The sequence below is a fragment of the Lycium ferocissimum genome, chromosome 8, assembly GCF_029784015.1.
Source record: "Lycium ferocissimum isolate CSIRO_LF1 chromosome 8, AGI_CSIRO_Lferr_CH_V1, whole genome shotgun sequence".
In the NCBI taxonomy this organism is placed as follows: domain Eukaryota; kingdom Viridiplantae; phylum Streptophyta; class Magnoliopsida; order Solanales; family Solanaceae; genus Lycium; species Lycium ferocissimum.
Window position 1 is genome coordinate 12,525,299 of NC_081349.1, and position 72,089 is coordinate 12,597,387.

The 72,089-nt window shown below is 35.2% G+C and overlaps 2 protein-coding genes across 6 annotated transcripts; both read right to left on the minus strand.

Moving 5' to 3' along the window:
• Positions 1–24,992: 24,992 nt before the first annotated feature.
• On the minus strand, positions 24,993–37,885 carry LOC132067264 (urease). Of its 5 annotated transcripts, none has more exons than XM_059460442.1 (18): positions 37,439–37,885; positions 36,033–36,106; positions 35,408–35,453; positions 35,224–35,329; positions 34,348–34,490; positions 33,717–33,827; positions 32,704–32,867; positions 32,204–32,573; positions 32,020–32,128; positions 31,016–31,155; positions 30,497–30,634; positions 30,328–30,419; positions 30,028–30,157; positions 29,795–29,953; positions 27,909–28,076; positions 26,562–26,696; positions 26,210–26,285; positions 24,993–25,748 (listed from the first exon to the last, which is right to left on the minus strand). In XM_059460442.1, the coding sequence occupies exons 1-18, from the start codon at positions 37,562–37,564 to the stop codon at positions 25,531–25,533; spliced, it is 2,505 nt and encodes an 834-aa protein (XP_059316425.1). In that variant the 5' UTR covers positions 37,565–37,885; the 3' UTR covers positions 24,993–25,530. The 5 variants fall into 5 exon arrangements, with proteins under 5 accessions (XP_059316425.1, XP_059316427.1, XP_059316426.1 ...); XM_059460444.1 differs by lacking the exon at positions 37,439–37,885 and adding an exon at positions 36,266–36,586; XM_059460443.1 differs by lacking the exon at positions 33,717–33,827.
• A 12,197-nt stretch (positions 37,886–50,082) lies between these two features.
• LOC132067266 (adenylate kinase 4) lies at positions 50,083–55,581 on the minus strand. The gene is made up of 6 exons (XM_059460447.1): positions 55,247–55,581; positions 52,973–53,118; positions 52,746–52,865; positions 52,499–52,666; positions 50,870–50,959; positions 50,083–50,377 (listed from the first exon to the last, which is right to left on the minus strand). Exons 1-6 carry the CDS (start codon positions 55,347–55,349, stop codon positions 50,276–50,278), a joined length of 729 nt encoding a protein of 242 aa, XP_059316430.1. The 5' UTR covers positions 55,350–55,581; the 3' UTR covers positions 50,083–50,275.
• Positions 55,582–72,089: the final 16,508 nt, after the last annotated feature.

Genomic DNA, 72,089 nt, shown 5'->3' on the forward strand with positions numbered 1-72,089 from the left:
CGATAGTTTTATATTTACAAAACATAATATTACAAATCCTATACAAAACATGCTTTATATTTTTTTTTAAAAAAATTAAATTATTTTTTATTTTTTAAAAATCATTTTTTTAAAAAATATTTTTTATTTTTTTAAAAAAAATATTTTTTTTAAATTTATTTTTATTTTTTAAAAAAATTAATATTTTTTTTTTTTGCTCAAAAACTTATGTATGAAAGTTGTATGAAATGTGTATATATCGCTCAAGACTTAAAAAGTTTGCTCAAAATTTAGTGTATGAAAAATGTATGAAATGTGTATATCTCGTTCAAGGCTTAAAAAATCCGCTCAAAATTGTGTGTATGAAAACAATATGAAATTTGTATCGCTATTTCATGTCTTAAAATTTCGACTCACATTTTCATGTATAAAGTTCATGTTAGATTTTCGTAAAATTAATACAACTACAACAACATTGTAACAATTTTCATACAATATTCAAGGCTTAAAGTTTTCGCTCAAAATTTTGTATATGAAAATTATATTAAAAATTTTGCTCACACATACACATTTCATACAACTTTCATACATAGAAATATGAGGTAATTTTTTAAGCCATTGAGCAAAAAAAAAAAATTAATATTTAAAAAAATATATATAAAAATTATTTTTTAAAAAATAAAAATATTTTTTAAAAAAAATATTTTTTTATAAAAAATATATATATTTTCTGGAAAAAAATAAAAAAACGAAAAATATATGAAAATCCGTCATGTTTTGTAATATATCGTTATGTTTTGTAAATAAGGAAAACTATCGTTACGTTTCGTAAATATTTCTCCAAACGTATATATACGTAGTTTTCCTATCCAAAATCCCAACGAAGACTAAAAGGGTACAGAAAGGAAGCCCACGTTTAGAGTCTTGCTACGAATTTCCACACGTGAAAAAGTAATTTATTACTCTATTCAAGTTTAATTTGAGTATTGCTACGATTGTCCTTGTTGTTATTAATTAATCCCCCGCAATTTTCTTGGCACTTTCGCTAAATGAGAAATAATTTAACCAACTCTTTGAGCTCAATTGAATTAACTTACATCATTATTTTAATTAGGATCTACACAAAAGACTTTGACATGAAAATGACAAACGATACATTTTAAAAAGTAGTAGCAAAGTTCACCTTAACTTAAATGTCGAAAAAGCGAAAAGATTACACAATATTTTATGCGGATTGTGCGTGCCCACTATAATTTACAAAAATTAACGGTTAACAACACGAGAGTCTGGATATGATTAGTTTATACGGTAAAAAAAGTACTATCTAAAAGCATGACAAAAATTGGGAGTTGAAAGAATAAAAAAAGGCCGCCAGTGTATTAAGCTTCTGCTGTGCGCGGGATTCGCGAAAGGGCTAGACTACAAAGTTAAAAAAAAAAAATGTAACTTTTGTTTAATCTTTGTTTCAAATTTTAAATAAAACTGAAGAAAAGAGATCAGTAAAAATAATTTCAGTTGGGTGGCTCAAGACGAAATTAGTGTACGATTCTAGTGATTTATTTCTTCCAAAATTCGGAATAAGTGCTTTACTAGGCAAACTGAACAACATATGTATTACTCCTCCCGAATAAAAAAGAGTGTTCAGTTAGTCTTTTTTTTTTGGTAAAAAAGAATGTCCACTTATCAAATCAAGAAAGAATTAACCTTATTTTTTCGTATTTTTTTTATTAGGTGCTATGTGATCAAATCCAAATCCCGTTTAATTAGGGACGCTTTTGTCAAATCACCTATTTTTTTCGAGGAGTTAGTATTTTCTTAAGGAGTGTGCAAATCGCTAAGTGCACACTCTTTTTGTTGCGGAGGGCTATCAAGTATCAGCTTCAATTTAATTTCTAGGCTAATCTAGTCAGATTAATCGTAAATCTCTAGGTTTATTCAGTTAACTAGTGAATTCATCTGCGTTTCGCGCGGTGATAAAAATACCTCATTAGATATTCAAATAATTTTTTATTATATTTGAAAACTGAAAATAATTTTAAATATTATTTTTAGTCCTCAAACCAGAAATATTAAATTTTAATTGTTAATCCATTTAATTATTAATTATTTCGTTTATATTTTTCTCTAGCTTTTCATCACCTAAGACTTGATTCCTACGAAAGATCCTTGGTAAAATTTATATTTTAATAAGAAAAGTAGTATACATATTTGTCTGCATAATTACCTGTTAATTTAATGTTAAAGTAATAAACGTCTTTGATGGTCTCATTCTTTATAGTTGTATATTCTATATTTTCAAAAAGTTGTATAAACATTAAGTTTTTATCCTATAAGAGGTCTTCTCAAAATTTAATTATTTCCTTACATCATAGCTTAAAGCATCTGTTTCTAGCAAGATGATAATATTTACCATATAACCACAAACTTCATGGATTTACCCTACAAAGGGAAAATACATTAATTCTTTTTATTATTGATAAGTAAAATAAAGGCATAGCATTAATCCCTGCATATTAGCTAAAAAACATGTTTCTATTAAGAGAATGTCATTTTATAATATTAAGAGAAAGAGACATAAATACAAACACAAAGAACAATAAAAGAAATTATGAACAAAATATATGTTTGTTAAGCCTGGAGAACCTCCATGGAGAGCGCCTGAGACAAAAAACCATAGAAAAGCAAAAGAATATTATAATCTCAAACACATAAAGTAAAAACAATTAAGAAAAAATTATTAGTAGTAGTTATAATAATTGAGACTCCACGATTTTCTCCGGCATTAATAAAGAATAGAAATATAGTAATGGAGATATTTGAATATTTTATTTATTAAGGAATATGAAAAGTCAAGAGGTATTTATTGAGACTTTATTCTTATAATAAGAGACCAAAAAAAGAAAAAGGTAGATATGTTTAAAAAAAAAAAAAATAGAATTTTTACACGATTCATTTTCGTGGTTGGTGGGATGAACAAAGAGAGGCCTCCTTGTAAAGCATATTGGAAGAAAATTTAAAAATAAAAGGAAAATTGTATTTGGTTTAACATAAACAGAGTCGGTCAATATGAGAAGCTATTCTAGAGCAATTCAAAACTTAATTGATGGCAGGAAATCATTAAAAAGCTAAAGTCTACGCATTTTATTTTTAACTGTACTTGATAAAGCTAATTAAAATTTTAAAAACACATCTCTTGAAATTAAATAATAGAACATGAGAACAAATTAATCTTGAACACTTGAAGGGAAGAACTTGCATCAGTATCTCAATTTCAATTCAAACATGGATTTGATTCACACTCTATGTTCTGAGAAAGATTTATCATCCGAAAAGAGGAAAAAACGGAGTCTTTGTCTAAAGAAATGCGTTGAGAAAGGGCAGATGTATAGAACCTTTCAACGAGATAGTGCTTTTTCAACTCTCTCAAAATGGAATCTAGTGTTGTTCACGATACATAAAATATTCAAGGAAAAAGGATCCTCTTAAGGGCTTTACAGACTGGCTATTATCAGTCTCTTCTCATAAGCGGATGTAGGATTTTGAGTTAATTTGAACTCTGAATTGAGTTTTTCTTACACGCAACATTTAAATTTATGTATAAAAATCAATTAAAATTACAATAAATATAAAATCATTTAATATTACAATAAATAGTAGATATAAATCCATGACTTGAAATATATAATGAGTTCAACGTTAAGAACCTTAAAAATTAAACCCATAAAATTTAAGTCCTAGATCCGCCTCTAACTGATCTTCTTATACTTTTTTTTCACTAGGCTTGGACATTTCTTCGAGAGTTGATGCCTAGCTGATTAAGGATTAACAACATCGATCACCACCTTCAACGATAAAAATGGATGGAGACACAAAAAAATGAAAGAGATATTAAAGAAAGAATTGATCCAAAATATACACAATATTTGCACCTTCCTGGCTAAAAAAAAGAGAAGAATATTAGAAGAAGCCCATGAAAGTTGCAGAACAAAGGAAAAACAATGCTACCTTCTCACCAAGTACCGAATTATAGCACTCTCTCATTTCTCTGCATTTCTTCTGTTTCTCAAATCGATCATAGAATAACGACAGAATTTTGAAATTTATTAGGCCACCAAATTATACTTATAGATTAACTTCTCTAGCTTGGTTCAAAAAAATAAATCTATATCTCTGCAAAATACATAATCATATCCATTTTGACACAATATTATTGAAAAACAAAATAAATAATCTATTTAAATAACCGCATACACTCTATCATACATATAAAGAGAGAGATATTTTTGTGAAAATATAGATATTCAGACATTAGATGAAAGCTATAAATTGAGCATTGCACTGACACACAAATGACAAATTTGAGGGTAAATAACGAATATGGAAGAAAATGAAAGGCATAGGCATTAATATGCATTAATTGCTCTATTTAATTGAAGATTAAAGCTACTGTTGACACATGCACGGTAAAAGTAGCAAGATTCATATTCATAGAATATAGAAGAAGATGAAAAGTGTAGTCATTAATACGTATTAATTGTGCAGTTTAATAAAATGATTATGGAGAAAATTTAAGAGTACCTAATTTTGAAGATTTTTTAAGCATAAAATAAGCCAAAAAAAAAAAAAACTCAATGGAGGTTATAGAGAGGTGCCACATAGGATTGTCTATGCCTAACTTTATATTATATATAGATTAATGAGGTACCTTCCCAAGCCTCTTTCCAAGATTTTGTCATCTCAAAGCAAAAGCTTTTGCATCGTAGAGTTGGCATCCCAATCTTCCAAACGAATACATATTTACACTTTAATACATACGTTGTGGGTATTATCTACTCTATTTTTGTTTTTTTGGGCTAAAATTGAGGATCATATCTCTATATGTATCCTTGTATCGCCTAGTTGCAGAAATATTTTGCCAGCTAATCTCTCGACCCTTTTTAAAAGCTCAATTATAATTCGTATCATTTCTTGATTTGTGGAAATTGCCATTTGATGAAGTGATTAATATCAAATTTGTGAGGCAAAGGGTACTTAGATATATAATATTTGCTGCATTAATTCTAATTAATTTTGAGTCTATTCCACATGTGTTTGTGGAAGGGGATGCAGCTAGGTGTATCTGAAAACTATTTGGATCTCCTCTTGTATGCAGTGCTAATTGGTGGTGGAGGTGGTCCGTAGTTGTATAGTCGTAATGGATAAACTTTCACATAATTTTTAAATCTTAACATTTTGTATAAGATTATTTAAGTAATTCATACAAAAGAGGAGATCACAAATGGAAACTTAAGTCTATTTCACAAATCGTGACCGAAAATAAAATTTGACTAATTGAATTGATTAAACTAATTCATAGTAAGAAATGGCAAAAGCATGTGGTTGTTAAAACAAGAAAACTGAGGGACAACTCCAAATCGGATAAGATTGTGCCATTTACTTATATTTAATCTACTACTAGAAGATAATATATTTAATCTACTACTAGAAGATACACTGATTTGAAATTTAAAAATTTAATAGGAATAAATATGTTAAACTACAGAAGTTTGAATGTCATTTTCAATGTGAACGTAGTAACCAAATGCAAAATTCACAAACGCCAAACCAAGTCTGTTTCACAAATAGAAATTGGATTTGGTATAATTATTAAATTGGACTTGGTACAATTTTTGACATATTAATTGATTTTAAAGTCTTTCAAATTTATTCCTAGTTTTATGTCATTTTTACGAAAGATCTTCATTTTTACATATAAGTGATCTAAAAATAGGACAAAAGATATGAAAAATTCATTTTCTTTCATACAAAATGAAAGGAAATCATTTCTATTAATTATACAGTATAATAATTATATAACAGTATAGGCTAGTTTGTCGCAATAAAACGCTAAAAACGTGTTGCTAAAATGAAAAAAAAGATTAGGGATAGATTTGAAAGGTGATCTGACTGTGCAATCACGATTATATTTAAACTGTACGATCACTCATATTTTAATCTACTAATTATAAGGTATCACTGTTTTACATTTTTAAAATATTAGAAATAAAGTAACTAGAGGGACAAGTGATTACGACCATAAAACGACTTAAACAGAACACATGAATCACGTTATGATCTACATCTATGCATCGAATGCTTCGGTTTGTGTTTGTGAAATTAATTATTGGAGAATACTTAGTATGCATGCTTTACCAATTGAGGCTGTATGTTTTTTGGTGTTACTAGTAGAAGGTGTCGATTTATAAGTTAGTTTGATCAACTTATAAATATTTTAAACTTATTTATGTGTTTTTTTAAATCAATTAAATGTTTATAGGACAAAATCAGTCAAAAATCATAAGTTAATTACATTCGACTTATAACTTTTTTAACTTATAAGCACTTTCAGTTTAATAAAAATAGTTACTATATTCTTTTTTATCTCTAATATTTTCTTTATACGCCTCTCCGTCGTTTGCTTACAAACTTTTGTCGAATTATATTAATCGTTATATGTTACTTTATCATAAAATAATCTATCAGTTAAAAGTATAATCTTGGCTAAGTAATCTAGAACATACATACATACATATATATGTGTGTGTAGCAAAACCTTGCAATAATTGGCAGTGTAAACTGTTCTTTTTAGCCATTCGATCGATAAAACATATCAATTGTTACTTCTTGATTTCAACATTTTTACCAAATACTCCTTCCATTCACTTTTACTTGTCCACTTTAGACTTTTCACGCTGTTTCCGAAATAATAAATAAAGTGTATAATTTACCAATGTATCCATATTAATTGGTGTATATTTTTGTTGGATTTGAAAAATGATTTAAAGTGAGTATTTAATATTATAGGTAAAATAAGAAAAAATAAATTTTTTTTTCTTGATATGCTAAAAGTGACAAGTAAAAGTGAAAATCTATTTTTAGAATACTGGACAAGTAAAAATGAACAGAGGGAGTACATAATTGATTGTCAAATTATAAACTAGTGTCGTCTAAATTATTGCACCCAATTTGAGATTGACATCATTATTTAATAATTATGGTGTTGTAAATATAAACTATTTATTGAGTCATCAATGAGCCAATATGTACACTATTTATTAAAGTGGAATGATTATGATGTGAGTGTCGACTCCAATCTATATATATAATAAAGTTAGGCATAAACAAGATGATGTGGCACCTTTCTATGGCCCCCAATCCTATTTATCTTTTTTCTCATTTTTTTGCACTTTTCTCCTTATTTGATGTCTAAAAAATTTGCAAAATAAAAAATTAATTACAATACTCATTAACTTAATTATTGAAGGAGTTAACAACAGCACACTCACCATTTTTGATGGTGATAATCTTAGAATTTATTTGAAGGAGGAAGAAGCTTCAAAGAAGAAGAAGAAGATGGAGTTGAACAAATGTGTTTCAGACACTTCAATATTGCCTAGGTAAAAGTATGAAGTGTTCAACTCCAATTAATCACAGTCGTCCATAAGTGCACTTGATGGATTTAATCTGAGGCATACACTTGGCATATTGATGAGCTCATACTTGGACAGTTGTGAACAAGCATTGGATCCTTTTTTATTCTCTTTGTATATACAGCTTACTAGAGTATATTTATTTTTCTTTTATTAGTTGTAGTTGGTTATAGAAGCAACTAATGGGAATTTAGACAAGTGTATAGATTAGGAAGGTTCTTTTATTCCATTCTTTGGTATATATACATGTACAAATACAGATCAATACAATACAAGGAAATACAGAATTTTCTCATATTCAATTCTTCTTTTATGATATTAGAGCTTTAAGGCAAGATCTTCACTCAATTCCTCTTGTTTTTCTACTTGTTCTCTTTATTACCATCGGAGATATTTCAAACACTGCTGCAGGTGAAGGAAACACCAATACCTCCAATGCGGTTATTGATTATTCACACCCCTACTATATTCATCCTTCAGATTCCCCTGGAATGAGTTTGGTTAGCTATATTTTTTATGGTAAGGGATATGAAGGATGGAAGAGGGGAATACTCATTGCTTTATCTGCCAAAAATAAGGTCGGATTCATTGATAATTCTATAGCTCAGCCTTCTTGTGATGACTTCAAGGGATGGTCTAGATGCAATGACATGGTAATTTCTTGGCTGTTGAACTCTCTATCTAGAGACCGAGCAAAATGTCCTTTACTCGAATCAAAAAAAGATCCGGGTGAGCAGGAGAGATTTAACGTGAATGCATGATGAGCCTTTATAAAACGTAGTAAGTCATAATACTTAATAAAAATACTTGTTTAAACGAAATGAGTGCGGAAATAACATCAATGACTCAAATAGCTATACGACTCCGAATCTTGTGGTGATAAAACCAAAACCATCAAATCTTGATGGTAGTCTATGAAACCTATCATGAGTCTAATGAAACATACTACTCCGGGACAAGGCCCTCGGTATACTTTAGATGCGTAACTAATCATAAAATAAAGCATACTAAACCCCGAAGAGATGGGGAAAACAAAGGAAGTACGTATCTCTCATCAACCGAGCGTATGTGTCGTTTGTATACGCATTTCTTCGTGAAATACGGGCCCCGGCAATAATAGGGAGGACAAAGCTATAACTAGAAATTTGGATATGTAAAGTTTATCCGAATGAAAATAACATGATAAGAGCACTAATTGCAAGAAAACAAACCACAATGTTGGAACATGAGTATGAGTATAAGCATGGATACATATATATATATATAATCTAAGAAATACTGATAAGTAGGGAGAGCTTGTTTATTTTGAGAATCAACCGACCATGTGATATCACCACGTGGGTACACGGAGTCCTCTATCGGTTGGAAAATCTTTGCAAGGATGAGGGTAAGAAATCTACCGAAATCCATCTCATTGTGCAGTATACCACATTTTTCTTCAAATTCTAAAACTTATATCAGTGTAAGCTTCAATTATATTTCTTGGATTTTGGACTCAGGAGCTTCTAAGCATATGACATCCAATCTTGATCTTATGTTCAACATTAAGTCTCTTGAACATAATATGTGTCTAAGAATTCCCATGATTTTCGTGAATTAACTTGTACTTGTCTTCTAATCATGATTTCACAATTTAAATAACAAAATTTGTGTAAACATGGTTTCATTGAAATAACTTGTAAACATGGTTTCATGAAATAACTTGTAAACATGGTTTCATGAAATAACTTGTATTTAATCAAGGCAATAATTATGTTTGTATCTTGTAGCATAGCATGAAAATAATTATATATTATAGTTGGATGTAAGCCTTGTAGACATGTAGGATATTCATCTAATATGAAAAATAATCATTCTTAGTTTAAAAACTTATGCATGCTAAAGCTAGGCAAGTTAAATTACCTTTCCCTTCCGGTTCCATTAAATCTAAGCACATTTTTTATTTAATCCATGTTGACACTTGGGGGCCTTATAAAACACCAACTTATGATAGTTATAAATATTTTCTCACCATAGTAGATGACTTTAGTAGAGGGACTTGGACTTTTCTTCTTAGTACTACTTTAAAACCCTAGTTTTGTAAATTCATACCATGACTCAATTCAATGTAAAAGTTAAAATTCTTAGATCAAATAACACACGAATTAGGTAGTAACATTGCTTACATACCTTAGTCGCTCCAATTTTTGCGTATTTGGAAAAATTTGGAAGGTTCGGAATAACTTTTGTTTGTAAGAAATAAGGCCACATTTGGATTTTTCTAGTTGAATATGTCGGCTATGGAAACATTTTAGGAATTATCAATTTCTTGTTTAGGGCAAAATCGGAATTTTGAAATTGACTTTCATGAAATTATAAAAGTTAGCCAATTGTTGGGCTAAAAAAAAAATAAGAAAATTAGGCCCAATTTTCAAGGGGTGGAAGGAACTGAAAAATAATTGATTAAATTTCCCATGTGACTAAATATTATAAATGGCCTTTATCCTTAGAAATTTCAAGAAGCAAAAAGAAAAATCAAGAAGAAAAAAAGATGGAGCGTCCATGGAGAAAAACGAAAGAAAGATTCCAAAAAATTCTTGGAGCCTTGTCCTTGCAAAAAAATCTTGTTCTTCTTGAATTGCAACGATGTCAAGTTTCTCCGACGTGGTATAATTGGTTTGGAGAAAGAACTCCGTTTCGGAAGGTTGAAATTTCAAGAAAAGGTAAGAATTTTATTCTTTATGTTTGAAAGGTACGATCCGTATGTTAAAATGGTTAGAATTGTATGTCAAAGTTGGAATTGAAACCGAATACGGCCACTCTGATGTGTATGTGGGAACGGTGTTGTGTGTGCACCAAGTAAGCCGTGTGTATGCATGGTTATGTAGGCATGGTGTGTTGAATTTTTTGTAGTATTCTAGTTGTGGATATTATGAAAATTGTATTGGAAACGAAAATTTGAATGAAGTTGAAGAATTCTAGGAACATGGTGATGCTTAGGTTAAAGAATTAAATTTTATATAGTTGTTAGTTGTGTTGTTATGATGTTTCTAGATGAAAAGAAAGGTTTAATGAATTAAGTTAGCATGAAAGTTGAGAGATTGTTATGAGATTTTATGTAATTTTATGTAGTTATGGAAGTAAGATTGTGAAGGTGAATTATGGTTGTTGTTAATGAATTCGGAAGTTGAAAACGTGATATGAATATTTTTGTCGAAAAATGGAGATTTTAAGTGAGCTATGGTTTTGGTGGAAAATTTGTATATTACACTATATTTTGTGAAATAATGAGAAGTGTGTTAGACATTGACTCAATAACTTTGAGTTGGCAAATGAATGGTGAGAATAATGATATTGGATGATCAAATCTTGAAGTCGGAAAGTAGGTTAATGGCATTATATTGTGACTTGTAGTGATTGTTGTGGTTGTTATTGGTTATTGTTGGTTGTTTGGAGCCGACCTGAATCTCGGGGGTGTCAATTATAATCATGCATACTCATTAGCCAAATAGATGAAAACCAAAGTTGAAATGTTAACTTGTGTCTCTCATTAACGGCAAAGGTGACCATTTGCATTTTTGGCTAGTAGACAATTTCTTCATGGAGATAAGACGTCCGCAAGGTATGTAAAGCTTACCTATTCTCCATATGGCATGTCTTAGACCTAGAGAGAAAGGAACCTCGGAATGATTCCCGCTCCTAGAAATCCGATTTTGATTTCGCTACTAATTGCAAGTAATTGATTCATAATGCTTATCTTTGGACATGATATATAAACCCCGTATCTTTTTTAAGTTTACCAAATCTAAGAAATACTCCACGGATAACTTTATGGAAAATGTTTATCCAATTTTGAGAATCAACCTCGACTTGATCGAGGTGAACAAGTCCCTATGACACTTATTTGGTTTGTTTGGCCCATTTTCGTATGATATGAAACGTATGTTAGAAAATGTTTAAGGTCCGTTTGAAATGTCCGATAATCTATTTGAAAGTTCATTGTACGAATGATGCTAAAATCTTTCGAAAATGTATACCACATTTTTCTTGAGAAAATTCTATAATTTAAAATCGCGACTTTTGTATATTAAATTATATTTCTTGGATTTTGGACTTGAGCTTCCTAATGTGTCCGTATATGAAATTATGTTCAACATTAAGTCTCTTCCCAAACCTATTTATGTGTCTCTACCTAATTCTCTAAAGGTTCTAGTGCATCATTCAGGATCAGTCAGTCTTTTACCTGGTTTTGTTCTACATCATGTCTTGTTTGTACCTAGTTTCAAGTACAATTTATTATGATGTGATATGGCACACAAATTTTGTGTGTTCAATTATATTCTAAGCTTTGAAAACTTCATTTGTTTTACCGGCGTGGGGTGACCACGAGCCCTTCATTTTGCATTTTGAAGAGGCCGGTTTGGTAAAGCTAGACATGGGATTTATCTGTTCCAGCCAAACATCACAAGTCAAGTCAAGCCTAGGCGCTTTTATTTCAAATTTAATCAAGGCAATAGGCCATTCTGTTTGTAATCAATGTGCAGTAGCATAGTTTTCTAATTCTAGTGTTTGTTTCAATTATGTTCTTTGGATGTAAGCCTATGGCACATGAGACTGGGACACATTCCCTTATCTAATATGAAAAATATTCCTACTATTCCTTGTTCTACTGTATCTTCTCTTATTCCTTGTGATATTTGTGCTAAAGCTAGGCAAGTTAAATTACCTTTCCCTTCCGGTTCCATTAAATCTAAGCACATTTTTTATTTAATCCATGTTGACACTTGGGGGCCTTATAAAACACCAACTCATGATGGTTATAAATATTTTCTCACCATAGTAGACTTTGACTTTATGTGATGTTTGACTTGGACTTTTCTTCTTAGGATCGCATTTGTATGTAATTCAGCTTTCGGTATTCCTTGCTATGACGTAAACTCAATTCAATGTATCACGATAAATTTTTAGATAAGATAACGGGTGCCTGAATTAGGTAGTCACACCGTTGCGTGACACTTTCCTAAAGTCTAAAGGAATCATTCATCAAACTTCATGTCCTTACTCTCCTCAACAAAATGGGGTTGTGGAGAGAAAGCATAGACACCTTCTTGAAACGTGTAGAGCATTGCTTTTTCAATCTCATTTACCACACAAATTTTTGGGAGACTGTTTACTTACTTTTACATTTTTGATCAATAGGTTGCCTTCTAAAGTTCTTAACATGAAAACTCCTTTTGAACTCTTATTTGGTTACTCACCTTCTTATGATTTCTTAAAAGTCTTTGGTTGTCTATGTTTTGCCTCAACTCTTCCAGTTCATAGATCAAAATTAGATCCTAGATCAACTAAGTGTGTGTTTTTGGGGTATCCACATGGACAAAAGGGTTACAAATTGTTAAGTCTTGACACACATAAGATTTTTATCCCTAGGGATGTGGTTTTTCATGAGTCTATCTTTCCCTTTTCTAAGGATTATTCTGAGCAATCTAATCTAGTTCCACCAGTTTTCAACACTAATTCAATTCCTAATGATATTGATTTTATTTCATCTACTCCTGTTGCACATACTCCTACTGAATCAGTCCTTTCCACTCCTGTGCTATTCAGTCACATACTCCTAGTTCTTATCCCACATCTCCATCTCTTATATCATTTCCTTCTTCTTCTATTCATTCACCTATTTATCCTATTGGTCCTGATGATCCTGTTACTCCATCTGTTAGTGTTCCTGAAACTGCTCTTAGACAATCTACTAGGACTGATAAATTACCTGCTTATTTAGAGGATTATATCTACAATTCAGTTTTGTTTACGGATCTCACATCAAGTTGTTTTACCTCTCCTATCACTCCACCTACTTTCTCTTTTTCTAGTCTATCTACTTCAAATCAGAATATCCTTAATTCTCTTTCTTATATCACTGAACCTACTTCATATTCTCAAGCCTATTTACACCCTTGTTGGAAAGAGGCAATGAATTCAGAGTTTGCAGCACTTGAAGCTAATAAGACATGGGATATTGTACCCCTGCTTGATGGAAGAAGAGCATTACCATCTAAGTGGGTTTATAAAGTGAAATATAAGCAAGATGGTTCAGTGGAAAGATTCAAAGCTCGACTAGTTATTAGAGGGGATATTCAAAAAGAAGGTATTGATTTTAATGAGACATATTCTCCAATTGTCAAAATGACAACCATCAGATGTCTCTTAACTGTAGCAGTCAAGAAAAATTGTCTTGTTTCACAATTAGATGTGAACAATGCCTTTTTTCATAGTGAATTACAAGAAGAAGTTTATATGAAACTACCAGCAGGTTTGACTTATCCTAATCCTACTCATGTTTGTCGATTAAGGAAATCTCTATATGGATTATGACAAGCTTCTTGTCAATGTTATGCAAGACTCACAGCTGCCCGAAACTTCATTGGCTATTCACATTACCTTAATGACTATTCACTATTCTTAAAGAAATCAGGTGACTATTATTGCTGTTTACATAGACGATATACTATTACTGGGGACAATCCAACAGAGATAGACTTTATCAAGTCTTTTCTCCACACTGAATTTCGAATCAAAGATTTAGGTAAAGCACAATATTTTTTAGGGATGGAAATTGTCCAGAACCTCAAGGAATCATTTTGAGTCAACGAAAGTTTACCTTGGATCTAATTTCTGAATTTGGTTGTCTTGACTCCAAACCTGCTTCATCTCCTCTTGATCCTTGTCGTCATCTGAAAATGGATGAAGGAGATCTTTTATTAAAACCTACAGTCTATCGCCAAATATTGGGAAAGCTTAATTATCTCATACATACCGCCTGATTTATCTTTTTCCGTACAGCATTTAAGCTAGTTTATGCAAACCCCTCGTCGTCCTTACCTTGATGCAGCTTTACGATGCATTCACTAGTTGCTTCTTGATCTTGGCTTAGGAATTTTTTATCATCCCATCCTTCTCTCAATTTGCTTGATTTTTGTGATTCGGACTGGGGTCGATGTCCAGATACTCGCAAATCTATCAGTGGTTACTAAATTACCTTGGGTTCTTCTCCGGTTTCTTGGAAATCCAAGAAATAATCCCTAGTTTCACTTTCTTCAGCTGAGGCCGAGTATCGATCTATGCATCGTGTAGTTGCCAAACTCACTTGGTTAGTACAATTACTCGACGATCTCTCAATCTCCTCATCTCTACCTATTCCACTTCACTCAGATAGTCAGGCGGCTATACACATCACAAAAAACCCTGTTTTTCAAGAACGAACAAAACACGTTGATCTCGATTGTCATTTTGTTAGTCAGCAATATCTCACCGGGCTGATTTCCCTCTCCTATGTACCTTCAATTTCTCAGTTGGCCGATGTTTTTACAAAATCCCTTTCTGGCCCTAACCACCATCTTATTCTAGGCAAGTTGGGGGTCGCTTCCACTCCCTCCAACTTAAGAAGGGGGGGGAGGGGGTTTGAAGGAGTTAACAATAGCTCACTCACCATTTTTTATGGTGATAATCTTAGAATTGATTTGAAGGAGGAAGAAGCTTCAAAGAAGAAGAAGAAGATGGAGTTGAACAAATGTGTTTCATGCACTTCGATGTTGCCTAAGTAAAAGTATGAAGTGTTCAACTCCAATTAATCACAGCCATCTATAAGTGCACTTGATGGATTTAATATGAGGTGTAGACTTTGCATATTGATGAGCTCATACTTGGACAACTGTGAACAAGCATTGGATCTTTTTTTATTCTCTTTGTATATACAGCTAATTAGAGTATATTTATTTTTCTTTTATTAGCTGTGGTTGGTTATAGAAGCAACCAATGGGAATTTAGACAAGTGTACAAATTAGGAAGGTTCTTTTATTTCAATTTTGGTATATATACATGTACAGATATAGATCAATACAATAAAATACAAGGAAATACAAAATTTTCTCATATTCAATTCTTCTTTTATTATTGCATCCCAATGTGCTTTACTGGTACATTTATCATATCAAAATGTTTCTTTCACGTTAGATTGTAAAAGCTCCATAATAACCTATAATTAATGGGTGCTCTAAATACCTTGTAATGGATGGTGCTATTCCTGCAGTATGTAATGTCTGTTCACAAATATGTATCCATAAATGTGTCCCGTCTTCCCTCATACATGATATAACCCACCATACTATAAACGGAGGCCAAGAATGTATCAATTTTCCAGCAGCATTTTGGGAACAATTATAACAATTATTTTATTTTTGGGTTTTTGCCTAATATGATAACTTCAGAGATGCAAGTACATAAGTCATAACGATGCAGTGAACATGTCGCATTTCATGATTTTGTTATAGTGAAGCTGGAATAGGTAAATCTTAACTTGACAGGATATGTGAAATCTTAATAGTAGTTTTGTTTGGGGTTTTAAATTGCACTTGTGAATTTGATTGTAGATATTTGTTTCACTTTCATTTTCGCTTATGCCAATCATTTACGTATAACTCCAATTGCAGACTGTTTGATTTATTCATGCGAACCAGAAGAGACTCATCTATAAGGTATGGAAGTTTGAAGGTGAATAGATCTATAAAGCATCTAATCCACTCAAGGTCTCAAGCTCTTAATTGTAAATTGTTAATGTCTGCAGAGTGAGACACATTTACTATAGACTAAAATGTTTAGATAGAGGCCGATATCTACTTGAGAGTATTCAGATATATAGCTCATTCAAGAAATAAGTGTTAAGAATTTTGATTAACATTAATGCTCCATTTTGATTGTGTGAATTTGAGACAAGATGTTGGTGCTGGATATTCTATAGTTACTTTTGTTATTGACCTATGAAAGGACTATCATTTAGATCATTGAGTCATTGACCATGAAAATTACGGTGTAGTCCAACTCTCAGTGCTAATACAGAGCACAGATTGATCTCTACAAATTCAAGATTCGGGATTCAGTCACTAAAATCTAAACAAATACAAAGTTAGCATGTTTAAAAATGACCAAGCATATGACTGATCCAAAGAAATGTCACCATAGACCCCGTAACTCATGGCGGTTCTACTTGGACACCCATACGTACCTACCGAAAATATGTTATCGAATAGCTAATCCGTTTAACATACATAAATCCAATACGGACATAAGGTGCGTTTTACGAACATACATATACATATACATACTTATGCAATGAAAATTATACGCAAAAAAGGGCTATTATATGGTATGCATATCACACACACTTACCCAGACAGTGATAACCCACACACTAATTCACATTCTAAAATCTTACTTCCATTATTATATAAAGTTACATGAAAAATCACACAAATTTCTCATAACACATACAACCAACTTGGTTCATTAACCTTTCTTTACATCATCAAAAGTCTCAACAACATAATTAACATACTAAATGAATTTAATTCATCTTCCCTCACTAACACAACACCACACGGCCACATGCCATCTTTCCAACTTGACAATTTTTGTTATCTTTCATTTCCAAACAATTTCCACCATAACCACAACTAGATTATAACATAAATTCGAGTCATCATAAACATAATATATACATGCACACGGCTCCTTCCTATAATACACCCACTTTGCAATTTTCCATATTTTCATAAGTTCTTCTCATTTCTACACACTACATCACAAACCAAACTTCATAACATAAAGAATAAATTAATTCTTACCTTTTCTCAACTCTTCCACTTGCCACAAATGATAGTTTCTTGCCCAACTAATTACACCATCTTAGAGAGGAACTTGAGCTTAGTAATAATCCCAAAGAATTGAATTTGAGTCAAAGGATTTGGCTCCAAAATTTTTCTTTTTTTTTTCTCTTCTTTTCCTAAAATTGCTCTCTTTCTTTCTCCTCTCAATTTTTCTTGATTTTTCCTTTGTCTCTCTTGAAGTTTCTTGAACCTTATCTCCTTATATACATATTAATCACACAAAAATTAATTAAGTTGCATGGACTTGGCCTTCATGGCCGGTTGGGCCTATGAATTTGGGCCTCACTTCCTTATTTTTTTTTTCAAGCCCAATTCATCATAATTCTTATCTTGTGATTCAAAACAAATTTTCAAAATTCCAATTTTGCCTTTAGGCCTTCGCCGGTGTTTTCACGCTCAATTTCCATAACCGACATACACATACCAAGAAAATTTCAAACATAGCCTTCTTTCTCATAATTCACAATTATTTGAATTTCCGATTATGCAAAAAGGCGGGATATAACATCCTCCCCCCACTTTAAAACATTCGTCCTCGAATGTTGATTCAACATCATGGTAGATCAAAATCAATCGGGGAGGTCTCACGCCAATTGCGTACTTACACTTGATCAAAGAACTTATAACGGCTTTCATTTTCCGACTTCACCCACCTTTCTTCAATATCACCGCATTAAGGGGTGTTCGTACGATCTTAACTCGAATATACGGCGGACGAGAATCTTAGTAGGAACCGAGAAGATCAAATGGACGTCGGACGGAGTCATATCCGAGTCGAAGCACGAAAGTGCGGCCGAAGCATAATCCGACGTTATCTTAAGCGGTTTAAAATCGGGCCGGACGTATAGAAGTTACATCGACGGATCTATAATCAGAGTCAAACGTATTGAGATTTATCGGACAGATTTCGAAATCAGAGTCAGACATGTAGACACGTACACCAGACAGATTCACAGCTGAGGTCAGATACAGACGTATGCCGGACGAATCCGCAATCGGAGGCGACATACCAAATATATCGAACGAAATTCGTATCGAGTCGAGATGTACGAAATTTGTCGGAGGACGATTTGAAATCGAACCGTACGTACCAAGGTATATCGGACGAAATTATGATCGGAGTTGGACATACGGTATATTAAACGTAAACGAAATCGATTCGGAAGCACGGGAGTATAGTAAAGAGCTTTACCGAAAAGGGTGCGAAATATGGCGTACAATCGTGACCAGTCAAATTTTTTTTTAAGAATCTCTAATCACTCACATACTCAAATTCCACTTAAGTGACCCCTTCACATTTCGTCTCCATATCCATAATTGTGAAAAATTCTTAACATACTTCCCGGGGTCAATCCCAGGTTTGCTGCGGCCTCGGACGCTTAACTTCAAATTTTTGCACTGGCGTTATCGATAATATCACCGCGTCAAATGCCCCACACGAACTTTGCCCACGTAACTTAGGGGCGGTTCGGCACCTTAATAAATTTTTCCGAAATTTTCGTAGCGGGTTTGGGTTCCAACCATACGATTATGCAACAAATACACATATATAGGACAAATTTCAATAAATACTCACATACTGTGGACGAGGCGCCTCCGGCCCCGATTAAGGTATAGCAGCGAGGGCGTTCTCCCGTCACCCACTCGTCCGAATACGAGAGGCATAGGTGGTCCGCGACTCTGGTTCACCGATGAAAGATGTCAAAACTCCTCGAATATGCGGCGTAACTTTTGGCCCGAAGGGGTCGGCGGAACATTTGCTACAAAACTCGGCACAATGTGCGAAATTATCTTTTTTTACTCGGACGGATCCGTGTCGTAACCGCAAATCTCACGGATCCTAGGCGAAAGGGGTAAAAATCCGGGAGGGATCGTCGCCGGATCCTCCGAGGGAAAAGATCATAACTACTCTCGCATTTGGTCCCCTTCCACGGAGAAAAAACTCAGAGGAATCGTGGGCCGGATCTTCCGACGGATTCGTCTCAATCGAATAACGGGCTCCGCCTGCTCGGCCCCCCGTGACGTGCGGGGGCCTTCTTGGCACCCAACGTCTCCGTGGATCGACGCGACCCTCTTCATCTTTATCCTACAATCACCTGTGAGGAGAGGGTCGGAAGTAATTTCCCGACATCGCGCGAATGCTCTTTTCGAGCCTTGTAGACACGAGCAGTTCGTTGGGAGGAATCATCCTAACAAAGATTAAAACATTGCACGATCTAAGATTCCAAGAAAGGGTAACATAACATCCTAAATGTGTAGCCTCCGTTTATAGATGTGGGGCCATTACACACCGATAAACGTTAAGATTCTAACACCAAGTATAGAAGTTGAGAACCGACCGCTGAAATTTAAAAGAATTTTTGTCGACCCAAAAGAAGTAAAAAAATAGGAATCGGTGTTATCTGACACCCATACGTACTACACGGATCCGACATGCCAAATAGCTAATCCGTTTAACATACATAAATCCAATACGGACATAAGGTGCATCGCACGAACATACATATACATATACATCACCGAAAATTATCATGAAATTTATCAAAAACAGACAGAGTCGTTACACAACACCCAGGCTGATAACCCACAGCTTTACTAAGTTCTAAAATCTTACTTCCATTATTATATAAAGTTACATGAAAAATCACACAAATTTCTCATAAAATACTAGTTACTTGGTTCATTAACCTTTCTTTACATCATCAAAAGTCTCAACAACATAATTAACATACTAAATGAATTTAATTCATCTTAAGGCTAACACTTTACACCACACGGCCACATGCCATCTTTGCTTCAACCAATTTTTGTTCGTGTTTCATTTCCAACACAATTTCCACCATAACCACAACTAGATTATAACATAAATTCGATCATCATAAACATAATATATATACATGCACACGGCCTCCTTATATAATACACCCACTTTGCAATTTTCCATATTTTCATAAGTTCTTCTCATTTCTACACACTACATCACAAACCAAACTTCATAACATAAGAGAATAAATTAATTCTTACCTTTTCTCAACTCTTCCACTTGCCACAAATGATAGTTTCTTGCCCAACTAATTACACCATCTTAGAGAGGAACTTGAGCTTAGTAATAATCACAAGAATTGAATTTGAGTCAAAGTTTGGCTCCAAGAATTTTTCTTTTTTTTCTTCTTTTCCTCCTTCAAATTGCTCTCTTTCTTTCTCCTCTCAATTTTTCTTGATTTTTCCTTTGTCTCTCTTGAAGTTTCTTGAACCTTATCTCCTTATATACATATTAATCACATGCAAAAATTAATTAAGTTGCATGGACTTGGCCTTCATGGCCGGTTGGGCCTATGAATTTGGGCCTCACTTCGCTTATTTTTTTTTCAAGCCCAATTCATCATAATTCTTATCTTGTGATTAAAACAAATTTTCAAAATTCCAATTTTGCCAGGCACTTAGCGGTGTTTTCACGCTCCAATTTCCATAACCGACATACACATACCAAGAAAATTTCAAACATAGCCTTCTTTCTCATAATTCACAATTATTTCGAATTTCCGATTATGCAAAAAGGCGGGATATAACACAGAGAAATGCTTCCCATAGACTTAACTCATTTTTCCGTTTTAATTAGATCACGAGAATATGTTATCTAAGTGTTCTTTTTAATATTTTCATGTATTTGAGATTTTTTTTATTTATTCAAATATGTACTTTTAATCAACTTACAATGACAATTTATGCAAAAAAAAAAAAAAAAAAAAAGGGTACGGGTTCTTACTTTGTCGAGAATATGGAACTGAGAAAGGAACATGATTGGTTTTACTAACCGCAAAAATATGTAGTGGTCTATTTTCTTACACAAATCTGAAAAATAAATCTGTATTTGATTTCAATTGTTATTTTCCAAATTCGTTATGTACTTTTTTTTAACGGTTGAATACTACTGATATGCAATTAATTCGAAAGGCACTAACTCAAGCAAGAAAGGTTGAATGGGTGAAGAAAGGTTATATTTTGATCAAAATAAATGTGAGTTACTTTTTTATCAACATAAATGTGAGTGACTCTATGTAAATTATTGACTCGGAATGTTCATGAACTTCCCTTTTCGTTAATATTGTGTTCATGTTAATGAAATGATCTTAACCAATTACTAAAGCAATTTTACTACATTAGAATTTGCCGTGGAAGTTTAGTCGTCAGATTATGTAAAAATCAAGTACTATTAGAAGATTAAAATCATTAAAGTTAGAGGAAAAGATCCAAGTGTTAAAATAGCTTTTAATATTCTAATATTTTAAAATATTTTTATATATTTAATGAGGGCTTTTATGATAGCGTGAAGCGCGGATAAATTTACTAGTTCTAAATCAACCAATATAAGCTGAACCTAGTATAAACCTGCCGTCACATCTATATAAACTCCAACTAGTTAATACACGCACTATACATCTTTTGTTCCTATTATATTCTACTTTTATTCCTATTATATTGCTATGCTTAACCATCACGTTTTCCACAGTTATGCATCAGAGCGATTGAGAGATAGAACTAAAAATCTTTTTTTTTTTTTTTTTTTTCAGATTAGTTATTTTGTAAAGGTCATCTTTTCGAAAAGGTCTTTCTGCCGCACTAATATTGGACACATTGGCCCAAATACCCCTTGAGTAGTTTTCTACAAGTCACCTCAAGCACTTGTGTTATTCTGCATGTGATTTTGAATGCCTACTTAAATGCGACTTGCTCGTGGGGTGTTTGTACGATGTTAGATTCAATTTTTATGTGGTCTGAAAGTTACTGCTTGTCATTTGCACGATTATCCTTCAAAGGCTCTGGTCTTTAATTTTTGTCCCTCAAATTAGTGGTCTTTAATTTTTGTCCTTTGCCTAATATCATGAGATTTGGAATTTAAACCCTGGCTCAGTAAAAAATAAAAAAATCGCGAGGTAAAATTTCGTAGCAAAGTTAGGCCTTAGGCAAAGTTTTGTACTCTGCCTTGTGAATTCAAATCACAATGTTAAATTAAATTTTTTTTTTGGGCGGGGTTCATACAACTTATTAGTAAATGGCAAAAATTAAAGACCACCACTTTGAGGGGCAAAAATTAAAGACCTTTGAAGGGCAATCCTTGCAAAAAAAAAAAATTAAAAATGGCAATTTGAGAAATTTTGACTTAACTACGGCTCTAGTAAAGATGTGCCATTATACGTGGGCAATTGAGAAGGTTAATTTGGGGTAGGTCTTTAAAAAATTAAATTGGTGGTCTTTAATTTTGCCGCTTCGTTGAATAAACTTGGTTTAGGGTTTGAACCCCTGCTAGTAAAAAAAAATAAAAATTGCAAGGTAGAATTTGGATTCGTAAGGTAGAGATTTGCATGCAAAACTCTGCCTCAGGTAGAATTTGCTACCTTCAGGCAGAGTTTAAAACTCTACCTTAAGGTAGAGTTTTGCCATTGTAATTATGAAAGAAGCGCGCGCGCTTATCTCTCTTGGCGCGCGCGCGCGCGCGCGCGCGCTCAAAACTTTGCCTTGTGAAATTATCTTTTTTTAATTGAGTCAGGGTTCGAACCCCAAATCTCATGGTATTAGGCGAAAGGGCTAAAAATTAAAGACTGCCAATTTGAGAGGGAAAAGATTAAAGACCAGTGCATTTGGACACTCCACACAAAAAAATGTTGGTGCGTTATAGAAGTCAAAATATACTCGCAAACCTGGGGGGGGGGGGGGGGGGTAGGATTTGGATTGGGCTAGGATTTTTAAACCCATTTAACCGAAGCTTATAAGCCCGTAGTTACAACTTAAGAAACGAATGTTCTCATAATTAAAAAGGCACGTGGGCCAAAAGGCTATTTAGATTAATTAAAACCTTAAAAGAAGATTGGGAAAAAGAAGTAAAATCTAGAAATAGTGATTACCAAATAAGTCTTAGTATCTTACACATTACTTTACTCATGTAACGGTAAATCCTAATCACCAAGTATAGAAGTTGTATTCATGATTGAAATTTAAAAGAAAATTGTGAAAAAAGAAGTAAAAAAATAGGAATAGTTATTATCGAATTAGTCTAAGTATCTTACATATTTTTCTTATTTAGCATTAAATCCCTAATACTAAATTCCTAATTTCCAAGTACGCCTACTAAAATTTCTAATCACCAAGCATAAAAGTTCCATCATGAAATTTTCAAAAACTTGTTGTTACTTGAAATTAGTTGCAGAGCTTTACTAAATTCAAAATGGTAATATTTTAAGCGAATTTAAATATTGAGTATTAGTTTCTAAATCTAGTTATTTGATAATGCTTAACTAATTAAATTGGCATATGAATGTAGACTAAGATGGAGATGTTAATTAAGGCACCTTTATCACAAACGGATTCAAATGTGCTCGACGATATATAGGTGTTTATTTTATATAAGTTGTCGTAAAATTATGTACTTCCATCTAATTGTATGTTAGAAATATAACAAATTTGTATACTTAAGAGGTTCGAATTTAGATTGAAAACAAATTTTCTTATAAAAAAATTGGAAAAAAAATGAAGGTCTGGCCCGCCCCAACCCACAACTCTTGTAGTACAGGTTAAAATTTACCAGATTTAAGCACTTCTAGTGAAGGCGGCCGGCCCACTGCCCCATCAAATTACCCAAAAGAAGGCCAATGGTGCTGGGATGGCCCGTTTTGACAACTCTAGTACGTTAGTACAAGAGTGGCCCATAAGGCCATTTCTACCAATGCTAGCATTACATGACAAAAAAGATGAAGTCGACGTCATGTTGGCTTGCGCATGTTAAGAGTCGTAAACATTAGATTGATTTTTTTTTTTTTTTTTGAATTCAAATATTTAAAGTTATAGTTATAGAGTGTTCGATTATAATTCACCTTCCCAAGAGGGAGAAGACGAAGAGACATACTTCAATTAGTGAAGCTTGACATGAATACTTCCTCCGGTTCAAGAGTGTCCACTGAACTTTTATTTTTTTGGTTCAGAAAAAATGTCCACTTATCAAATTAAGAAAGAACCAACTTTATTGTTTCAAATTTGCTCTCATTATGTGTTAAACCAAATCCCAATACATATTTAATTAGGAGTAGTTTAATCAAATTATTTATTTTTGCCTAGAAATTAGTATTTTATGAAAGGGTGTACAAATGACTAAATAGACACTCTTTTTGAACCAGAGGGAGTATTTCACTGACCCCTCTACAATCTCCCTAGAGTCCTTTGATCAGCCATCGCTTCTACAGGACCCTGTGGCAGCGTTTCCTCAACCAAAAAATAGATGATATTTGAGTAAACCTTATATACACTTTATAACTTATTTGCACGTTTTGTAAAACATCTAAAGTGTTTATAGACCAAGGAATTATACACCAAAATTAACTAGAAGTCATAAGTTGATTATCATCTAGTTTATGACTTTATCTTTCGTTTGATCAATTTTTTTACTATTTTATCTCCAATATCTTTTGTAACTCCCAACGTCCCCTCTGCATGCCAGAACCCTCAGCTCCTTCTCCAGTCTTCATTCCATTATCGCCATTCGTCCTCGTTATATTTATTGTTTATATAAATTGCTTGAAGGACGTTTTAGTCATTCTAATAGATTAGCACTTTTTAACCAGACAAACATATGGTCAATAATCAACTTAAACGTACTTTTCAACACTTGATACTCATAAGCTTCTTTCAATTGACTAAGTCGGATGAGCTCACGCACTTACCTTTGGCTGCCAAATTTGCAAGAGAACGGCGTGTTTTCATTACCTCTAATTCTACTGTCCCTATCCTATATTGTTTCCTCGTCCCCGGTTACTGTTTTCCATTGAACAAATACAAAATTATTGGTCTAACATAAGGGGAAAAGTAAGCATTGAAGCTTATTAAAAACATTACATCCAAGTGGAAAAAGAAAATTTGTTCAATTGTGCAGATGCCTTATGATATGATCCTACTTGGCACACCTCATTTCAAGACGTACATTCAAGGACGAGATATGAGACTTCAAGCTCTACAAGCTACATGGAGGATGAGGAAGTCGTTTGAGGCCTTTGGAGGCTCCTACAAGCCACACAAGATGGCTTACGACGTATGGAAGGTAGCTTGGGCAAGGCTTGGGCAACAAAGAAAGCCAACACTCAAAAGTGGCTAGATGTGCAAAGGGGTAGAAATGCAAAAGTGGCCAAACATGCAAAAAAGGGACATACATGCAAATGGTCGCAATTGCAAGCTTGAGGATTGGATGATGGCTATTTGTGCAAGGGAGAGACATTTCGGATTCCAAGCCAACATCCAACTAGCCAAACAAGGCCCTTGCCTCATTAATGACATTTTTGTAATAACTTAGTCTTCTTTAGTCTAGGCCGAAGCTACTGGAGTACAAACAGTTACCACTAGAAAAGAAAATAGTTCCTAGAGAGTGGTACAGTAGTAGCCGGCGGGCACGTAAGGACTGTTCCATCCGCGGTCACTGTGTATGTCTCAGGATCGACATTGATGTCAGGAAGTGCATTGTTGAGCTTCATGTCTAGTTTACTGATATTTCTCACATTACTTACAGCTTCCACCCTCTTGTTTAGTCCATACGAGTCTTTTATTCCAGCATCCAGAGCTGCCTGTATATCAAATGCAGTACATACAGAGTAGTTAAGTGCAATTTTGTCGAACTTCCCCCTATTCTTCTGTGCATTTTCGTGTAGCTGCAGAACTTATGTCTAGCAAAGCCACCAACTCCTAGAGTTTAACTTCTAAAAGACCGTCGTTAAAGTTTTGACGGTCCCAACATCAACTCCTAGAGCTTAACTTCTGTGCACTAACAGTATACAATATTTTACACCATCAGGTTAAGTTACCTACAACAATAGGTAACAATGCATAGCAAGTCTAATATGCTAACTCAGAAAATAGAGTAAATAACCTTTTGTAACAGGTTAAACTAAGTCAGTGATATAACCTTTACATCATTAGTGTATATAAAGTATATCCCAACTCCTAAATATATAAAAAAGAAGTCCATACACTTTTGGGCTGAGAGTCTTTATGAGAGAGAGAGAGAGAGAGAGAGAGAGATACATGCCTTGCTGACAAAAGCAATTGAATTAGTACTTGCAGCCTTGGAGAATGCTCCAAACATAGGCCTCATTAACACCTACAACAACTTGTACTTCAGAAATGAAATTACAGATAACACCTGTGCTGTCAGGCGGATAACAAAACTGAATAAGGGTCTAATGGGCAGAGGCTATTTAAAACATAAGCAATAATTCAAGATTCACACATGAAGCAAAAAAACAGAATTAAACTATACAGTTGCTTCTGAAACATTATTCAGATGTTGGATCTCGTGGATGCAAGAACTTAGGTCCAAAAGCTGGTTAAAGGCAAAAATTGTGAATAAAAAAGACTACCAATGTGAAAAAGTTACCGGTTCAGGAGTTGGGATGCTAGCATTTGGGTCTCCCATATTTGACCAAGCTATTACCCCTCCTTTGATCACCATTTCTGGTTTCGCCCCGAAAAATGAGGGTTTCCACACCACAAGATCGGCTAATTTCCCTACCTGCAAGATATCAAATAAAATAAAACTATAATATATGACAAATAGAATTGAAGTGCTCGACTTTTCAGATGACAATGCCTTCAGCAGTACAATGATAAAGGAGAGAATGACCACCTTTCAAGGTTCTAATAACTTTATACTCTGCAAGTTTCTAGAAATTAGTTGACCTAGACGTACTTCAAGTTTTCTAACATGGTTTATACTATTGTGGTTTTGTTTCCAGCTAATCAAATCAACTCTTTGTTCCTTTTTTCTGTTTGCTTAAAATGAGATTAATAGTTTTACCTAGAGTCCTGAAAACTGCATATTTTGATCAGCCCCAACTTTTATCTTAGCTTGACGATACCATATTTAGATTATTATGTTTTTTTTTTTTTTTTTAAATAACGACAAGGGAACCCGCAGCTGCTACCCTTCGGGTGTGCTGCGCACAGGGTAAACCATATTTAGATTATTGAAATCCCCCAACCCAAGAAAAAAAACTTCTGAGCTATTGATTGATGATACAAAGATATGTTTGTCCATATCATAGCATCTGATAAAAGTCGTTATTTCCCGACCTACAGCATATTGATAAAACCGAAGACGAAAATCTATCGGCAAAAACTAGAAGTTTCCTTATTTTCCAAACTAAGCTACTTCAAAATTATGGCCATAGAGGAGATATTAACTCTTTCAACATTTTAAAAGCCTTATATGTCTCCTTTTTTATCTCTAAGAAATGGTACTAAAATTCCTTAATATGTGGTTGATGAGATTTGGCTTTTGCTTATGCTAAGCTAAGCAATGATATTAAAGGTGCTTACTTTATGCTCCTTCGAGATGAATTCAACTCTATCTTTTCCTTATTTAGTCAATTAGTCCCCTTCATCCCCTCCAACTTTACATAGACGCGGATATTAGGTTTGGAGATGGATCTAATGTGGAGGTCATGTCCGATGTTTTACAGGTGTTTTGGTGTATTTTGAAGGACTTAGACAAAATACCCATACCCTTATCATACACGTTCAATATATTTAGGTAATGAAGAGTCCATATATCATAAGAAGTAAAGAAAAACTGTAAAACAGAAAAACTTGATCCAATTTATAGCTTCACAAAAACACATCCCTTTAGAGAATTTGGAATTTGGTATTGAAAAGTCACAAAGGTAAAATAGTCAGTAAAGAGTTTAACAAACTCATGAGATGAACAGTGATGATAAGGACAGACCTCAACTGATCCGACATATTGAGAGATCCCATTAGCAATAGCTGGATTTATAGTGTATTTTGCGATGTATCGTTTGATCCGGAAATTGTCATTGTCTGACCCGTTAATGTCCAATGGTCCTCTAAATGACTTCATCTTGTGGGCAGTCTGCCATGTTCTACAAATCACCTGGTAAGACAAGTAGCTATCCAATATATATCATACAGCCAAGTTTTGTAGAAAGTGTAAAATATATATTCATCTCCATCACATGGAGTGCTAACTCACAGCAGGTAGCTAATTAAAGGCTTAACAGAAGAATCTGACCCTACTCAGTTAATTGCAATTTTCATATTGGCTAACAACATAAATTTCGGTGTTGCAAGTTCAATCCCCTGTCCAATTTTTATACCTCACGGCAGAGACAAATCCTTTGATAACAACAGAGTTAAGCTTTATCATTCTGAATCTCTCCTTGAACTTTTAAGAGGATGACACTCGAGTTACAAAGGAGATAAAGCAGTTTTAGAGTCTATACATTTGTTATGAGGTGGAAAACTAAAGAAAACAGTTTAGGAGATCTGGAAGGAGACATCAGTGTTGCGCTGTCTCTCCTTCAGACCAACCTACTTGCTACTTGTAAGTTCCTAGTACAAGGACAATTGCCGTTTCCTGGCAAAATCTGGCAACTGCAGGGCGTCAGGTCTAGGCTATGACCTACTCAATTACCATCTTTTTCTATATTCCACCTTCAAGAAATAACAAAAGCCAGAAAGAAATAAATTGTACTATATAACTGGGTACCCTCTAGTTCTTCATTTATTTTTGCTCAGCTTAATTAGGTTCTGGTACATGGATGGTAAGTGATATTGGTCTTACAAAAAGTTCTCTTCTATGCAATTTCGGCTTAATCATGATATGAGCCAATTATATTAAGTGACAAGAAAGGGTAGATTTTGCTTTCCTGGGGAACCCTAATCATATTAGCAGGATACATATTATAACCTATGTTTGAAGCATTTGACCATCTCATATAAAGCTTAAGCTGTTAGAAAGAGCACATTTTTATTTACTTAATTATGTCTTCACCACGCCACTTCACATGTGGTCTTGATTGTTTGAATGATCCAAGCACGTGGAAATTCTTTTTGATAGCAGTGGCAGTGAGACTCGAACCCAGGACTTCTACCTACTTTGGTACCATGATAAAATGGACCTTGGGTCTAACTCAATCCTTAAGTCTAGCTCAAGAGGTGAGGGTTGTCCAAGAAGACACAAGGAGAAAATAACTCATTTCCTCTACCAATGCGAGACACTTAACACCCCCTCCCACCGAGGACTGGATATTTGGAGCGTAGAAAACATAACATGGGGTCCAATATTGGGTAAACCATAACTAGAAATACTCTGATACCTTGTGAAAATAGAAAAGAAGCTCATTGACTTGATTAACAATGTACAAGAGGTACTCTTTATACAGGAGTCTTAGGCTACTGATTATGCTAAAAGTTAAGTAAATTTCTATAATTAGATTCAGAATATGGTAGGGAAGCAATTCCTATGATAAAAGGTAAGTAAATATTCTATAGTTAGGTTCAGAATAATCTAATGTATCCTATAGAATTTTCTTATATGATTTTCCTTATACAGGGACAATGAATCTCGACACATACTCAATTAATATTCTAATAACACAAATAGAACACTGGGTTATTGTAGGTAGACGTTAAGAACATTGATGTACATGCTGCGTACTGCATTATGGTGATTTGATTATACAAATACCAGACATTCTGTTTACCAGCTTTTAACAGAGGATATTTTGAAAAAACTAATAATTGGTTAAGTTTGCCTGCAAATTGATGTTTCTCAATAAAAAATTAATAGGACATTAGACTACTGAAAACCTCTCCAATTCGACCCATGGCTTGTGAATCAGAAGATATAATGCTAATTGCTCCCATATCATGCAAAATGTCTTCTGCAGCAATTGTTTCAGCCCGAATCCGCGATTCAGCAAAAGCTACATCCTCTCGGATGTCCCTGTTAAGATGATGGCATACCATCTGCAAGTAGCGCTATCAGGTCAATATATTGTTCAGGAGCATAGAAACGTCACCTTATTATAAGCTTCTCTTACCAGCATATCAAGGTGCTCGTCCACAGTATTCGAAGTGAATGGACGTGTTGGATTGGTTGATGAGGGAATGACATTCTTTACACCACAAACTTTGATTATATCCGGAGCATGTCCACCACCAGCACCTTCACTGCAGAATACATGTCACAGTTATGAAATAGAAGAATTCTGTTCATTGATCTTATAGGCAAGCAGCTGCGTTTTCTAATCCTTTTTCTCAATTCGTCATTCTTGGCTCTCTCTTTCTTCTTTTTCCTATTTTCCTTCAGAGTTGGAGGGAGAAGGTACATAAGTGTTTACCTGTGGTATGTATGTATGGTGCGACCTTTAAAAGCAGCAATTGTATGCTCAACAAATCCAGATTCATTCAAGGTGTCGGTATGGATATTGACCTGCATTTCAGAAATCATAATCACCTTTTAACTTGTAATACTTAGTTGAATCAGCAAACATAGAAAGGAACGAGCACCTGAATGTCATATTGATCTGCAACAGCTAGGCACATGTCTATAGCAGCAGGGGTAGTTCCCCAGTCCTCATGAAGCTTCAGGCCCATTGCTCCAGCTTTGATTATTTCATGCAGGCCATCAGCCTTGGAACTGTTACCCTGCAATACAATTGGGCAAAGAAATAAATGCACCAGAAGACATGCATTCCACGTTGTTATAAAAGAAACATCTTTTTATGGACTTCAATTTGGAAATCACCCATGTGTTCCACTACAAAAATCAGCACAAAATTATCTGTTGATGCCCAAAACTGCAAAAACAGAAACAAAAGTCTTTTGTTCCAAGTTCTTGGTCCCAATAGGAGGTAAAAGGGTGAGGACATCTGGTTCTGTCTCTGTGATGTGCCAGGTTATACCACTACAAGCAAGTGAAAACAAGGTTCGGATATCTAAAGCTATGCACAGTTATCCTGTTACAGTAAATCCCAGATAATAAGCATACTTTTTCCATCAGTAAAATAAGTGAGCAAATTAGCATACTTTTCCAGTGAAACCAAAATTTAGGGGAATTTCGTCTGTTGACTGCAACATCAATTCCATGTGCACACGCCCCGGTGTACACGTGGTTGCACGTGTCCCATGAGCAGGCCCTGTACCACCTCCCACCATTGTAGTGATTCCTACAACGGCCGAAAAGAAGGAAACAAGACAAGAAGTTAAATACAAAGACAAGCAATCTATCACTTCGCTCCTCTTTCCTAAAACACAATAGATTAAGCTTGTTTTACAGAAAATTAAGCCACTTAAGACTCAGCCTATTGGGAAAACAACTAATATAAAACCTCTTCTACTTCAGCTTGCTAATCTGATTATCCATATGAGAAAATGATCCTTATTGCATCCGAATGTATGTGGTTCCAGAAATAATAAGTCAGTTAAAAAAAATCAGTTTATGAATGGACTGCCAAAACTGCGGATACCTAACTCTTTTTCATGATTTGCTTAGATCCAAAGGTAGAGCATCAGACAATCAACATCATCTACCATTTAATCTCATACTTAATATGACTATCAGCACGTACACTACAACCCAGCATATGTACTTTTTTCATTGAGGATGAATAATAACTTGACTATCAGCACGTACGCTACAACCCAGCTTATGCACTTTGTTCATTGCGGATGAATAATAACTTTCAGCCGCCAAAATCTTTGAGGTCTCTTTTGAAGGTGAGTTAAGACCATATCACACAGAAAAGAAAGGGAGGGAGAAAAAAAAGGCAACAGTATTCTCTAACATTCAATCAAATTGGATGATTATCTCCAAAAGAACACCAAACACTAGAGAAAATCTGCTCAGTTTGATAGTGATTGCACATACCAAAGACAGGAGGTTACTACATAAACCTGGAACACTACAAGAGCATGAGCTATCATATTGTTTACATATCTAGCTAGACACAATTGTTACATAAAAAACAAAAGCATGTAATAGCAATTTTCGAAGGGAAATAAAAAATTACATTATAGATTATAAAGTTTACCACTTGATATTGCCTCATATGCCAGTTGAGGGCATATAAAGTGCACATGACAATCTATAGCTCCAGCTGTTACAATCATTCCTTCGCCAGCAATAACCTCAGTGTTAACCTGAAAGATCAGGAGTCATTAGCTTCACATTCTAGTGACTTCTGCCAACTTAACATTAGAATATTCCAGACTTACCCCAATTACCGTATAAACATCCATGACATCTGGGTTACCTGCCTTACAAAGGGAAACAATACGACCATCTTTAATTCCAATATCGCACTTGAAAATCGCTGTATAGTCAATCACTACAGCATTTGTTATAACAGTATCCAAACAATCTGCTGAAGGATATCCACATGCCTGACCCATTCCATCTCTTAGAACTTTTCCACCCCCAAACACGCACTCATCACCATAGACACTGAAGTCTTTCTCAATCTCAGCAAATAGATCAGTATCGCCTAGGCGTATTCTGTCTCCAGTGGTGGGGCCATACATGTTGCCATATGCCTCATGAGACATCGAAAAAGAAAAGCAAGATTCTTCTCCTACAACACCTTCCCTGCAAAATACTTTTCAAGCTAAGATATCCCTTTTTCTTGCATCTACATTAACTAAGCAACTCAATCAAGTACTCCAAATTTTCAGGAACGTTCTGAGAGAAAAAAGCTGATGTAACAATACTACCAGACCTTGCATTTGGTTCTTCCAAATGACCAAATCCTCCATCACTCAGAGCTCCCATTACTGTCATAACTTTTGCATCATCAACTGGACCATCAGCAATTGCATTGCCTCCTCTGATCACTTGTTTGCCACTAGTCCTAACAAGAACAACGCTCTTTGTTTCTCCTGGCTAAAAAAATGATGAACATTTGTCAACTCCAATCATAAGCCAGCAGAAATTGAAGAGAAAATTGATGTCAAATTTTCTTAACATGTTTGAGCACCACTACATGACAAGATAAAGGACACAACTGGAGATGAGCAAATAAAAAACATCTAAGCACGGAAAGGTTACTGCTTAATTTATGCACGCTATTACTCACCGACGATACTGTTAATTGTCTGTAAATGAAATATTTGACAAGTTCTCAGTTGAATATTGATGCCTTTTTGGTCTATTTAACCTGGGGTATCATGTCAATTCGCCATTCTTCATCAAGGAGCTTTTTAGATCCAAATCACAAATTTGACGAAGCCATAACATATAAGTACTAGTTTTATAGGCATATCTCAGGTACGTGCTCTAAGAAAGGTAGGTAGACTATTCTTACAGGTATCTCTTTCTCCACAAATTTGCTATAAGTGGAGCCACTAGCTCATTTACTCTATAATTAGATGCTTAATTATAAACAAGAAAAGTGCCTCAACTCCTGCAAGCATTCATTTTTTTCCGGTACATGTTCCTGATAAAGCAATATGTCCAACATGTCTTAATCTCTCCCACAAATCAATGCCCAAGCCAATTATGGAAAATCCCAACTCAGAACCAAGCTCAAGTAGCATGGTTGTACGTAACTCCACGAGCCGACATAAGTTTCTAACCACCCATATTAATAAAGTGAATATTACAGGCAGAAGAGATGTTCAGAAAAAAAGATATGTGTTTGTTGCTTTTGCAAAGCTTTTTGCATCCTTGCAAAAGCCAAGACATAGATGAAGTGAAGTGTTGCTTTGAAGCTAAAATGGTCAGAAGTCTCACTTCAAACCTCGTAGCTGTTCCTGCAGGTATATTTAAACGCATGCCATGTGCTCTCCTTCGATCAAATATCAAGGATGGATTGACCTCGATAAAGTGATAGTGGCTGCCAACCTGGAAACATTATAGTACTGTTACCCTCTTTTCCGCATCTTTCATTTCAAATAAGAAGGATCGGAAGTTTCAGATTGACTCATTAGAAATTAAATTCACGACAGTCAACCCCATTTCATATCTGGATACTGGATGTACTACATCTTTAGAAGAAAAGCATGATCACACACTTGGAACAGAAAAAGCACAGGATCCAGGAGTTACCAACCTACAGTCACCTAATAAACAGAAAACTTAATGAATTAAGACAAATAATATGAAACTTCTTTCAGCAACAGATGTAGCATCACTACACTAGCTATGTCCCCTTCTATATTTTAGTAAGTCGTGCCGGATACATTTGGGCACAACTTAGAAACTAACAGGATAACTCAAATATTTCTCTTCCAATAGTGTCTTATCTATCTTTCCATAATCTTTTTCTTTATCCTTTTGGAGGGTCGGGAGTGGGCTTACAGGGATCGAGCAGCGCAATACAGTAATGCATATAAGAGGGAAGAAATTCAATAAAGACAATCACCTGAATTGGTCTGTCACCTGTATTAGTGACTTTGAGAATTACAGCCTTTCTTTGAGGATTAAGGACAATAAGTCCACCTCCAAAGCACATCTGACCAGGAATTTTACTATCTTCTATCTCTGGAAACTTGTCTTGAGGAGGAACTGCAAAATGATACCTTTCAAACAATAAGTGTGTGAAAGAAGCCATTCTTATCGAATATACTTTACTTCCAGAACAGCATAATGCTAAATATATTCCTGAAATTACAATGAGTCCAGTGGAGAAATCACTTTAATGGCAAAAACTTGCTCAGAGATTACAAAGGGTAGCTCAAATGAAGCCGCTACTAATACACTTAGGTTAAAGTATCATATGGGTCTAAAAGGATCAGGATATCTATTCACAAGAGGTACCGCTAAGTTTCTGCACACAGCAGGAGGGAAATTCTTAGTTGTGAAAATTGCTCCAGATGACAGCCAGCCCCTCCCAAGACCCAAACCATGTCCTAAGAGACAGAACCAGGGTGGGTAGGAGAATTTAGACGGACAAGCCAGTGAATGGAAACTCTAAGATTAGGGAAGAATTACCCACCAAATTCAAGTAGAAATGGGCTCTGGGGCACTTGATCTACAACTTAACTTTGAAAATTGGAAATTCAGATCAACGACAGGTCACGTAAGTCAGCAAGCATCAAACTCGACAAAGAGGACCTTTTTCATACAAGTGAAATAATGCTTCCACCAAATTCAAGTTCTAGTCAAATAACATTTTTTTCAACTACTCATATCTCTTCCAAAAGATCCATTTCTACAGCAAAGAGTAAAACCATGGTTCTTGCCAATGAAAGAAAATTACAGTTGAAGATGCTAAAAAAACAGTATGTGACAAGATTACCAGGAAGGAAAGAACCGTGCAGAGCTAGATCCAGATTTCCGTTTTCACATGCTATAGGGTCATGGATGCTGATTAATTTTGTTCCATCTGGAAAGGTCCCCTCTACCTAAATTACATTACCACTGAATAGTCACCAGATGCCTTGACAAGGACAATCAGCAATCAAATGGTAAATGTATAGTACCTGAACACTATCCAACAGATGAGGAACAGTTGGAAGAACTTGTCTCCTGACAACCAAAAAGTTAATTGTAAGCCCATTGATCTTCGTCAAAAGCATGCAGTCATTCAACTAATTTTTTTTTTTTTTTTGCGGCATTTCAGTTCACTCATATTGATTTCACCTACGATCGAGTAACATGCACAGTTCTGATGATACACTCTTTACATTATCCACGTTTACTTATTGAATCCATTCCTCCATTTTCTAGGTGCATGACTTTTTCACTTCCTGGTGCCAAGGCAATAATATTTTTTTTACCAAGAAATATACCCCCAAACAAGCCTTCTTGCAAGTAGTCTCACTCAACAATCTGAATGCTGATGCATACGATACTGCTATGCTCAAATAATGCTATTTCCTGCAACTTCTTTCCTGGGTCAGTTCAAACTGTTTTCTTTCTTACTTGGACATTTGGAATTTTGAAGTGTTTTTCTCGCCTTATGACATCTCTATAGAGAAAGCAATGCAATCGGCCTGTTCAAAAATGGTTCTCCAATTAACTATAAACCCTTTTTTACATAGCATGGGTAGCATTAATCTCATAGATCATTAAACTACATGGTGTCTGCTGTCTTGTGCAGTTTACCTTCCCAGTAATTGTCTCCCCATATCCATCAGCTCGGCGACACTCTTATCTCCATCACGGACAAATTCTAAGACCTAATAAGACACGATTGCAGAAAAACTTCTATCAGTACAAAAATACCCCTTCCAAAAGTATGTTACAAGTTTCATGTATTGTCAGCATGTAGGATGGTAGATGAATCATATAGTCTCCACATGTTCAGAAAGTAAACAAATAAAAGTCTAGACCTTTACCATTGGAGAATTGGAGTTGCAAAAACAACCAAGTCAATCAATCATTCAACTACACCTCAATGCCAACGTAGTTGAGATCGGCTCTGTAAATTCTCATACCATTCTGTTTAGTTCACATTTTTCCTTCAAAATAACCCAAAAACCCATTGGAAGTAACAGAAGTGACTTTCTCTATCGACTATACTTAGGGTGTGTTCGTTATGAAGGAACTAGAAAATGTTTTCCAATTTTCTCATGTTTGGTTGGTCAAAATTTTTTGGATAACATTTTCTCTAGGAAAACAAGTTCTTAAAAATGAGGAAAATGACTTCCTAATGGAAGTAGGGACAAGAAGTTGCACAAGGGGCATTCCACATTGACTGTCTCCTTCGAACTCTTGAACGCACCTCATCTTCAACCTCAACCCCACCCCGCACCCCCACCCCCATAGTATTTGTTTAGATTATATAGAAATGCCTTTAGGATACTACTATTTGCTTACATACCGAAAAAAAAAAAAAAAAAAAAAAAAAAAAAGAGTAAGAAACCTACTTATTTTCCTGGAAAGCATTTTCCATGAAAAGCACACCCATAATCATAAATTAGTTGGGGTCGGTTATACGAATTCTCTAACACTCGATTCTATTCAAGTCCATTTCAATCCAAAACAAACACAACCCAATATCCATCTAAAAATAGGAAGAAAAAAAATCCATCAACTATAGCTCAATCCCAAATAGTTGGTGCAGCTATACAAAATTCTCCTATCATTCTGTTCCATTCAGATTCATTTAAATCCAATATAAAAAGAACAACCCCAAGTATCCATTTGAAATAGGAAAAGTAACTGTTCCCTCCTTCCCAATTTACGTGGTACCGTTTGACTTGGCACAAAACTCACGAAAAAAAAAAATTATGAAATTTGTGATCTAAAACAAACCTGTACATTTGTATAGTTATAAATCATTTCATTAAAGGTAAAAAGGGTATTTTAAAATAGTTATTTCTAGTTATAAAAATATGACTTTTTTTTTTTTTAGACAGACTAAAAAGAAAAAAGTGACATGTAAATTGACACCCAGGGGCAGGGAGTATCATTTTTTTCACCATAAGTAGCAAAAGCAAATGGTTAGCCCAACAGGTATAATTAACACTAGCAATATTATAAGAAGGTGTTTGTATTATATAAGATACCTGAGTTGCAATAAGAGCAACAGCTTCAGTATAATTAAGAGGTTGTCCTCGGGCAAGACGTTTTTGAGCCAAATATCCAGCATTATGGAGCATTAATTTCTCTATTTCTCTTGGAACCAACTTCATTTTTTTTCCCTCTATAATCTCAATACCAGGTTACAAAAATGAAAATACAAAAGTTAACCCGTTATTGATTATTGAAAATCCATTGGAATGGTTGACGGTGGAAAACAAATTTTGAAGGGGAAATAACAGTAGCAATCAATTTGACTGATAAAATTGACTTTACCCAAACCTTTAAACTCTTCAAATTCAAGGTGGTTTATTTAGTTTAGTTAGTTTAGAAAGTAAAGAGAAAAATTATATTATACCAACCGTAATGACAATGCCCAAATGAATTTAACGAGGTAAGGGTGTGTTTAGTATGACAGAAAATGTTTCCCGGGAAATGTTCCTTGTTTGATTGTACAAAATATCTTGAAAAATATTTTTCAAAAAAAAAAAAATCAGAATATGAGAATATTTTTCTTAAAAATTTGGCGAAAGATATTTTTTGGATCAATAAAAACATATCAACACATCCCTAACCTATCTACACTATCCACGCACCCCCAATCTCCTAACCTTACCCCCAGAAGTTGCACTCAAAATTCAAAAAACTTATAGTGATTTTGCTTTCAATATATGCCAATGCTTTTAAAATAATATTTTCCAACTTGCGTCCGAAAAACAAGAAAATGAGTAGGAAAATTATTTATTTATCTAGAAAATATTTACCTGAAAAACAACTCCCTCATACTCCCTCCGTTCCATAATAAGTGTCACCTTAGGAAATTAAAACATAAATTGGCTAATTTTTTTCAATTCTATCCTTAGACAATAAAGTAACATCTAAATGATGATTGGAAAAGCCACATAGTAACTTGGTATTGTTGGATTCCCAATGTCAAAAGGTTTACTTTTTGTCCATGCTCTAATCAAGAGGTAAAAGTAATTTATTTTTATTATATAGGGGTAATTTGGTAAACTTCACATTGCATTATTGATTTCTTAATATGTGTGTTTTTGGCTAAGATGACACTTATTATGGGACGGAGGGAGTACCAAACACACCGTAAATCTCAATTTATCTAAATTTTAATAAATTCCTTGTTAATATGCTAAACTTCTTAAGGTGGAAAAATAACTTTTTTGCTCCTAGTCTTTCATGTTTTTAACGTCTTAAAAATATATGTTTTAAGGTTTCATTTATTCATGAACACTAAATAGATCAAATCAATGTGTATATCCGTTTTCTTAAACATTTTATTCCATGAATCATTTGAGAAAATATGTAGTTAAGTCATTGCTTAATACTAAACCTTTAAAATGTACTCATGTAACTTTTCATGTATTTTGTGTTTTATAAATATTATAACACTCTCCATCCTCATGGAAAACACCTGAATAACATATTTTTACAGTTTACAACATGTTATCGAACAAAAATTTTGTGAAGTTCGTCTTTTAAGTTGTGTTTTATTTTTTCTTCGAAACATGATATGTAATGCCAAGTCATACAATTACGTTGTAAATTTTTTACATTACGGCAGTCACCTAATTGATTATCAAATATGGCATGATTACTTTTAAATTTTCCATTCAAATATGATATTAAAATAAGTGATTTTCTGCGCTAAGTTGAGAAATATTATGCTTACTGCCTTTATTTATAAATTGTTATAATGAACTAATTGGCAAAATACATGAAATGACCCTTAAATTATACCCAAAATGTCAATATCACACTTAAACTATACGGGCAACCTATTACACACCCGAATATCATAAAAGTGAATTTAATACCACCCTAGAAGCTGATAACCAGTTGCACAAGCGGAGGTGTTATACACTCGCCACCACATTAGCGCCACGTCGGAAATCTTTCAAATTTTAATTTTATATTCTTTTTCTTTTCTTAATTAATTTAATTTTCTTTTATTAATTATATTTACACTAATTAATTTCTAATTAATCAGTAAAATCCTCTAATAATCACATCTTCTTCATCACTAACCATCTCACCAGCCCGATCTCACCGGATCCACCATCTCCGCCACCACCATAGAGAGAAGCATGTGCACTCCCACTCTAATTTTCAAAATACTACCACGAAGCATCCGACCACCGAACCAAATAACACTTTCCCTATTCTCCGAGCTTCAATGACCCCAACCCCAACCCTTTTGGTTCACCCCCATCACCGCCAACCCACCACCGGCGAACTAACTTGGGCGAAAAGACAAAGAAACCAGCCGCCACGACGACCCTCTCCCTTTTTTTTTAGCCTCACTGACCACTGTCCCCCATCCCCTCTATCTTCCTCATCGCTACTTCGGAAAATAAAGAAGAAGGGTTTGGGGGTGGGGTTGGGGGTGAAATGGAAAAGAAGAAGAATAATAAGGGTTTGGGGGTGGGGGTGGGGCTGAAATGAAAAAGAAGAAAAAGAATAAGGGTTTGGGGTGGGGGTGGCGTGAAGGTGGTGGTGGTGATGATGAAATGAAGAAGGAAGGTAGGTTTGGGGGTGAAATGAAGAAGAAGAAGGGTTTTGGGGGGTGGGGGTGGCGTGAAGGCGGTGGTGGTGATGGTGAAATGAAGAAGAAAAAGGGTTTGGGAAGTGGGGATGGAGGTGGCGTGAAAGTGGCAGAAGAGAGGGGTGGGGTGGCAGTGAGAGGAAGAAGAAGAAAAAGGGTTTGGAGGGTGGGGTTGGGGGTGGTGGGAAGGTGGAGGAGAAGGGTGAGGGGGTTGGTGGTGGTGGTTGAATAAAGAAGAAGATGTTGCAAAAAAAAAAATCATTTTTTATTAAAATTTTAAAAAAATTTACTTTAATTTTGACCACTCTCCTATTATTTAATATAATTTGTTTTTGTGCAACATAAGCTTCTAGGGTGGTATTAAATTTACTTTTATGATGTTCGGGTGTGTAATAGATCGCCCGTATAGTTTAAGTGTGATATCGACATTTTGGGTATAGTTTAAGGGTCATTTGATGTATTTTGCCTAAACTAATTTGATTTTACTACATTGTCATCATGTTATTTTAAAGTACATATGTACAGTACTTTATATTTTGGTTATAATTTACCTAGCTTTCTGTATGTATCTTTCAATGACTAATCAGTAAAATATATAAATGGTAAATTTCTTCCAACTTGTTCGGTGCATAAATAACAACCAGCTAAATTGTCCATTTATATGATCCCATGTCACATGTGATCTTCGTTGGTGATGGTTCTTATCATTTTTAATTGTTTTTTCTTGCGTTTTTGATAATTTTTTATTGTGTCAAATGTATCAAAACTCGAAATTGTGATACTTGATATAATCACCTGACTCCTCATTTTGAATAATTGTTTTATGGGAGGCTCGGCTTAATTTCAAACACATTAAATCCAATAGCCAAATTTTGAGAAACTGGTACACCCCATGATCGTTAGTATAATAAATGTGATTGTGCAAAGAGTCGCTCAATTAGTTAAGAGTTTATACTCAAACATCCTGAGAAATTGATCTCGAACAAAAAAGTCAAATAAATTAATCATTCACAATCGTGATTTGGCATAGTAGACACAAAGAATATTCATGAGATCTAGGCATTAAGAGGTTATTTTTTGTGATCATGTGACTTCAACAGTCATCACAAAGGCATAATTTACTCGGCCTTTATAATTGAGAGGAAGTATTCGCGATCGCGAGGATCCTTCCTCCAATATATAAATAAGAAGTCACAAATTAAATTTAAGTATTTATTAATTTTGGCAAAGAAATTTGGTGTGTATTTCCTTTTTAAAAAAAAAATCAATTTCTACTCAAATTATTGAGGTAATGATTTCTTAACACCCTTCAAAGATTATAGTTAATTTCAATTGAATTAAAACTAGAAAGACATATGCTTCTGTCATGCCCCAATCCTGATAAGGCATGATGGGCACCCGACCCTTACTCGTTATACTGGTCCCAAGTCTTTTGGACTCTTAAATCATGAGATGAAATGCATGATGAAAAGCTTTTCAAAACATTCTTTTATCCTTTCAAATAGAGTAAAATTTGTAATCATATGAAATCAGAAAAGTAATGCTTATTGATAACCTGGCCATATAGTTTGCTTACAAGGCTAATGTACCGTATACCCGACTATACGCAAAAGTCTCTAACGTAAAGATATGATATCAAAACCTAAGTTGGGACGGAGGACCCCAACATACCCATAATGTATGTGACTCAGCCATAGAAACACTACGCGGCATCACTCCGAACCGAATGAGTTTACCAATCGGTGAGCACTGGAACATCCTATAGTCAAACTCCGGATAACTTTCATGCAATGCAATATGGGGCCGTGGCATAAGATTACGCGCCCCCGCAGTGGACGTCGGTACGAACAATGTACCGAGTATATAGGGCATAATCAATAACATAATGGAAACACGAGAAATAACATAAGATAGAAAAGTCATGGGATGAAAGAGCCATTTATACCTCTAGCAACGTTCATCACATTTACTTACCCTCTTTCTAATGGGAAACTTCCATTTCATACATTTATACATATAGTAGTATCATACCCGACCATGAGGTTCTAGGTGTACCCGACCATAAGGTTCGTGTTATACATACCGGCTCCCACCACTCGGTGTCATCCGTACCCAAGCTCAGCCGGTGGTGTGCGCACAATAGACATCGTGCTCGGCCACATAAGCTCGATGTTATATAATAGCCATACATACTTATATATATATATATATATATATATATATATATATATATATATATATATATATATATATATATATAAACATAGGTGTGCTTAAGTCGCGTCAACATCATCATCATCCTTATCATTATTACTATTATCATCATCGTTATTGTCATCATCACCTTGAAGAACTTTCACTGAAGGTATCTCAAAATATCAAAAGTCATGAACATTCTAGAATTTCTAGGAATAGGACGTTGCGAATATCTTAGATGGCATCCCTAGAATTTATCTTGTCATCATAATCGTTATCATTATCATCACAAGAAACATTGTCAACAATATCAAGAGAATCTCGAGGGTCATTAGCTTACACCATTTATAGGAATAGGAATAGCGTGAATATCTCGTATAGATGCAAAATGAGGAAAACATGCCTTAAGAAAGAAGGGTTAGCCTTACATACCTCTTCGTCTTCTTAACTACTTAGCGTTCACCGTCGAAGCTCGGAAAATCTACATTTAGAAGGATTCATACCATAGTTAAGCCTTAGTGATACTCTTAAATTCAAACTAGAATAATTCATGAGTTAATGAAAATTGGGCAGCATTTCCCCTATTTCGTCGACTTCCATCATATTACCAAACAACTCTTAAACAACCATAATAACATCCACAATATTATAATCAAGTAATCACACTCCATTAAGCCTTCAAAATTCATCCTTATATTTAACTTATACTAACAACTACATATCAACCCTTTGCCCATTTTCATACAACACTTCCTCATCATTATGATTTCCTTCCATAACAAGATTATACCCATATTATACTAAGAATCATAACTCACATTAGCTCACTACTCAAAATATCATAAAAGCTACATTTACATCTACTTTTCTACTTTCTTCTTCTACCCAAGTTGTTCAACAACCAAGCATTCTTGATAACATGAAATAAGCATGAAAACTAACCTTTTATCTCATAAGAATGGGCTTTGGAGCAAGATATCACCTTGGGTGAAAACCCTAGCTTCAATACTCAAGTTGTTCTTGAAGTCTATTAACCCTAGTAAGCCTTCCAACACATGAACACCTTAAATCTTTAAATCTTGCTATTTGATCTTGATTTCTCGAACTTGTGGAAATGTGGGAAATGAAATAAAAGAACAAGGGATCTATTTATACAAAACAAATAAAGCGCCTATGGACTTATACGACGGACCCGTATAATATTATACGGTCCGTAAAAGTGGACCGTATAACACCACCATGAAAATACCCTTTTCGTAAGGGTCATGTTATACGGACCTCCTTATACGGATCGTATAAGTGGTCGTATAACTGCGGTTATCACCGAAACTTTCCCTCGTTGATTCGTTTGACTTCCAATCCTTGTGGAACCTCCTTGGCACTTATATAACACCTCATTAACCATACAATAGGCCTTATAGCATCCCCTCAAGACAGTACCAAATATATATTAGCTCAATTGTAGCGAAAACCTTTCCGAACACAACTTACACTTCACTTCCTTCAACAAACTAGATTTCACATATTCATATGACTTCAAAAATCTTAAAGTATGCACTTTAAGCTATCTAATACTTCTATTAATCTTGTAAGGACTTCATAATCACCTCAAGCTCACATTAGCCTATTCACAAGGCAATAAATCCGGAATTTCCGAGGTGTAACAGCTTCACCCTTAATTTCAATCGAATTTAAATCATAAAGACATGAGTATCGACGAGTGAAATTGAGAACTGTAATACTAGTTTCCTAAATAGGTATTTTGAGAGAGTAATTGAACTCTAATTAGATATTTATAATCGTGACCTTATGGATTCTATAATTTATCTTGTAATAGATAAGTTTGGCTGAGATAATGTTTTGGTTCCCTCTCCGTTGACCCTGATTATGTTTGATCTAAAAATATGTGATTGACTCGACTAGTATGGCTCTTTTTTTTCTTTCTAAAACTGATTTGTATTGATCAAACAACAGTCAGTTGTACTAAGCATTGAGAAGCCTCTTTGACAACCCAACATGGGAAGTTCCCAAATCAGGAGACTTCGAGAAATAGTGATAAAGTTAACTTTGCTACTCTATGACTACACGTATTAGCACATCTACTTATATATAAAAAGGCTATATCGTCTAGATAACGCCTGAGATGCCAGATATCTTCACACACAGTTAGTACATCCTAACAGGGAGCGATTCTCCTATTAAGCATTTGAGTCATAGTCGATGATCTGATAATATTTTTATATTCTTCCATCCATGCTCCACCACAATCTGGATTGCTTTGCGAATCGCCAACGCTTCAACTATCACGGTTTCTCCAACAAAATGAATTGGACTATCATAGGCATGAAGCACGTCTCTATTAGCCTTCAAGGCTACTGTTGCAATACTCGTCTTTCGAGTATTTTGAAAAACACCTACCTCAACATACAACAATAAATGTTTTGGAGAAAAAGTTAGTGAAGTGGGATTAGTCACAACTTGCCTCTCCCGTCCCATCGTGTTTGCACTATTGCTTATATCTGTAAACTCGTTAAAATCAGATAAAGCTTTTGATAAAATTTCAGCATCACTCCACAACAAGGAATTAAACACATAATCATTTCTAGCTTTCCATATCATCCATAAGATAGATACTGATAATTGCAATAAAGTATTAGTATCGGGAAAAGTTTTATTATCCAAATATAATTCATACCACCATGCCGAAAAGTTCGAGATAAGGTTCAAGTCAGGCCAAAGGATAGGACTTCTTTTCCACACATTAACGGATATAGAACATTTGAAAAACATGTGTTCCATAGTTCGTTCCATTCCACAGATAGGACAAGTTGAATCTATGGTGCTGATTCTCCCCGCAGTAGTGTTCCTAACTGGTAAGGTATTTAGAATGCACTTTCGCACAAAATGTTTCAATTTATTTTTAATCTTCATGGACCAAAGTTGATTCTAGAAGGATTTAGGGAAGTAGTGGGAACTACTTTCAGGTCGACTAACCAAACTTCTATTATTTGAAAGGACAAGTTTTGCTAGATGATAACCAGATCTCACTTCATACTTACCGGAGTTTGTAAAGTGCCAAATAAGTTTATCATTGCTACCCCTGATAGCTATTGAAATAGCTAGGATTGTATTGACATCATCCTAGTTAAATAAAGTATTCAGAAATTGGGTGTTCCAAGAATTTGTATTAGGATCTATTAAGTTTGATGACACTTTTAAGTTATGTGGAACCAATATAGTAAACGGATAAAATGAGCTGTCTCTTGATAACCATGGATCTTTCCATACTCTCACTGATGCATCATTGGATATATTCCATCTCACACCTTTGACTAAGAGGTCACGTCCCCATAAAATGCTCCTCCAAACTCAAGAACTATACAAATGACCTTGTACATGTAAGAAAGACTCATTTGGAAAATAATTGCTCTTTAGTACTTGAGAGACTAGTAAGTCAGGTTCAGTCAAAATTCTCCAAGGTATTTTGGCTAGAAGAGCCATGTTAAAAGTTTTTGAGTCCCGAAATGCTAAGCCACCTCTAAACTTCTGTTCACAAAATTTTTTCCATCTTTCAAAATGCATTTTCCGCTTCTCATCATTTTGACCCCATTAATCAATATTGTGATGACCCCATTAATCAATATTTCGTATAGATTGAGGTCATTGAACGTCGGTCGGTTGAGGGGTGATTCTTTATTTATTAATATTTTGTATAATTAAATGGAGGTCAAGAGTGATTCAAACGTTTTTTTATATTGATATTTTGTATAATTAAATGGAGGCCAAGAGTGATTAAGAAGTTTCACGATAGAGTGATTAAGAAGTTTCACGAATAAGTAAACCTTGAATGCTTGTTTTTCCAATAGTATGATTTATAACTCGTATAAATATTTGAAATTGGTCTTAAATACCTAGTATATTGAGTCTCCAAATGGTATGATAGTTTCACATAAACGTGAAAGTTGATAGAAGAAACTCAAAAGATCATGCTTTAGCTCAAAACAATAAACAATTCTTGAGCTAAAAGATGATAGTTTTGGTTTCTATGATCATTTGACTTTCTTTATCTATGTGAAAACATTATATTATTTGAAGATTCAAACAGTTTTATATTGTTCCATAATTTTCTTAATTTTTTAAATCATTATAGCGATATTAAATTGTAGTAGATTTTTTCAGTAGTTTATAAATGTAAAAAATTTATTTTAAAAAGTATGAAGCCGAAGTTACATCGAAAATCAAGTACTTTGACCATTACATAAATTAAAGAGATAAGGGTAAAACACACCATAACTATCATTTTTTTTTTTTTAGTTTCATACCTAATCTATCAATATCTAGTTTGCAAAACACACACCTGAATTAAATGGGCGAACTCACTCTTCAAAAGGCAAGTGAAGCTGAAATTTTCTCAAAATATTTGTCCACATGGCATAAGTAATGCTATGGTGGCACCTAAATGGAAATTAAAAAATAATATTTTTTTTATAAAAAAAACTCTATATATTTTTTTAAAACTGCATTATTTTTTATTTAAAAAAATTAGCATTTTTTTTAAAAAAACGAATCTGGATTTAAAAAAAAAAATTGAAAAAAAAAATTGTAAAAAAATATCAAAAAGTCAGAAAAAAAAATGATTTAAAAAAATGGAAACGTTGATTTTTTTTTTAAATGTGAAAAATAAATAATCAGTTTTCTTATTTTTTTTTTAAATAACTTTTTCATTTTTTAAACTATTTATTTATTTTTTATAATTTTTAATATTTTTTTACAGAAATTATTAATTTATAATTTTTTTTAATTTCCATGTAGGTGCCATTGTGACATTATTTATCCACGTGGATAACACTTGGCAACATTTTTATATAAAATGGAGAGTGTAGATCACATGCCATTCAAGAATAATTTGAGGTGTGTTTTGCAAACTAGATAGTGATAATTTAGGTAGTTTCTCAACCTTCTGATAGTTTGCATTATGAAACTCAAAAAATAGTGATAGTTGGAGTGTGTTTTTGACCCTTACCTCTAAATTAAAACAGTGATAACAAATTGTTAATTACATTGTATTTGATGACTGATGAGTAATTTAAAGTGGGGTGTGCCTCCGTAGTCCATCCTAACAAGTTCCGGTCTATTATTAATAGTAATAATTTGTTAAATAAAAAATTTGCTTTACCAATTCGTCCATGATTTCTCAGTTTTTTCATAAAAGAAAAGAGTACCTCCAATAAAAATTATATAAATCACATTATTTGTTGTGAGAAATAAATTTGAATTTGAAATTTTATATAAATAAACATTTCGATTACCAAAATGTAGTAGCATTGAAAATATGAAGAAAAAAGAACTTTATTATACTATTTAACTTTTTCTTGTACTAGTAATACATAAAGAACCATACATGCAAATTGAGTTAAATAATAAGATAATCAGAGTTGCTCAAGTTGTTGAGTGTTGAAATCACTTGGTTGTGGAACTTGTTGATGAGGAAGGCCTTTGATACTTCCTTCTTCTACTTGTTCTTGAATTTTCTGGTCTGAAAAAACAGTTTTACCTTGATCATATTGGGTTCTTGCACTATCTTGGGGTTTGGTCTTGTCGTCAATTTCATGTTTCATTTGCTCTACACAGTCTGTTTCCTTGTGCTTGTTTTCTTCCATGGCAATATTGTTGTTTGTTAGTAATGATAATTGCCATTAAAACTAAGTTACTTTAATAGTGTTAAAAGCCAACATTTTAATTGAACGGAGCTTTGCCACCAGATCCCCACGTAACGCGACATTTTGAGACGTGCTGGTGTCTTGCTTTGGCTACGTGGTGTGGTGATAATGCCACTCGACGTGGCAAATTGATTATAACAGGTTATTATTTTTAAAAAAATTAAAATTGCAGCATGTGAAATATAAAAAATCATATACTCCCTTTATGTCAGTTATGTGATATTTCTTGTTTTCTGACTGTTAATTTAATCAATCTTTAAAGTTAAATAGGATTAGAACAATTTAATATTTCAAAATTATATGAAAAGTATTATTAGTAGCTATTCTTTCCTGTTAATATGATGAAAAAATACGTTTTAAAATGTCGGTGAAAGTTTATTATATGAAAAGGTGAAAAATACTCTCCAAAAATTAGAATAGGGGGAGTAATTATTGTAAATCAATTTTATCCGATATAGCAAATAATTTTATACTTGCACAAAAGATAAACTTTTAATAAGAGTAAAATATATATATTGATAGAAATATATGTGCACAAAAGTTGCAATAATCGATTATAATTGCTAATTACTTTATTTTTGAAGTTATCTTATCATGCTAAATATTAGAAGTTAGTTGCATTACAAATCAATTTAACATAATAGTGCAATTTTTTTGTTACATTATTAGTATAGAGAACATAAGCTCTTCTTTAAATATTATGTAAGGAAATATTATCTTGGGGTTGTCGTTCAAACTCAGATTCGTGATAAGGTAAGGTAATTTGATTATGGCAATGGATGCATGTTACCTTTACCAAGTTATAAAATGCGTTTTGAACGTTTTGAAATTGCAATGTATAAGCAAAAAGATTTCCTTCAAATTGCTTCAAGAATCTAATGCGCGTTACACATTGACTGAATATTTTTCAGCAGCTCTCTTTAGGTTCTCATTAGTACATCATCGATATTTTGATCATTTTCATTCAAAATATGGCTTATGGTGAGGAGCATTTGAACCAAGTGGATTAACTTTGCATTATTTTGATTAAAAGATAAAGCGCACCATTACGAACCGACATATAGTGCCCTATTACCCCCTAAACTTATTTAAAAACTAATAATTATCCCCAAACGCCGACGCCCACTTCATATGAGAGCCGACATACATACATGTGTCTTTATTTGTTTTCTTTTTTTTTAAATGTCAATTTTTTTTTAAAATAAAAATAAAAACTGAATTTTCATTAAAAAAAAATGAGTTTTAAAATCTTTTTTTTAATTTGAAAATTTGATTTTTTTTAAACCCATTTAAAAAAAAAAAAAAAAAAATTGAAAACATGGATTAAAAACTGAATTTTCTTTTAAAAAAAGTGATTTTTACAACCCATTTTAAAAAAAAAATTGAAATTTTGATTTTTTTTTTTTTAAAACCCGTTTTTGAAAAATCGAAAAATGATTTTTTTTTTAAATATGGAAAAATGGATTTGTTAAAAATATGGAAAACTTGATTATTTTTTTAAAATGTCTTAAAAAATCTTGATTTCGTTTTTCTTAGGACACTTTTATTTTTCAAATAAAATCCGAAAAATATATCGAATTTTTATAAAATTTTGAAAAAATTAATTATTTTCTTAACATGTGGAAAACCCGTTTTTTAAAACTAAATGTGGAAGACTAGATTTATTTTCAAATTTTTAAGAAAATGCGTATTTTTAAGAAAAAAAAAATTAAGTTTTCTTTCACTCTCTCAAAAGTGGAAACAATCGCAAGCAGTGGTAATCCCTAGTTAATATATCTAGATAAAATAATACTATACATCAAAATTAAAAAACCTTACGTGTAAATAGATTGGATCTCTTTTCAAGTACAATCGCTCCCTAGTTAATATTCCAAATATATATCATATTTACTAATGACCATAATTCCAAGAGAATGCACTCCAATAAAACTTAATATTCTAATTCCACCTGTTGTCTGGAAAAGGAATATATTACCATACAATTAACCAATTTCGAAAAATCCTCTTGAAGCATCGATTATGGGGATGCATTCATGTATGAATCTAAAATTTGCAACAATACTCGAACATAATTCTTAAATCACATATTCTAAAGGCAGAATCAATTAATGAATCAACTATGCTCAAATCCCAAATCAGCATTTGGCTACATGAATCATTCCAAATGTGGATTTATTTCTAAAATTATTAGCAAAATCTGGATACCCAAACAAACAATAATTCCTCAGGGACTTGCACAAGAAAGCCGGATGAGAAAACAAAAAAATCAGAAGTGTCTTTGTTTTGTTGATAGTACATCAGATTTAAAGAAACCAATGTCTCAATTTTCTTGTGATAGATAGCCCTTTTCAAGAAGATAACACATTCTCAACCTCAGATGTAACTTCCTTTGGTGGTTTTTCAGCCTGAAGGCTTGCAACAACACCCTTGGTGGAATAATAATTGATCACCTGCATTATCAAACAATTTAAAAAGGTCACTGACAAAGAAGAATGACACACATAAACTTGACATCTTCTTTTTTGCATGCAAAAAGCACATATATTTAGAAACTTTTCTCATAAAATGCTGAAAGGTAAACGTTCACTTAACAAAGTTTTTCATACCCGAATGGATAGATTATAAGATATTTGTGCATCTATTGCTAATTGGTAATTGCTATATACATTGTTAATCCACTTTTCACAGTAAGTAATTCTACATCTTTGTTTCAGGATACTTTTAAGCGCACTCAGGGATACTTTAAAATCTAAATACACATCTTTATCAGGATAGTCATCCTACTGTCGAGGACATCCGAATTAATTTTGTTAGAAATAAGAACTAGATAATTTCTCTACAGTACGTTACAGGTAAAGACAAATTCTAAAATCCTGATCATTCTTACTGTAAAGTATAAAACAGACAAGTTATAATACTAAGAATGAACTGTAAAAACAAACCGGCTCAGTTTGACGGTGAAATGCATCTAGCCTTGATTTGAGAACCTCAGCAGTATCATCTTTCCGTTGAATTAAAGGCTCTCCAGTGACCTGTACGCAGAAAGATACTTCAGTAAAACGCTCAAGATATTTTGGAATAACTAACATTATTTATCATCTTTAACTACAGCATGAACTCAGATACATTACCGTTTCTTCTGAGAAATACTACAGAACAACAAGTACGGATCAAAAATTGAGTTTTTCTTTTTTTTTTTTTTTTTTTTTTTTTTTTTTGCCATCCACCCTGGCTTTCACCTCCAGTGGTGATGGGGGGTTTGCCTACTATTGTGACTAGGTTGCTTTATGTTAGTTTGAATTTCTGAATTCCAATTGTTAGAATATCCATATACACAGAGAGAGGATATCGCTGTAAGCATTGTCTATTACATATCTCCGTCTATGCAGCATAACTGAAGGGTTGAGGTTGTCTTCATAACTTAACAGGGAAACGGTTAACCGTTGGCACAGTTTCTAAAAGTGAAAAGCGCAAATAATTGACGGTTTATAAGGGTTAAAAGGAAAAGAAAGGAGTAAAGTGCAAAGCTTCTTTGAAATGAAGCACACAATTTACGAAAAATTAAAAGATATCAAACGCATATTAACTATCAGCATCAAATTTATAGTTATGGCAAATATTAGTCCTAACTTCTGAAAGTTGAGATTCAAAAAACCCACTGGTTCTTTTGGACCACTATGTGTGTCATTATTTTGAAGCACCCATCTCGCTGAAGCAATAACCCTTCGCTTTCCGTTGCTTCATCGCTTTAAGCAACCAGGCGATTGCTTTTTACAACACTCCTCGTTGGACATGAAAGACATAATACCAATAACCTTTTTAAAGCCAAAACTAAGTCATCTTGCCAGGTACTTCATTAGAAAACTTTAGGGTCACAGACTACACTCCCTTCAGCTAATTATCGAACAAGTCAAAGGTGCCTTAAGAGAGAGCTTCCTAAGCAAGTAAATGAACTCGGCAAAAACCCTAATAACACACATAAACTCCCTATTGTTTGATAGGGTGTATTAGATAGAATAATGCCGGTATTAAATTTAGTACAATGTTTGGTTGCAAATTTAAGTCTAGTAGTATTATTTATACACCCTATTCAATACTATTGTTATACATAGTAAGCCATGGCATTAACAATACCAGTACTATTCTTATACTTATACACCCTATTTAGTACAATATAAACATTATGTAATGCGTGTTATTTTAATACAACAAACCAAACAGTCAATAAGAAATAATGTAAACATAACAAATCCCATCATTACTAATCACAGGATAACTTGTCTTCGAACCAAACGACCCCTATATATTATCTTTAGAAACTAGATAAGGAAACAATACACTTCATGGTATTAATTGCCACTTCTGGTTTAGAAAGCTGACCTCCCAGAAAATTTCTCCACAGTTTAGCAACAATGGAGAGGTCAGATTTTAATTACCAACAAGGATAATTTGTTTTTAGCAAATGTATATAAAGCGAGAAAGAAAATGCAGTCACTAGAGGTATGACAACCATACTTTGCCATTCACATAAAAGATAATCCGTAAAAACAAATTGCAACTTAGCAACTTACATCATCGACACCAGGAACTTTTGGGGGCTGGAATTTGGTGTGGTAAGTTCTACCACTTGAAGGGTGAATCCACCGGCCCGTGATCCGCTCTTCCAAGATTGCATCATCAATTGCAAAATTGAGCACCTTATCAATCTTGGCCCCCTGCTTCTGAAGCATCTCATCTAGCTGTATCCCAACAAAATTAAAATTTAGAACATGACTAAGATGAAGTCAACATGCAAAAGATTTCATAGTTTTGGACAACCTTTTCTGCTTGAACCACTGTCCTTGGGAAACCATCAAGAATGAAGCCCTTTTGACATGAAGGTTTCTTCATTGCTTCATCAATTATACCAACAACTAAGTCATCAGACACAAGCTCACCCTGTAAAAGTCACCCAAAAAAGACATGATTCACCAAAAAGAAAAAAAAAGTACTTGAAATAACATTAGGATGTCATTTCATATCTCCAAAATCTAACTGGCACTTACTTTGTTCATAGCTTCTTTGGCCTTAATCCCAAGTGGAGTTTTAGCAGCAACAGCAGCTCTGAGCATATCACCCGTGGCCAAATGGCACAAGCAATATTCATCTTTAATGATAGGAGATTGTGTACCCTTTCCGGATCCCGGTGGACCTGCCATTAGTTTCACAATGTTAATACTAACTTTGAAATTGACTTATCACTTCATTACCACAATCGATGACAATCTTTTTCATGTTGTTTTAACGGAGAACTACCCGAAAGGAGTACATATTATGAAAAATTGAATCGAGAACTGGTAACATAGCAATGACAAAGAAGCCAGGTGAACACTTTGCCAAATATGCCAATGCTTTGCAAGGAGAATGTTACACGAGATACACTTTGCACAAGAAGATTGTCAAAGTACAAGTCGAAAAGACAACACTTGTTTTTGATCTTGCATTTCAATACAGTAGCTGCATTTATAAAAGCACAAAATTAACAAAATTAGCTGCTTTAGCAGATTGTAGCTAACTTTTCAAAAACAAAAGTTTCCTGCTACCCGCTGTATATATCAGTGTTTTTAAAAGCGAAAAGCACATAAAAATAACAAGGTCCATGGAGCTTTAAGCGAGGGCATAATTTACAAAAAAAAAAAAGTTATATGAATTTCTTTTTTTCTTTTTTTAAGGAAGGTAACAGTTAATAAGGTATATGAATTTTAGTACTATAGTAATCAGACTGCAATTACAAAAGTAATTTCAACATCCAACAACAACATACCCAGTGTAATCCCACAAGTGGGGTTTGGGGAGGGTAGGATGTACGCAGACTTTACACCTACCTTTGCTGTATATGGAGGTTGCTTTTTTTGTAAGGAATTTTTTTTTTATAAAGACCTTTGCGGGATAAAGAGGTTGTTTTTTTTTTTTTTTTTTTACAAGGAATATTTTTTTGATAAGGACCTTAGTGGGATAAAGAGGTTGTTTCCGGTAGACCCTCGGCAATATCCAATATACAATAATCTAAATTGCTTGGACTCGAGTGCGGGTGTTCGATACGGGTGCAAATCTAGAGGTCGAATCCTTCATGATCTAAATTTTAAGACTTGGGGGTATGGATAGGGGTGCTGGGATTCGGCTAAAAGTAATTCAAATAGCTAAAAGTAGAGTTATAAAAGTATGCACAAATTATGGTGGACTATTTAGAAGGAAAAGAATGCACAAAATTTTGAGAGCAAGTTCGAATCTGTAATTATTATTGTAATTATTATTAAGTACAGATGCATCTCCTTACTGTTTTTGGTGTAACATGGCTATTGCAAATGATATAGACGTGTAAAATGGCTATTGCAATAGCTCTAGCTTTTGTTTTGATTTCAGAATTCATTGCTTGTCTCAAATTTCTCTATCGATTTTGGTCAAAGTAACCAAAATCGTTTGACCAAATCGGGCACCGATCCCACACCCTCGTCGTGTCGACAAAGGTGCGGCACCAAAAGTGAAGAGTCCGAACAACTTAGACAATAATACGATAATAATCCAACTAATCAAAATTGAGATTCAAAGAACCAACCGATTCACGTTTAAATCACTTTGCACATGTTGTTTGAAGCACACATCTCTCTGAAGCTCATGGCTTCACCCATGAAGCGATAACCCCTCGCTTCATCGCGATGGCTTTTAATAACACTGGTAAATATCTGATCTATTAAAAAAGATTGCAGCTTTATTCATTTATCCGTTCCCCTGTAGGCAAGAACTCGAGCATTACCAAATTCATTCAGCTAAAATACTCTTAAATTCAGTAAGATACAGTTTAAAGTTCTCATCAAGCAACTAACATAGCACTCTTTCCACTTTAGTGTGTTCCAATCAAAATAACTTAAATGTGATATTTTCTCAATCAAACTAACTTTCAACCAACAAACAACAACAAAATACCCAACTTTCCACGTGACATGTTTAAAGCAGAAGATTAAAGGGCATTTTTGTTCATTCTACGTATCGATCACAAGATTCAAAAGCATTTTTTACTTTTTTAAACTCCGAGTCAAGTCAAACCAGACAAACATATTGAAACTGAGTGAATAAAAAAAAATATATATTACAAATATATATGGTATGTCATAATCTTAACAGCCGAGGCAGATCCTTTAAGTTTGATGGGTTCAATTCTTAAGTTCTTTAAGACTAAACGCATTACACTTTTCAAATTGTGGGTTCAAAGTTCATACATTTTGAAATGCTGGGTTCAATTGAACTACAAAGGAAAGTAAGATAAGAGGAGACAAAAGTACCAATGAGAATGAGACGTTTGTCAGGCTTAGAAGAACATCTCAAACGTCTTAGAACTTCAGACATAAGGCTTTCTGTAGGAACATCTTCCAATGAGCTTGCCATTTTTCTCCTGCCTAGGTTGTTTTTTTTTTTTTTTTTTTTTTTTTTTTTTTTTTTTGGGTAGTTCTTGTAATGAATTCTTGGTTTGGTAGATAATAGAGAGGGTTAGGTACACCAACCTATGGTATGGATGCACAAAAAAATGATTCTGTATGTGTGTGTGTAATGACTTTGTAACGGCAACAAGGGGCAGGCAACAAGGAGAGGGATAATAATAGAAAAAGTAGAGCAAAGTCAATGAATGATTTTTCAGAGAAGTTTGTGCATTCAAATTTGGGCCTCTTTCTCGATTTGTGGGCCGCTGGCCCTTCTAGAAATATTTTTTCTTTATTTTTTTCAATTATTTTTAGAAAAATCTTTTTCTAAATAAGTACATACTCAAATTCGTTTTATTTTAGTCTGCTTTGAGAAAGAATTAACAACTTTTATTTATAGTTAATAAAATAATAAGTGTCCATTGACCATGGATAGTTTTCATTTTTTTTTTTTTTTGGATTTTCATCCCAAAACACTGTTTGGACATAGAATTGTAATAATTTTTCAGAATCCGGAATTTTTCGAAATTCGAAAAACTCCAAAAAGCTGTTTTTACAATTTGCATTCAAAATCATTCACAAAAATTCAAATACAAGTTCAATTTCTATTCAAGTCCAAATATAATTTCAATGTTCAAATACCATTTATAACTTAAAAATAGATAGTTTTTCCAAATTTCATATTTTTTATATCCAAACGCCCACTAATTTAACTTTCAATTTTTCAGTTTAGCTTTGATAACATGATTTTAAAGCTTTTTTTTTTTGCGCGATTGCCCTTCATTTGGGGTGCTCATTAATTTTTTCCCTTCAAATTGGTGGTCTTTAAGTATTGCCCCTCGCCTAACACCCTGAGGTTGTGGGTTCGAACCCCAGCTCAGTAAAAAAAAATCGCAAGGTAGAATTTCGCGAGGCAGAGGTTGCAAAATTCTGCCTATTTGGGCCTTAAGGCAGAATTTGCATGGGCACAGGCAGAATTTGCACTGGCTGAAATTCTGCCTGAAAGGCAAAATTTAAAGACCACCATTTTGAGGGGTAAAAATTAAAGACCACCTCCAGCGAAGGGCAATCCTGCAAATTGCCCACTTTAAAGTCACACAAATAACATGACATGATATAATTTTGACGTTGCGTTTTACAAGCACACAAATATACGTATTTGACAATTAATAAATGGATGAATAAAGGTATCATTTACATGTGGTCTTATGACTAACATCGAGGGAAATTAACGTATTTCTATTCAATCAGTCAAGTGGAATAACCAAAGCAATTGTTGTGATTAATGTATTAACAAAAACAAGTAACGATCACTTTAAACGAATGAATACTATGGGAGATAATATTCTTCAAAGACACTGTATTGGGTAAAAAGGCGTATTCGGGATTAGATAGTGTGACCGGGCGCACGGGAGGTCCAGAGGTGCAACACATCTGTCCTCCACTCTCACCTACTCGGGTCACATCCGTCATTCTTGATCAGAGCGCCACTGTACATACGAATGTTCAAAATAAGGAAGTAATGCAATTGTGGTGCCTAAACACATGCGTTCAAACAAAGGGATCCTATGGCAGATGGATCCCCACGGTCAAAGAGCTCCCCCACAAAGGACCGCATAACCTTCACGTCCGGTCCACAACAAATATCAACAGAATAACAGTAATGGGCAACATATGTCATATCACAAAAGTACTTTGTCATTTAAAAGAACGGGGAAATATACGCTAAAATGCAAAAAGGACATGACTACTTACGAAGCCTAAAAACGAGGGCGACATTCAAAGTCAGGTAAAACTATTACATAACGATCAAAAGATTTCCAAAAAAGAGATGTGGCTAAAGCGCCGGAGTAAGTCTGGTAATAAAGCAAGCTAATCAAGAGTCGCGGCAAGAAATTACACTGGAGGCCCGCATTCACCAACCACGGGAGAGGCGGGTCTTTTGGCTCGGGAGGCCGGCTTGGTCCCCAGCGGCCTTCCTCAACAAGGGCTATCTCGGGACCCGTCATATCGCTATCAACGGGAGACTTGGGGGCCTGTTCCTTGGCTTCCCTCGAAACATCGTCTTCTTCGCCTTTCTCCGAAGACTACCCTTCTCCTTCGGATATTTGGTCAAGGTCCTCAACCAGGGGCTGAACAGGCAGAGCTTTGGCAACAGTTTCCTTCACGGGCAGCGCTGCGACAACCTGGCTATCAAAGTCAACTATCCCGTCCCGAGCTTCATCAAGAGCAATTCTGCGGGCACGGTACATGGCATGGACCTTTTCCAGAGCAAGCTGCTTCCTTAGACTCTGCATACGGGCATCCACGTCAGCATAAATCATCCAGTTCCGATCGATGGTGCTTTGGAAGGTAGCATTAGTGTCGAAAAGACGCTGGCTAGCCTCAACCTGCTCCTTGTTTCGAGCCATCTCGGCCTGGAGCCTTGCTTCGGGACTAACTCGGGCTTCTTCCACTGCAGCCTTCTTTTCCTGCAGCTTGCGCTTAGCTTCCAAAACCCGAACCCTCTATCGTGCCCGATCTCCTTCGCAAGTCACTGGCATAATACTTGGTGAGCCTTCCATTTCTTCTATAAATCCGCAAGCTCAGAGTGAAACTTGGCAGCCTCCTCGCTGTAAATTTTTCTATATTGTTCTAATTGAGTCAACTTTTCCTCCAGTTCTTCCATGGACACCAACTTTACCTCCAGGGCAGGAAGACGCTCTTGCAGCTTGTGATACTTCTCCCACTTTTCCCTCTGCTCAGCAAGTTTATGTCTAAGACTCTTCATCGTCAGAAGATAAGCCTCAGACAAGAGAAACATCTGGGCGTTATAAGTCGACAAATGTTCGAGGCTAGACAAAAGAAGAAAGGAAAGAAAGAACTCCAATTACATGCCCGGGCGGCCGCATGAGAACATGCATTAAGGAGACAATCCGCAGACACAACTTTCATTTTTATCCGGTGTTTTTCTGTGGCTAGGGGCTTCACTTAATTGGCGATACCCACCGGCAGAGACAAAAGATTGCATTCCCGAGGAACGGATAAAGTGACTTGCCGAAGAGACGATGGGTTGCGGACCGAAGCAGGAAAAGTGTCTATCAGGCCTCTCTTGCAAGCTTCCCGGAGATTACCTGACCTTCCGACAACGGTCTGGTCCAGGGGGAGGGGAGGGTTCGCTTTTTTAGAGATGACAAGGGAACCGATAGGGAAGAAGAAGAAACAGACAAAACAGGAGTCGAGCCCAGCGCTCCACTTCTGACATTAGAAGGGACGAATAAAGGTCGGCAGGAGGAACCAGCCACCGGAGCGAGTTCCATCTCCTTGTAGAGAGCATCGGTGGAAATTTCTTGAGAGGCCTTTCCCCAGCGGATAGGTTCTTGAGTAGAATCTTCCTCGTCATCACTGAAGTCAACCTCTAAATTAATTTCTTCTTGAGGGGAAGCCAGCATCTGTAAGGCTGGACCCCGGTTGCTCCAATTGAAGGCACTCTACTTACTTCTCTTTACTAAAGGGATGGGTCCGGTAGACGCTCTGTTCGCCTGGGTCGAGGACACCCTCTCTTGATCTCGGCCAAGTTGGGATACAGCCTGAAGGATCTGCTGAGCAGCCACGGTAGGATCATCAGATACATCTACAAGGGATGAACCGCAGATCCTTTGGGGTGCCGTAGTTTTTCCCTTTCTAATTGTTCTTAGTAGAAATATCTTTCCACATACGAAGAGCAGGGGTGGAGGAGTCTAGAAACTTTTGAACCCATCTAGCTAGGTCCCCTACCGGGATGTGTCTCCACACCACTGCTGGAAATATAAAGAAATATAAAATTAGCTAGTAAATTCAAAAGCAGGATAACAGCGAAAGATATAGTGAGGAATTACACTCACGACGTGGGTTCCATTGTTCGGGTATGGGAGCCTCCAGCGGTTTGACTAGATCCGCAGTTGGAACGATGACGTACCTCTCCGTCTATCCTTGGTTGGAGTCATTATCAATACTTGTGAACAGGGAATTCTAGCCACGCCGGGCCAGTCGGACAACACCGACTCTGAAGATCTTTGGGAAATAAAGGTGGATTAGGTGGGAAAGGGTGAAATCCTCTTCTACTTAGAAAGAGAGATACCGGAGACACGCTACGATCCTTTAAACAGCCGGCCCGACCTAAGCCAAGCATATATTATATCGCCCGCAAAATTCCAAAATAATCGGGTCAATCCTATCACTCACCCTTAGCGAGAAAGGATAGGTGTACAAGAAGGAGTAGCTCGTCCTGTGAGAGGTTATATTCTCCCTTTCGCCTTAGATGAGCACCTCAATGTCTTTCCAGCCACAGTCCTTTTTGACCTTGCTGAGTTTGCCGTTGCAAATAGAGGAGCGAAATAGGATTGTCGACCATTCTCAGTCGCGGTCAGGAGCGATAAAGATAACGCTTTGAGTAAGATCTCTCTCGCTGGTCCACTTCTTAGGGATGAATGATTTGGCTTGTTGACCGGCGGCGATCCATGATGAGGCCTTCTTCTTGGGTACCTTACCCAGCGGAGGTCGGCGACCCCTAATTAAAAATTGGTGGATTAAGACATCGAAGTCGCTGTGGCCGCAGCTTGTGCTTGTGTGGTGGTGCCCCCGACGACGGATGAGTCAAAAGACATGACGAAAATTTGCTGAAAGGATAAAGAAAATAATGAATATTTGTTGGAGGGACAGAAAGAAAACGATAAAGCGATGAGGAATTTTCTGGAAGAAGGAAGAGAAAGAACAAGGTGGGTTGATTTTGGAGAAGGTAGGATGAATTTGAAACAAAGGAAATAATGCTGCCATATAGACAAAAGAAAAGGTGGGGGGGTACCCTTCATGCGCGCCAATCACACCTCGCAAAAAAAGAGGCTCGTAATCATTACAGTGCCCTAGATGATGTCTTGGCTGAGGACGACACACGTGGACAGTGGCGTCTGACGAAGGGGACAGAGCATTAATGAAGGGAGAAGCGCGCGTGGCGTGGGAACCGTCCGGAGGGCACACGGAGATTGAGCAATAATTCAGATACAAGGATAAGATAAGGCAAAAAGAATGTATCCGCTTATTAGATAGTGTGAGGGACTCGGGTAAAAAGGTAGCCGCTATTAGATACAGACTGGCGCTCGGGAACACAAATTTGTCCTCCACTCTTACGTACTCGGATCACATCCGCCAACTTCAATCAGAGCGCCACTGTGCATACGAACGTTGGGGGCTCGTGCTTTATGGTTTGAAAAGACTAACTTTGGCTTATATAAGGGTAGCTAAGGGGAGAAGGAAAATGATCATCTTGTTCATGCTCTTGTAACCCTACCCTTTCTTTCTTTCTTTCTTTCTTTCTTTCAAATTAGCAATATACACGAGTTTATTCATTACTTATTTAGCTTCTTGAATTGTTGTCTTATATTCTTGTTCCTTATTGTCCTTTACCGCACACACCATTGCTCCGAACCGGGCTCATAATAGAGTTCTCGGGATTAAATACGGCCCACTTGTCTTCAAATTCTATAAAAACAAACCTCTAACTGATTTTCTATTTAAACCCGTTTTCACCATAAACTAACACTCCACCTTTTTTGTTACAATAAACTAGCCCAAACCTGGCCACCACAACTTCCACCATCTCCTCCTCTTTCAAATCTCACTATCACTACAATTACCATTTCCTATAACTCCCATCACAATATGACAAATAACTTTCAGCATTATCAAAGTTTAGTCTTATCAGGAGAAATAGTCAACAATACTACAAATTCAATTTAGGTCAAAATCAATTACTCCATATGAGTGTCTTATTTTTCTTTTTAGTCTGTCTAAAAAAAAATATTTCTTTCTATATTTAGTAAGTTGATAATTCAAATATTCTACATGACAAGTGTAGAACCGCAAGATTTAAAGGACATTTTAGTACATTACACACATATTTAATTTAGGACCATAAGATTCAAAAGTCTCATTTTACTCCTTAAACTTTGTACCTAATCAAACTAAGACACTTAAATTGGGATGGAGGAAGAATATGCTACTAATGATATCACCCTTGCCAAAGATTAGTCTTTTTAAAAAAAAGAAGATAAAATACGACTTTTTAAAGTAAATATCCATCATCTGAGCTGTCTAGTGGTTAATATATATAATCAAATCAAAAAGTCTTACAATAAACGTAAAAAGCAAAATAAAAGCTATAGAAAACTAGCTATGTAATGTAAAAGCTTAAACAAAACTGATTACTAGCTGACTCACTACTTTTATTTACGCTATAATGACAGTGGACGGATTTAAAAAAAAAAAGCAATGAGTCTTGTAGCCTGTACTATAATTCAGGGAATCTATTCAAATTCAAAAGAGAAAAAAATAGTAAAAAAGTGCATGTGACAAGAATATAGCTGAAGTAGACTTTTAAGCTTTCATACACACCTAGCATCATCTTTCTTCATCTTCTTCTTCTTCTTCTTCAATATTTTACAGATTTTTACCAAATAAGTTTTCAATACTTACAAACATTCCCACAAAGCATAGATCAAGAAGATTCTATATTAAGCCTTTTTTGCTACATTTGACCTGTTCTCTTGATTACCCTTTTCCTCTCTGATTAAAGTGATGCTCTTTATTTTACTTCTATAGTTGGAAAAATATTTCCTTTTGATGTTTAACTTATCACCATTTTGTTGATTCATTTATTTGGATCATGCAATTGTGGTTATTTAGATTGTATTAGATGTTACTATCCAATTGAATTGTGGTGAGTTTGTGTTTTTTATTGTAAGATTTCAAATATGGTCTCTTTCTTTTGGTATTTTTGTTGATTTTAAGATTAGCTGAATGAGTAAATAGGCTGCATTTTAATTTGTTGTGTGAGTTCTTTTTTAATCTTTAGGGGGAATTGTATAGATTTTTGCTGCCATTTTTCTTCACATTCTAAGTAGGTATTTCATAGATTCCATATGTTTTTCACTATAGTTGGAAAAATATCCAAGCCAACCAATTTCAAAGTAAAGATATTTGCAAGCTGCAAAGGAGTTATTAACCCAAGTTCACAACTAATTGCTTTGAACGAGATTCAAGATCAATTTTTTGACACTCTGGTCATGTTTCAAAGGAGCCACAGCCAGTCGTCGGTTGCCATTTTCCGGAATTGGGTGCTTGAGAGACTGTGTCAATACCACCCGTAAATATGACACCGAATATTTTCTTTAATTTCTTGTCTTTACATACGTGATTTACATGCAAAGAAATAAAGTTGCAGTTTAATTTTGATTCTTTTTCTTAAATTTCTTTACTTTGGGCTTTGAAATGTATTTTTTTCCCCATCTATAGTGTTAAATCAGCTTGAATTTAGGATGGATCTCCTAAGAAGCTTATAGGGATTCTGTGGATGAAGGAGAAGAAGAGGTGCTATTTTGCTGCCACCTATATTCTGAAAGAACCAGGTTCTTTTAGTAACCATGCAAGAAGGAAAAATGCGGAATAATAAATCAACACATTTTTTTTTATGTGGAAAGCTCCTTATTTAAGGGAGGCAAAAACCACGACCTATCTCTAATAGGATTTTTCCAACTCTCCACTATAACATGAGCAACTTTTAAGGTTTACAACACCTTATACACCTAAGGAATTGACTCTAACAACCCCTGTCCCAATCCTCAACAATTCTCCCTAATTGTTATACAACTTCTTGAAAGACTCACCTGGTCTATGAAGTCCCTTGCAACTCCTAATAAATACCTAATACAATTTTCTATGAATATAATAAGTATACAAGTTTGGAACCTGACAAATCTAACTATTACAACTCAAGAACAATATGAATAACACTTGATAGGAACATTTTCTCTCATTGTTGTAGTTGATTCTTTTTCACTCTCTCTTGTGACTTTGCTCTAACTCCATAGTCGCTCTCTTTTGTTGTGGTTAGTTTCCAACGCATGAATGTTGTGCTTTACATATGAGTAGAATAGTCATCTGTAGTTTTCTAAGTCCAATCAAGACTTGGTTCGATTAATTGCAAGAAATCACTCCTTGTTTGACTTGGATTTGACTCACGCGTATGACCTCTTCTTCTCCTAATCCCAAGCTAATTTCATGTGTTCAATTATGGTGAAGTTTCCATGTCTTGAACTCATGTTCCCTATAGAATTGGATTATGCCTTAATCCCAATTCTCCATGATTTCCTTTTATGCACGTGAAATAGCTTCATCCTTGTAGATCAAACTGTCTCTAGTTCTTGTCAGAAGGACTTGGTTCTCTCAGCAATCCTACATCTATGTTTCCTGCTTCACCAGTTCCTTTTCGAGATCTGTTAAGGATCTGATTCTTGTACTCTTTTTTTTTCATTCTTTCTTGTACGTAGATTGTCATTTGTACAATGTTTGTCCATCATCAAGACTCCATAAGATCATAAAATATTTTTGAGATCCAAGCAACTTGATAAATTTCCCTTTTTTTATAATGGCAAACCAATAACAGCTTCATACTTCTTCATATGCATTGTAGCAGCTCTATCATTCTTCATATGCTCTTGATGTGTTTCTTCCCCTTAGGAATAATTTTTATGTTGACAAACTTCCACCTAAGAACCAGCTCGATTTATCTAGCTTCTTTTTGACTTTAGTAAGATGTTAAGCTCATTTTAGTAAATGTAGACTTTTGGAAGATGTTAAGCTTGCTTCAGTCTATGTAGACCTTGCAAATATGTTAAGCTTTTTTCAGCCTATGTAGGCCCTTACCTTCCATTCGTTCCAACCCTCTAGATGGCTAGGTGTAGGAACCTAATCATGTACATATGTCTTCTTGTTGACATTTCTTCATTTGAGCATTGGGACTTGGTTCTATATTTAGAACATTTTGTGCAACTTTCTTCTTACTTTTGTACAACCTTCAATTTAACATATTCTTCTTCATGTTGTGTTATTTGATCACGTTCTTTCTTTCAATGTGATCATCTTCTTCTTTTCAATGTGCTTGATCTTCTTCAATTTTGTGCCTGATCATCTTCTTCCTTTCAAAATCAACTTCTTGTAATGGCATATGAACTATATGAAATGATCTAATCTTTTTTTCCTTTTTGTCTTCATGGAAAAGCTGGTGTATCACAAAATTAAGTGTTTTGGTTCAATATCAAACTCACAACTACTGGGTTACACTATAATGAACAGAGTACAAGTTCTAGAATGAACTTATTAAGTTAAAACCTTAGAGGATTTTGTATGCATCACATTAAGACATAAGACCCAAACTAAATAGATTGCTTCATAACATTCTAATATTGCCAAGTATAGTATATAGAAATCAGATTGGTATGTAAAGGGATTAACTTTGTATGTTTGCTCAAATAGTTTGTATAAGCACCATAGTCTTGTCAACGTGGGTACTAGTATCATTATGAACTCTTCAACCACATATTCTCATCCTTCAAGGTCATGCATTTTCCTTCTCAGCCATCCTCATTCGTTTCTTTCTTTAAACCACTGATTTTGTAAAAGTCATTCTTGCTCTTCATTTAACCTGAATTTTCTAACATCACCACTTGGAAGATGTAGATTATATTGTTTTAATATATGGTTCATATTGGCAATTCTTGATTGAACACTTACTTTCTTGTCAATTCCTTTAGACACTAGCAATTTAGGAAACATGTTCCCTGTCAAGATCAATCTCCTTTATCCCAAACTCGTCATATGTTTCTTCATGATCACCTTCTTTCTATTCTTTTTTAAAATTTCGTTGTATCTTTCCCATCAGTTACTGCTTGTATTCTTTTGACTTGGATTTATCAATACGGTTTCACAATTTATACTCTTGAGCAGATTTATGATTCTGGGAGACTCATTTTTTGTGATATTCTAAAATATGTAGAGGTATTTGTAAATCAAGTTATAAATTGGGAGAAAATTTATAAGGTTAGGTATTTGGTTCAAGGCTTATGAAATATATGGTCTAACTCAAATTGGTTTCCTCCAGATAGGATTATAAGACTGTCTTAGGTGGTACAGCAGTCTAGAAAGATTTTCGCAACTAACTACTGGAAGGAAACACATACCTGATTGTCATAAGAACAAAGTTCTTTGACTAGTTTCCTCATTGTATGTTTTCACTTAAGCTTATTTGATCATCCCATGAGTGCATAGCAGTTAAGGTATACACTCATGGGACATTATTCCACTTCTACCTCTTGCTCTCATTAATCGTAGCCAAAGTCTTGAGAAATCTATTGTGCTCTGTTCATCTTTCAATTCAGATCCTTCAGTCTACCTCTCATACAATCATCTACTCATAACAGTAGCATATATGTTCTTGTCCTGCTTCTTCATCACCTTTTCATTTTTTCTTCGAGGGAATGTACCTCAAACATGGTTTTAATCACAATCATTTTCTTTATCTTGGTTGATGCATCAAATTTATCGCTGCTTCTCTTCTTGATTTGTTTTCTTGTTGTATGCATATTCTCCAAATTTCTTAGGGACCAATTCCTTTATCTGGTTTCACAAGTGGTCTTGATTCAAATTTAGCGCCATATGTTCGTGTGGATATTATGTTGACCATTTTATTCTGCAGGTTTTTCTTTCTTTCCACAAATTTATTCTGAACATATGGTCATTCTTTTTAGCCCACCAATTCCTCTAAAATTCAATTCACATGGATCTTGACAACTCAAGAACTAGATTTTTGTCGTCTCCTTCTTCAATCTTGCTTGCCTTATTCTTTTATATATACTTAGGAATTCTTCTGATGATTCTTTAATAAAGTCATGACATTAACTTTGTCAACATTTTTGTGCCTCTTTTTTCTTCCAAGAACCAAGTTTCGAGTGATTATGTCTGGGATGACACATTCTGGTTCCTTTTTGTTGTGCTCCTGTGATGTATCCTTGTGAAGATTAATCTTTCTCTACTCTGTGGGAGTTGGATTTACTTGCATAGATCTCATACTCCCTCTATACTAGGCTTTTAATGAGAGGAAGTTTTCTCATTTTATATTGCCATGTGTTCTAATCAACCACACATGCTCCAGTTTCCTCCCACTTAAGCCTATTCAATTGGATTAGTGCTTCTACTAGGAACCCAAACATTCTTGGATCCCTTTCTTCTAGAAGGAGAGTGAGTTGAATATCCTAGTCAATCCTGTGAAATTTGCATCCTTTGGTGAAGAACAAGGTTCCGTAATGACCCGTTAGGTCGTTTTGGTTATTTTGACTTTTTTACCCTTTTTGAACTTTTTCCTAGCTTCGTTAGAGTATATTTGACTTATGGGGATAGGTGGTGCGATTCTCGAGGTAATCGGATGTGTTTTTGGTAAGAAAGTGGAAAATTTAGAAGTTTATAAGTGTTAGGTTGACTAAAGTCAACATCGGGGGTAAATACGTTATTTTTAAAATTTTGTCTCTTGTACTGGAATGTCATTATATCTTGGTTGAGTAGTTGGTTCGGTTCACGAGGGGCTTGGGGGCATTTTGATCTTTTGGTTGGAAAGCTAGTTTTAAGGCGTTTGGGGTTGACCGGGTCAAGACGACCTCTTTTGGGAATTTTGAGTATGCGGGTGAGTTCGTAGCGTATTTTTACGCTAGGATGCATATTTGGTTTGTATCCCAGAGGTTCTGGATGGGTCTCGAGATTTCAGAGTGAAATAGCGAAAACCAGAAAATTGTTGGTTTCAGCTATCTGGTGTCCTTCTTCGTGTTCGTGAAAAGATACTGTGTCTGCAAGGTTCAGGGGACCCCGATAGGTAGCGTTCACAAGAAGGTCCCGCGTTCGCATAGAGGAAGTGAGGTTTGGGCCAGGTTGACCGACTATCGCGTTCGTGATGGTCTGGTCACATAGGCCTATGCCAGGTCAAGGGTCGCATTCGGGAGTGTGTCTCGCGTTTGCGAAGAAGATTTTATGCCTGAACATATTTTAAGACCTCAAATCGTGATTTAACTCCTCATTCCCTAAAATATCTTTTGGGAGCTTTGTTTTAGAGGATTTTGGAAGATTTTGCAAGATATATCCTTGGGGTAAGAATCTAATCCCCCTTTTATGTTTATTTCATGGATGAATATGAGTTTTCATTCTAGGAATCATGTTTTAGATTAGGGAAAAAGGGGATTCATGAACCCCAGGCTTAAACTTAGACTTTCTTCAATTAAGCATAAACTTGTGGATAAATTTCATTCATTTTTGGTATATAGACTCTATGAGTCTTGGGTAAATTAACTTTGGACTGAATTTCCTATTTTGCCTTTCGTGGCTCAGAATCCTATTTTGGGTGACTTTTCGGGTTCGGAATTGAAGCATGCTTATATGGGTATCATTGGACCCGTATGACTTCCTAGATTAATAATTAGACCATCTTGACCCCAATCTTCCAACAAAGTTATAGATTTGACCTTTAGGGTATAGAATGAATTTTTGGGTTGCTTTCTAGACCCGAATTTCTTATAAGGCTTTACAAGTGTTAATTGACTCGTATTCTTACGCTTGATTCGTGTTTAAATAGATTGGGATCGTTCGAAAGCTTTAAGAAGGGGAAAGGCTTTGTTGTGATTTTTAGACTTCTTACTAGGCATGTTGAGACTGTATACCTTAGCTTAAGCGTTATGGTTGGTTAAAATTTAATTAATAAGTGGGGACAATGTGGTAGTGTAAGGGGGTTCCGATACTTGTGAGGTGACGAGCACTTGTATCGAATACCGATAATTTATATTAATGGTATTTTTGTACTTTCAATTGTATAGTCTGGTCTGAATGCCATGCTTTGGGCATTAGCTGGTAGCGTAGAATGATAGTGTCTGTGATTGGGATATGAGGTCCCTTATATACATGCTTCTGTGTTTATTACCTTTCTTATTATGACCATGTGTTTCACATCACTCCTAATACTTATTTAAAAGTGGAAAAGAGCTAAAGATTGATTCTTTATTGCCTAGGATTGGTTGCTTATCTTGTTGCATGCTTTATTTATGCTTATTATAATATCTCATATGTATTGATGGCACTAGTGAAAGGTCTGCTGGGAAATGATTCCGGACGGAGTGATGATGATACTTAGAGACGGATAGACTATATGATAGGTAATGTGGGCCCAAAAAGGGCGAGTGTTGTGATTTAGAGCTTAAAACGACTATGACCCGCTGTGATGTGGGAGATCTGAGAATCCCGGGTTGGTATATGGACCTCGCGAGTCCACCATTGGTCACGATTCGTTAATGTTTGAAAGTGTGTGTACTGGGAGATGATTACAGGTGTTGCATTGCATCTGCATTCCATATCATATCATTTCTATCTCATTGGTTGTTATTGTGGTTTGTTTGAGTTGATTTGTATGATTTGCTTGGTTGTTGTTTGGAAACCTGTTGGACTGGTGGTTTAGAAGCTTCACTTAGGTTATGACTTGAGATTAAGAGATTATTGTGATCTAATAGCGGTTAAGTGTAGAAGTAGTAATCGTAGGCCAACCCTCGTCTTAGTTTTCGTTGGGGTAAGTCTACGATTCTGTTGAGTACCCGTTATTCGTTTTACTCACGCTACACTTGCTGCACTCTTTTGTGTGCACATCTGGTGCCTAGTACCAATGGTCCATAAGATAATCCAGCTGCTCGTTGAGGAAGCCATTCCTAAGAGTATATGCCGATTCGTAGCACCGAATCCTCTCCGTCTATCTTTACTTTCTGTCTTTATATTTCAGACAGTGATTTTGTACTCTTTCATACTTGTACTCTTATATTAGAGGTTCTTGTACTAGTGACACTAGATTTTGGGAGTTGTACTTCTTATTTTGTGTTTTGACTATAAAAGGATTTTAAAGACTTAAATTTGATTTGTATGATATTTCCGCTTGTTTAATCTATATTTTGTTAGTTTAGGGTTGTGGATGGCTTACTAACTTGGTGGGAGTTAGTGCTTTCACGACTTATTAAATTGGGTCGTGACAAATTAGTATCATAGCTCTAGGTTAATCGGTCTCACAAGTACAAGAACAATGTCTAGTAGAGTCTTGAGGATAGGTACGATGATCTCCGTATCTATCTTCAAGAGGCTATAGGATATCTAGGAAAACTCTTATCTTTCTTTCTTTATCGTGCTTACTTGATTCTTATGGATTCTAAGAGTTTCTTTGCTTTATTTTCTCATAGCTAGTGAGGACACGTTCGGCCGTTGACGGAGACCCGATCGCATCCCCCACCGATCGCCCTCGATTGTTCGTGGGATAGGCGCGACAAAAGGCGACAGCGAAGCAGAGCCCACATAGCTACACCGGCCCAAAAAGCCGAGCACTACCGTCGCTCGGACCTATCCTAGAGATGTTACTTCGGACCCTGAGGAGATTTTAGAGGAGGATTCATTGATACTCCTGTTCTTCAAGACATTGGTGCACATTTTGAGTTTCTTTAAGGGCATGACCCAGGAAGACGTACTACCAGTTACTCCAAAGGGTTCTCAGACTCGAGTTGGAGCTTAGACTCTCGATTCGATAGTTGCTGTAGGGTTTAGGACCCCAAAGGCACAACCAGCTGCTGTTGTGGCCTCTCAGTTTCAGGTTTTCCAGTTCTGGATGTTGTTGTTCGCCCAGTTGCGCAGCCTACTATGAAAGTTGAGGAACAGAGAAGGTGGGATAGGTTTGAGAAGATGGAGCCACCACAATATGATAGGCGTCTTGACGATGACGCATATAAGTTCTTGGTTAGTTATCATGAGCGTTTGCACAATTTGGAGTTGGTTGAGTCCAACAGAGTTGATTTTGTAGCGATGCAGATAGTTGGCCCCGCCAAGCAGTGGTGGTTTTTCTTGAGACTAGACCAGCTGGGTCACCTTCACTTACTTGGGCCGAATTTTCTCGTATGCTTCTGAAGAAGTGGGTTCCTCGTAATTTAAGGGATAAGAAAAGGGAGCAGTTTGATAGGTTGGAGCAGCATGGGATGTCTGTGACAAAGTATGAGATGATTGTCTAATCGTTGTCAAGCCATGCATTGACCGTTCAACCTGATTAGACCAAGAGGATTAGAAAGTTCATCAGCGGGTTGTATCATCTTCAAGTCACAACGACTCATGCAGCATCTTCAGGAGGTACTTTTCAGCAAATAGTAGATGTCGCTAGCAATGTTGAGTCTATCAGACGCAATGAGTTTGGGGATAGATAGGGCAAGAAGCCCCGCAAATTTTGCAGTTATGGAAGTAGCTTATCTGGAGGTAGGGGCCAGCATGGTAGGGGCTATCGTTCTCAGTTCAGTAGACCGGTTCGACGATGATGCGATTTGGAGACAGTGGTTTTTGGGTCATGGTGCTTGTGGTTCAAGACACGGTTCGTATTCTCGACATGAAGGTTGAGGTGGTCATTCGGGTTATTCTGGTTCGTCTCAGTAGCTCGTGGTTCATTGAGGTTGTTTTGAGTGTGCGACTTAGGTTATTTCACCAGGGAGTGCCCCATACTTAGGCAGGGTGGCCCACACTCAGGTTCTCTGGTTACTGCACCTAGGTCCGTGGCATAGTCGGCTAGAGGCGGTGCACAAAATGGCAAATATGGTTCTCATTCGAGCAGATGTGGCACTCATTATAGATGTGGAGGTGGTCGCAAAGGTTCTCAGGCCGACGATGGCCGTGCTTAATGCTATGTATTCCTGGGCAGACCAGAGGCAGAGGCTTCAGATACGGTCATTACAGGTACTATCTCAGTCTATCGCTGGTCGGCTATGACATTATTTGATTCAGGCTTTGCATACTGCTATGTGTTTACTTATTTTGCTTTAGGTTTGGATATGATATATGCATCGCTTGATTTTTCTATTAGTATTTCTACTCCTGTTGGGGATTCCGTAGTGGTGGATCGGGTGTACCGATCCTGTTTTGTGACTTTGTTGGGGTATGATACCTGGGTGGATTTGATGATCTTAGATATGGTATATTTTGATGTTATTCTTAGCATGAGTTGGTTGTCTCCGCATCATGTGATCTTGGATTGTCATGCCAAGACAGTTACCTTAGCTATGCCAGGACTCCTTAGGTTGGAATGGAAGGGTGACACTAGTCGTGCAACGAAGAAAGTGGTATCGTTCCTTAAGGCTCGTCGTATGGTTGAGAAGGGGTGTTTGGCGTATTTGGCCTATGTTAGGGATACTAGTGTTGATACTCCTCCACTTGAGTCAGTATGAGTAGTGAAGGAGTTTCTTGAGGTGGTTTCTACAGACCTCTCAGGTGTTCTCCCGGATCGTGATACAGATTTATGCATTGATTTGGAGCCGGGCACCAAGCCCATCTCTATCCTGCCATCTTTGGATGGTGCCGACCGAATTGAAAGAGTTGAAGAAACAATTGCAAAACTTATTGAGCAAAGGATTTATTCGACCAAGTGTTTCTCCCTGGGGTGCTCTGGTGTTGTTTGTGAAGAAGAAAAATGGATCTATGGGGAGGTGCATCAATTATCGACAGTTGAAGAAAGTGACCACTAAGAACAAGTAGCCCATTTCTCAGATTGATGATTTTTTTGACCAGCATCAGGGTGTATCGGTCTTCTCTAAGATCGATATGAGGTCCGATTATCACCAGTTGAAGATTAGGGTGGAGGATATCCCTAAGATAGCTTTCAGGACCATTATTGTCATTATAAGTTTCTGGTTATGTCTTTTGGGCTGACCAATACCCGACATCCTTGATAGATTTGATGAACGGTGTTTTCGTTGTACCGTACCTGGATTCTTTCGTGATTGTCTTCATTGATGATACCTTGATATACTCTCATAACAGA

Excerpts from the sequence above, each read along its gene's own strand:
- LOC132067264 (XM_059460442.1), bottom strand. The coding sequence starts at position 37,564 with ATGAAGTTGGTTCCAAGAGAAATAGAGAAATTAATGCTCCATAATGCT. Across the intron at positions 30,635-31,015 it reads ATTTTGGTTTCACTGGAAAA|GGTAACAGTTCCAAGGCTGA; the intron begins GTATGCTAATTT and ends ATTGTATTGCAG. Across the intron at positions 26,697-27,908 it reads AATATGTCGGATCAGTTGAG|GTAGGGAAATTAGCCGATCT; the intron begins GTCTGTCCTTAT and ends GATATCTTGCAG.
- LOC132067266 (XM_059460447.1), bottom strand. The coding sequence starts at position 55,349 with ATGGCAAGCTCATTGGAAGATGTTCCTACAGAAAGCCTTATGTCTGAA. Across the intron at positions 50,960-52,498 it reads AAGTTCCTGGTGTCGATGAT|GTCACTGGAGAGCCTTTAAT; the intron begins GTAAGTTGCTAA and ends TTCTGCGTACAG. Across the intron at positions 50,378-50,869 it reads TTCACCGTCAAACTGAGCCG|GTGATCAATTATTATTCCAC; the intron begins GTTTGTTTTTAC and ends TTGATAATGCAG.